General features: G+C 37.5%; 5 protein-coding genes across 9 annotated transcripts; 1 reads left to right on the forward strand and 4 right to left on the reverse strand.

Moving 5' to 3' along the window:
* Positions 1-2794: 2794 nt before the first annotated feature.
* LOC113057944 (ubiquitin-like protein 3) lies at positions 2795-10977 on the reverse strand. Of its 2 annotated transcripts, XM_026225567.1 has the most exons (7): positions 10695-10977; positions 10493-10592; positions 9985-10121; positions 7021-7129; positions 6414-6500; positions 6088-6165; positions 2795-4365 (listed from the first exon to the last, which is right to left on the reverse strand). In XM_026225567.1, exons 3-7 carry the CDS (start codon positions 10009-10011, stop codon positions 4313-4315), a joined length of 354 nt encoding a protein of 117 aa, XP_026081352.1. In that variant the 5' UTR covers positions 10012-10121; positions 10493-10592; positions 10695-10977; the 3' UTR covers positions 2795-4312. The 2 variants fall into 2 exon arrangements, with proteins under 2 accessions (XP_026081352.1, XP_026081353.1); XM_026225568.1 differs by having other exon boundaries at positions 10493-10977.
* A 422-nt stretch (positions 10978-11399) lies between these two features.
* On the reverse strand, positions 11400-20776 carry LOC113057945 (cationic amino acid transporter 3-like). 2 transcript variants are annotated; one of them, XM_026225569.1, is made up of 12 exons: positions 20582-20776; positions 17927-18336; positions 17444-17605; positions 16931-17102; positions 16297-16415; positions 15996-16218; positions 15605-15744; positions 15401-15503; positions 14666-14892; positions 14390-14556; positions 14176-14284; positions 13210-13349 (listed from the first exon to the last, which is right to left on the reverse strand). In XM_026225569.1, the coding sequence occupies exons 2-12, from the start codon at positions 18294-18296 to the stop codon at positions 13210-13212; spliced, it is 1932 nt and encodes a 643-aa protein (XP_026081354.1). In that variant the 5' UTR covers positions 18297-18336; positions 20582-20776. The 2 variants fall into 2 exon arrangements, with proteins under 2 accessions (XP_026081355.1, XP_026081354.1); XM_026225570.1 differs by lacking the exon at positions 20582-20776 and having other exon boundaries at positions 11400-13349; positions 17927-18296.
* Positions 20777-20989: 213 nt separating this feature from the next.
* Positions 20990-26552, reverse strand: LOC113057946 (uncharacterized). Of its 3 annotated transcripts, XM_026225571.1 has the most exons (8): positions 26460-26552; positions 24106-26042; positions 23955-23997; positions 23243-23398; positions 22981-23070; positions 21751-21813; positions 21580-21651; positions 20990-21464 (listed from the first exon to the last, which is right to left on the reverse strand). In XM_026225571.1, exons 2-8 carry the CDS (start codon positions 26020-26022, stop codon positions 21397-21399), a joined length of 2409 nt encoding a protein of 802 aa, XP_026081356.1. In that variant the 5' UTR covers positions 26023-26042; positions 26460-26552; the 3' UTR covers positions 20990-21396. The 3 variants fall into 3 exon arrangements, with proteins under 3 accessions (XP_026081356.1, XP_026081357.1, XP_026081358.1); XM_026225572.1 differs by lacking the exon at positions 22981-23070; XM_026225573.1 differs by lacking the exons at positions 20990-21464; positions 21580-21651; positions 21751-21813; positions 22981-23070 and having other exon boundaries at positions 23317-23415.
* Positions 26553-28165: 1613 nt separating this feature from the next.
* On the forward strand, positions 28166-35834 carry LOC113057947 (forkhead box protein O4-like). The gene is made up of 3 exons (XM_026225575.1): positions 28166-30164; positions 30785-32242; positions 32634-35834. Exons 1-2 carry the CDS (start codon positions 29733-29735, stop codon positions 32216-32218), a joined length of 1866 nt encoding a protein of 621 aa, XP_026081360.1. The 5' UTR covers positions 28166-29732; the 3' UTR covers positions 32219-32242; positions 32634-35834.
* Positions 35835-36613: 779 nt separating this feature from the next.
* On the reverse strand, positions 36614-52132 carry sesn4 (sestrin 4). Its single transcript, XM_026225576.1, has 8 exons — positions 51926-52132; positions 44315-44512; positions 43799-44227; positions 43231-43345; positions 42898-43022; positions 42079-42245; positions 41737-41881; positions 36614-38834 (listed from the first exon to the last, which is right to left on the reverse strand). Exons 1-8 carry the CDS (start codon positions 51989-51991, stop codon positions 38745-38747), a joined length of 1335 nt encoding a protein of 444 aa, XP_026081361.1. The 5' UTR covers positions 51992-52132; the 3' UTR covers positions 36614-38744.
* Between the last annotated feature and the right edge of the window lie 2325 nt (positions 52133-54457).

Raw genomic sequence — 54457 nt, forward strand, 5'->3', positions numbered from 1 at the left:
AAAGAAGCCTGTCCGTTCCCTCCCACTTCAGTCAGGCAGCTCCAGCTCACACGTCTTATTTTACAGATTTCCCCATGTGGAAACCACAGACGTATGCGTCTGTGCCATTCTTATAATTAAGAAAATGGTTTCTGGAGGAGCTGGGATGAGCGGTGAGGGGCTTGACCTTTAGTGTTTCACACATTCAAGACGTGTATCCACCGGCTACAGATTCTCTCAGGCCTCGAGGAGTGACTTGGCAGAGGATGCAAGCATGCATGCAGAATGACCGCTCTGGCACACATGCTCCTGTCCTCTTTGTGGCAGTGAAATTGGATTGACACAGTTTGATTTCATTTGGATAGTTCACTCAGTACCACGACTGAGATAAGACCCCTGAGCAAGGCACCGAACCCCCAACAGCTTCCTGGGGCCACAACAAAAACGGCTTCCCACTGCATCGGGTGTGTGTTCACAGTGTGTGTGTCTGTGCACATGGATGGGTTAAATGCAGATCACAAATTCTGAGTATGGGAGACCATTCTTGGCTACACATCGTATCACACTATTTAATGTGAGGCCTGTGCCCCAGTATTTATGCAAGGAATGAAACCCTTCTGGTCCAGGCTAATGGTAGCCAGTTCTCTTTGTTCACAGCTGGTTTTAATATCAGCTTTAATGACAGTCTGGAAGCAGGACAGGCAGAATTAGGACTCTGGAACCTAAAGGCAAACCAAAACCAGTCCCCTACTGGAGCGGAACATGACACGTTGATCATTCTGCGTGTTTATTGTGTATTTTCCACTCAAATAAAGTGGAGGTCACATGAAAGATGCATTTTAGAGTGAAAGATATATAGAGGTTCTTGGAGAAAGGTCTCTGGGGGCTAAATAGATCACACCACTTCCACAGACCATACATATTTGTGTTTGACCTCAGGGAATCCCTGAAACCAAACAGAAGGATAAAGAGAGAGATTTTAAGTTGTGAGGCAGCTGTTCCATCACTCTTGCCGTTTCTTTCCAATCCCCCACAAGACTTCCTGCTAAACCATTAATGGTGCTTACTGTTTAGGTTAACCCTGGACCTGATCCATCCCTTCACACATAACAAGCAACAGAGACCTGAACTCACAGGTTAAGTATATTATTATAGCTAAGGTTTAGAAGACTGACAGGATTCAGGCTGACAAAAGGGGAGCTTATCACAATTAGGCCTACACAAATATATAACCAATATATTGAAAGTCAAATGGATTTGTGTGCCATTGAGAAGGTGATTATCCTCATTATCCTTTTTTTCTGACATGTTGATGTTATATCTTTCACTTGGATGTTATAAATACAGCTGGATAAAATGTGGCCATCTTCTTTTCAGGCTGCAAAGTAATTTTTTTATTATTATTTTAAGAGGGGTGATTCTTTTCTTCTCCATTGTACACTACAGTCCAAATTTTTGGTTCAGAAAGCTGTTTTTTTTTTTAAGCACAACAAGGCTATTCAACAATTATAATAGAAAATGTTTTTTTGAGCAGCAAATCAGCATATCAAAATGATTTCCAAAGGATCATGTAACACTTAAGATTGGAGTAATGATGCTGAAAATTCAACTTTGCATCACAGGAATAAATAACATTTAATAAATTCCATGTTCAAACTGAAACTTGTAAAAATGTCACAATATTACAGTTTTAAATGTAGTTTTGATCAAATACTTGCAGCCTTGTTGAGCAGAAGAGACTTCTTTAAAAAATATATCTTTCTATCTTTCATAATATATATATATATATATATACACACATACATTTCGTTTTAGTTGTTTTGATATTACACACTCGTTACATACTGGTTCATTCTCTGTGTTTCGTAACATATTTATTATGATTGTGTGGCCCAGTGCAAAAAGAAACCGTCTCACACCATGAACAGTTCACTATGAAGTGATTAGGACTCTGTGTGCTTGAGTGCATGATCTGAACAATTCTTCTTCCTTTCTGTTCTCTTCCAATGCAACTGGAAACGTCTGAACAATAAGTCATAAAAAAGGAATTTTCAAAAACAGAAGGAAAATTTGATCAAACTAGAAAAAGTCTACAACAAATTAAGGCTCAGTGCGATCATTAAAAGAAGCAAGAAAATGTTATGGGTCCCGCTACTGAGCCTGATGACAGGCGGTCAGTGGAAATTCATGAATCATGGTCATCGTAACAAAACGACTATTGATTTTCCAGAGCATGAGTGCAAAGGTAAGTAATTATTTTGTTTATGCTGGCTTCTTTATTTATTCGGTGTAAGAAAGAGCTCATTGCATCAACACAAGAACTAGCTTATATTCAATTGTGCCGAAACTGGCCGAGTGACGAGAAAAATATTGGAAGCGCGCACGCGGTAAAAGATGACGTCACAGAACCCCTAAGAGAACCGGAACCACATTGCCATCTAGAGGCAGAACCACAGCACCACAAAAACACACACAGCGCTGCGGATTCATTTATAAAGTAAGAGACCATTTCTTTCAGCTAAAAAGGTTGTAAAAACTTTTAACGCAACGCATGACCCAAAGCGTCTATAATAATAATAATAACAACGTACCATGCTAGAAGATAGTCAATGAAATCAATGTAAACTAACAATAGTTAACCATTAGTACTGCAGTTGTACTGTATATATACACATATTATACACACTTTATTTTATATCTTACTACATTTCTATTTGGTGTATTTTTTCATGACTGTAAGGCTGCTGCTGCAAATGGTGGAACGGTTTTACATGATAAAAAATAAAATATCTTAAAACACACAGGAACACCAGAGTATTATTTGAAATGTTTTATTAATTTATAATACAAGATTTAAGGATTTATTTTTTTACATTTAATAATTTGTAGCTCATTTTCATAGCGGTGACAATAATAAACACTCTTGCAGTAATTGGCCAATCAAAACAAGATTGGAGACGGTTTCTGTGGACACTTTCCACAACTGTATTAGCTTTCAAAAAAGAAAAAAAGAAAAGAAAAAGCCTCATCCACTCACACACAATTAACATGAGTCAGCCATCATGTGTGTACTAATAAAAACTCAACCGTACTCAGACAAGATAAAAATGACTCCATTATTAATAATATTAATTTCCCACAATCATAAGGCAAACAAAACAGACAGCATACAAACATTAGGAAATAACACACTTAATTTTTTTCTTTCTTTCAGCCCAGTTGGAGGCCATTAGCAGTGGCCATTCCTGGCACACATCTTTACCTCTAAAGCTGCAGTGCAGCGGGGGGTCCATGAATCCATATAGCGCTTATAATGGGGGCTTTTACCAGCCCAGCCCTTCGCTCCAGACAGAGGCTTTCTAATGATCTCCTTATTCTTTGCACCTGGGCCTTGTCCCTCAGGATGCATGTTAGACAAGAATGGAGTAGGATACAGATGATCCATCCTGACTGGGCAAGAAGAAGAGTTCGTGTAACTTCACATCAAGCACAAAACCGCCAACCTTCCCTCATGCTTCTTCAGCAGAGACGAGGAAAATAAAAAACACTATTCAAGTAGACACGGGGGGAATGGGTTTTAAAGGCGGCTGGTAAAAGCGAGGAAACACTAGACTAGGGTCATGCACAGATATTGACAACTGGTCAGTAAGAAGAGTCTGGCGACTTTGAGATCTACTCTCCATTGGTCCTAAGACAAAAAAGGCAAGAATCGTAGGTGGCCATGGCACATCCAATCCACCAGCACTACAGCAGACTCCCTCGGTCCACAGCTTGTGTCATCACACCTCTCTCTCTCTGTCTGTAAGCTCCTTCTGTTCGAGGCAGGTGGGAGGTTTAAGACTACAACACACACATAGTGACTTCAGATAAGGATCCGTGTTAAGTGCAATCAAAAGTCTGAGATTATGGCGCATATTAAGCTTCGTCTGAGTCAGACGTGCGTGTGATCCAAGTGAAAACTCTTGACACTTGGGTGTTGGGAGAGCAGAAGGTCTCTCGAGTACAGAACATCCCCCTAAAAACCTGTTCACACAACTGTTTACATAACGTCCTTTCAATGATTCAGGTATTTCATATTTGCCTGGAAACAAACGGCCACTAAGCAAGTAATTTTGGCAACCAAAACGAAACGAGAAAAACCGAACGAAGGATTTGATAAACTTGGCACGACAGCCTCCAGATACTATACAGAGCGCAAACACTGAACGAAAACCTAGTGGCAGTCTCCCCGGAGCTCTTCTGTAATCATCCAGAAAGCACCACGGGTTGGCGAGCAGAGACGGGGTCGGGGAGCAGGAGGACGAGGAGGACGTGGGGAAGGTTTGTCTGGGTTTTACAGCAGTAGACAGCAGCTGCTCTCTGTAGTCTTCTCCCTGTTCCTCTGGCCTACGAGAAGAGAGCAAATATTGAGTCACACCTAATAAATCAAAGACAGATATACAAATCACAGGTCCTTCTTTGAAACATTCTTCAGTTAGAACAATGTGAGGGAAAAGCAGTACACGATGATGACTTACAGAGAAAAGAAAATAGCCAGTTTTCTTCCTTAAATGCCATGCTATGTGTAAATAGCCTGTAATTAATGAGTGGCATTAGAGTCAACATGAAACCTCATATTTGAGGCATATCAGTAAATATTGGACATATTGGATGTTTATCCATCAGGAATGGATTGGTTCCTGAAAAGAGGTCTTTTTATACTAATCAAGCTCAAGTTTACCCTTTAAAAACATTTCCATTCCAGTGATGACGCTTCTTTGTTATTATTGTTGTAATATTTATGTCAACTAAATCACTGCATTACCTAATACATTTTCCAGAGAGCTGCATTTCTTACTACTAGGAGCCTGAAGCAATGCTTCAATAGCGATTTGTTTATTGGTTAACATGGGTTAACACTAACCAATAGTGCACAGCCGAGGTGACATCAGCTGTAAGGAATTAGTTCAAGTCAATTCCGAAGTGGAGTAAGTTGAAAGATCACAATGACAAGCACATTTTTTTTTTTTTTTTTTGGAATAACACACACTGATGATTCATCATTCATAGTAAGACCAAGGACATACATACACTACAGTTCAAAAGTTTGGGTTGGGAAGATTTTGTGGGGGGGTTTGAAAGACATTAATACTTCTGCAAACACGCATTAATTGATCAAATGTGACAGTTTAGACATTAATAATGTTAAAAAATATTTCAAATAAATGCTGCCTTTTCAACTTTACATTTAAATCAAAGAATCCTGAAAAATCACGATCTCAGCAAAAATATGAATATAAGTTTGAGCAGAAAATAAGAATATTTGAACTATTTCTGAAGTATCATGTGGCACTCTAGACTGGAGTAATGATGCTGAAAATTCAGCTTTGCCATTACAGGAATAAATTACATACACGCGCATATATATATATATATATATATATAGTACTGCTTTTAAAAAAAACACATATATAAAAAACAAACTAATGAGCCTATTTCTCAATATTACTAATATAACTGTGCTAATAAATGCAGACTTGGTGAGCACAAGAGGAACAAAAACAAAATCTCACTAACCCCAAACTTATGAACTGTAGTAGTATATGCTAGATTAATATAGGAAATCTGCTCATTCCTGTTTTCGTGGAAACTCAAAACCACACTGACTGTGGGATAAAAGGGCCATTTTAACTTCATCTACGGTAAAATGGCAGCGCGAATGCCGAGTCATTTGCCAGGAAACGTTTCTAGAATTTATTCTGAAGACATCAAAGCACACAACCTGCTTCCTCATTTCAAATCTAACAATAGTCATCGTGAATTCACAAGCTTGCTTCAAAAGTCAGCACAACTCGTCAAACAGGAAATGACACAGATAAGTTACAGGCATCTTGTATTACAGTGCGTGACTGAATAAAGCTCATTGTTCAGTCTCTAATATGACTGCATGCCTCTTAATTATTAGAATGTGTTTGGATGATTGGAGCCAGTTGCCACCTGGAAGCAGTCCTCCAATAACTGCTGCGCCCTTGTCTTTAAAACAAGAAGTGGATATGGATGGGCAAGCCAAGGACATTCAGCCATGTTTAGAGCAGTAGGAGCTTGCCAGAGGAATATATCAGCGCTTACCATGGGAGTTCGGCTCTGGCAGTGTCTCTCTGGCAACCAAGTGCATGACAGTCGTTCGGCCAGGGGGCAACTTCAGAGCTATTCAACAGAGAAGTTACATTCTGAATATCAGCACACAACTTAGTCACTTTGTGCAGTAAAAACATTTCTTCTGACCTACAGCATATTTTAACAGCTTTCCACTTCCACTGTCCATTTGTGTTCACAAAAACGTGTTTTAGTGTCTAGTGCAAAGGAAAAGTATCAGAGACATGCGGAGAGAGAAACAATAGGATTGTGAAGGCGTGCTGACCGTGACAGACGTGAAAACAAGGTCTAGTGCTCACCTCCTAGTGTGACATTGCCATGCAGGAAGCGGCCCTGGAAGATCAGCCTCAGGATGCTGGGACTGCTCACGCTCTCCTCTTCCCAGCCTGCAACACAAGACAGCATTTTCTATTTAATACTAGTGTAATTTATTCCTGCAATCGCAAAAGCTGAATTATCAGCAGCTATTACTCTAGTCACATGATTTTTCAGAAAATATTCTAATATGCTGATTTGCTGTTAAAAATACATTTCTTATTGTTATCAATGTTGAACACAGATGTGATGCTCGAGGAAACAATTGATTCATGAACAGAATGTTTAATAGAACAACATTTATTTGAAAGACAAACATCTTTTTATCAATGTAATGCATCATTATTGAATAAACTGTTTTACTGACCATGAACTGTTTAACAGTAGTGTAGATATTTTATATTAATGACTGTTCCCTCAAAAATTCTGTCAATATAATTTCTTGCAACTAGGACAGTTGTGTTTGCATAGGACTTCCACAAGTGTAAATGTTTTGTGCATAAAAAAAAAAAAAAGAAAAAAAAGTGTTAAATGCTAATACAATACTTAAACTACAAATACAACTTCGACCAAAGTATAATCATAACATACCTGCTGGCCAGTTCTCAAAAACATGCCGGGCAATGTCTGTGGCGGAGTCATTTGGAGAGAAAGTGAAATCCTGCGTCTTCCCACTCACAAGGATCAGCCGTAGACTCACCTGTAGTCGGTTGAAAGGAGAGAGGAAACAAATTACATCATTAATCTGAAGTACACTACAATCCAAAGACAGAGTGACATTTCCACCAAATAGTCCTTAATGACCCTTCAATCTGTGCTCACCCCACATAACATGAGACGACCGGGAGAGTCCTTCACAGAAACAGCCATTCCTTCCTGATTAGATTTATGTTGGGCATTAAGGGTGAAACTAGCTGCTACACGCTCTAAAGGTTCCTGTGAAATGGTCTGGTGGGTTTAGGACAGAGGAAGTGCTACTGCCTTTCCATGTAGTGATACTCTCCCCCACTTCATCCTAATATGATAAACTCAGGTGTCCCAGACTGAGTTATTAAATTTACATGGCCCATGCATAACCCTTCGCAGGAGGAGGGGAGCAGCACAGTGGATTAGCACAATCAATTTGCTCCATGCATGAGTCCTAATAAAAAAAAAACAACAGACACGATGCCTCTACAGTCGGTATTAATAACACCACAGTGTTTTCAGCCACAGGCCAACACACGCTTCATGACAGTTTTCATTCATTTAAGAGATATATCATACATTTACTGCCTCAACAATAAGGATTATTTTATTTTTACTGCCGACATACATCCTTTACATCTACTGCCCATCTATCTTTCTGTCAATCATGCCTTACCTTTCTGAACTCATTCTAATGGATTGTTCCAAGTCTATAATTATTCACACAATTTTGACTAAACTGAACAGTTTGCAACAATATTAATTATATTATCAATAAACAAAGGTTTAAGATATGCAATAATGCCACATACTCGTTTTAAGCAAATTAGGCAAGTGGCTGAATAAATTTGGCAGCATCCTCTTTGAAACTAATCAGCATCATAAGACCCAGTGTCTGAACAGAAAATACAGAGTGCTACTATGTCAGCCCAAAAATAAAATCAGACCAGGGAGTAAGGTAGAGATTCCAAAGAGTCTCTTGTTCATTTTTTTTTTTAAATCCAGGGTTTAAATGTTCCTTTTCTCCTTCCACGGTTTTCAATGACTGCAATTTATACATTACATCACCCACAGTCAGCGTGTGGAGCTTGGCCGGGCCTCAATGCTTTCGTTCAGAATCAGATGGAGAAAGAGGAGGGGGGCGTTAGAAGGTGAGCCAGTTGGTCCTGGCATCGCTGGGTTTAAAGCCACATACAACACCGAGCACAAAAACAAAGGAAAACAAGCTTCATGGAGACAATGCAACCAATCAGAGGACCAGAGAAACTTTCAGCATGTTTCTGAGAAAGTGGAAGTGAAAAGAGACACACAGTTCCTCTAAAAGTGTGTAAGTACAACTTAACAAAACAGACTGTATTAGTACAGAGTTATTTAAATCGTGTCAAACATGCTAAATGGTAATATAAACATTATGTGGATCCAGCTCATCAGCAGCCCAGGTCATGACCCAAATAGCGGCAGCAATCAAATAACATGACAGGAAAAGGACGACCTCTTTCCAACACAAATCTGTGCTCATCCTCTCACACCACGTGCCACCTAAATCCTCACCAAGGGCCCCCCAATGCCCTGCCCTAACCTATTGTGAAATCAGGCTCCTTTGCTGAGGGCACTTGCAATGTAGGGCACCCCACCCCCATTCAGACACCCTTGGAAATATTTGGCTTTCACCTATGGGGATCTGCAGTGTGAACAAAAGAGGTCATGCTATAATCCACAACGTCATTCCAGCACACTGTTTACAAACACCAAGCCCCCGATAAAGGCATGGAAAGCCCTCTCCCAGCCTCCTCGGGTGGCTTTAAGGGTGTTATCAGAAAATCTGTGACGGGTAACACAGACAAGAGATCATAACAAACAAATAAGCACTCCCTGCTGCCCCAGTTCTTAAAGCCTTGAAAAATACAAAACACCAAAGCTGCTTTAATGCCTCAGAACCAGTGCGTAAACATCTCAATAATCTCACGGTTTATATATTTTCTGCAATCTCTTCAATCCTGTTGCTTTCATCCCCAAATCAAGAGCCTAAAGTCATGCCCCCATTCTAATACAACGCCACTGAAACCAATACTGAGCCAAACAGGTTCAGCAAACCACAACAAATCTCAAAGCAACAGCAGGCTTGTTTTATAACCTCAGCCATAGTATTTTAATTTACAGTATTCATTTATATTTTGAATTAGCTTTTACAATTATAGCTTTAAGTTTCATTCAAGTTTTCAATTTTCAGTTTTTAGAATCCTTTTTTTTTTTCACCATAGTTTTAGTTTCAGTTTTGGTTCAAACGTACAGGAAACGTTTAATCATATTAGAAACTATACTAATGAAATCTGGTTAACAATGATGTCTCCCCACTAATGCAGATTAAAGTGGAAGTGCACCTTAAATTGAAAACATTCATTATCGGTTCACCCTCGGTTTGCATAAAACATGCAATGTGTAAACAATAACTAGGGCAGGAAGTTGTTAGTGAATAATGATGTACATGTCAGTCTATTCATTAAATAAAGCTACCAAAGGCTTCAGAGGGTTTGGAAAATAGTGCATAAATAATATAGACCACTTTTTGTCCCTTTCAGAGCTTAACAGTCATGGTCACCTTCATAGTAGGGAAAGGAGCAGCATGCATATTGCACCAAGTACTTCCTTTTGCATTCCACAGTCAAAATAATTAAATGAAACCTGTTTTGTGTAGCAACAGTGCAAAGGTAGACGACAATGCACATTCATCGGCGAACTGTACCTTTAAGATTTGAATGCACTCTAAAGGTGATGATACTTGATGATGATATAAACTTTGTATGTCTGAAAAGGCCAACTTGTGCAATGATGCATCACCTAAAGGGAGATGTAGACTGATATACTCACTGTTTCAGGGTCTGTCGGAGAGGTCATGGCTGGGATCAGGAATCGACGGGTGACCAGCAGTAAGACGGGAGCACAACTCCTGGCACAAAGACTCAGTATATGTCTTCTCCCTCTGGCCTTTCTCTGCCTCGCACAGCCTAACACCAAGTCAATCATTCACAACATGCCAACACAGATTTGTTTACCACACACAGTCCAATGGTCAACAATGCATTAAAACTAGAAAATTAATTACTGAGAGACTTTACTAAGAGAAATGGTATAGTATTACAAACATACAGTAGATGGGATGACAAGACATTACTATAAACAGATTCACAAAATCCTGGTGAATTTTTAAAGTTGGTTAACTGCTAGGTTTTAAACTGTAGTATAAGTGATTAATGAGCCACCTCAAGGATATGCAGAATTAATGAACAATTTACTCTATATGGCTTATAAACAAACGGACTGAGTGTACATAGGACATATTTAGGGAAATGCAAGGGGGGAAGAAAACCTCACATACCTTTGCTCTACTTGACTTTAAGCCAAACTGGTGTTTGCATTACTGGAACAGCTTTATATATCAGCTTGAGACCGAATCTGCCTTAGAAATGCAGCTCTGCCTGCAAATCAGACACCAAACCAGGATGAACTCGACTGTGTAGAGCAGGAAAAAATAAAAGCGATGCAAAATCAAAGAAGCATCAAAACGATGATTCGCATACCATTAAACAAGAGATGTGAACGGCTGTAGGAACAGAGAAACAGTGCGCGCGACCGCTGGCCTTGAGCTGGAATAATTTCTGACTGCGGCAAAATAAAAGAGGAACTAAAACGACCTTTTTGATCAAGTCACAGGCGGCTATCGGATCCAAAACGGTCGTTTGACGGTCCTGGGCTTTTCTCAAACACTAACTGATGGGTATATCCATCGTTCAATCTGATCAGATGTAGCTAAACTCATTCGCAACGATCGAGTAGATAAATGGCTGAGAATTTTAAAGGCACCGGAAGTCAGCTGGCAATATATGCAGGAAACGGCGCGCAAGGCTTTCTGGGACTTGTAGTTTTGTGTCAAATCTCCATTTTGATCGCACCTTGCAGAACGGCAGTCATTTCACGTGCTGTGTTCAGGAATGTGGGTCTTCTTTTCTATACATTTATAAATAAGTCTGGTTTTCTTTTGCTTGTTTTTTTTTTCTTAAATTTGACAATAAATTTATATATTAAAACATAAATGATTTAACTTCCTCGTATCAATAGGTTAAACATCTAATGCAATCAAGTTAAAAATTTAGTATGATAAATTTAAATATCTCTTCCATGTGAAAATCTTTATGGAATTTAATTCTGTTTTCACAGACCCTCAATTAAAAAAAAAATCTTCCTTTTTTCTTGCATTTTAAAAGAAAGCTATACACAACTGAATGACAATACTTGCCACGTTTATTTGACAACAGCATTGCACGTAATAAAGGCACATTAAGTAAGCTATTTACATAGGAAAGCTGAAGTGTGTAATTTGTTTTAAAGTATTGTTTTAAATACTTTCTTCTATCTCATCTTAATATGCAGATACAAGTAAAAGGAAGCCATTTATATCCTTATAAATACATGTTTAAGAATCCAATCCAGCCTAATGGCTGAACCAACCCAACCCCCGAGTTTGGGGTGGGACTATCTGGGAGCATTTTGAGAAAACAATAACTATTTTTGGAATTTTTTTGATGACATCAGTGGCATAGAAATTTCACACTTCAGCTTCAAAGAGCAAATATCAACTTTGTAACAGATATGATTTTCAATAAACTGGAACAAACAGTTCCAGCTCAACAACACAGCAGCATTATGTAAACATTAATTGTAAAATAGGCTTAAAAGTCACAATATTTGCAGCAAAAGGTAATGGTTTTTGGAAAATAAACTGTATAATAACTCTGTTTAGTGTTAAGGGGCATAAATTACTCTGTTCATGTCAATAACATATACAATATCCCAGCATCATATGGAAAAAGCCACCCAAGTAACAAAGCTCCATAATCTCCACCTTCAGACCTAATTTTCCCTTAAAGACAAAAGCATTTACATTGCAATGTTTTTACAAAAAACATTATGAAAACAGCATAAATATGCATAAGCATAAAAAAGGCATGAAAAATAACAGCATTTAGATGCTGTACTCAGAATGAAAAATTTCAAATTTTTACAGAAAAAGACAATAAGTGAAAGTCTGTTTTTGCTATTGTTTTTGCTATTAAGCACATTTAAGACAATGAGGCTTTCCTATTTAACATCCCAAAATGTACAGTTCAATAGAGAAAACTGTGCCAAAAAATTTTCAAAGTATTGTTGGTACTAAAGAAGCTAAAAATATGTAAAACATTTTACAGTAACATCAACAATAAATACACATTCTAATAAATTTACAAAAATATACAACAACAACATACAACAAATAGAAAACTACTACAAAATAAAAGGTCGCTTTTGAAAATATTTTTCATGTATCACTTTTCCTGTCATGTAAAGTTTATAAAAATAAGTACTACAAGGACATTTTGATTCCAAAACAATAATGCACATGTTATTTTACACTCTCTCAATTCTCTCTGATCCTGTAAAAAGATATCGGGTTTGTTCACACAGCACACAAATCTAATTTGGTCTTTAAATGTGAATTCTTTTCTGACTGAGCATCATTGTGCAATCAGTCACATTTAATACATAGTGAATGTGACAGTGTGCTATACGAGTAAATGTGGACATGATGAAGGACGTTACACAAATGTTACATCAGAAAAAATTTAGTTGGCAACACCCAATGAGATTTTTGCTGCCTGTTTAAAGCCTATGTATAGCATATTCCCATTCATTGAGAGAGAAAGAAGTCCCTAAATGACCACACACTGTTCACAAACATTTTTTCAAGCGTAACAGTTCTGCCCCATCTCTAATCTGGTAACAGAAATCTAAATGTGCATACAAAGTATACTTAGGACTGAATTATTTTCATAATGAAGCCTAGACATGTAACACTGTTACAGTACCATCACATACTGACACAGTCAAACGATTAGCAATAAATACACAGTTTACCTACTGAATAAAGATGGTTGAGTGAAACCACTTTTGTCAGTTTTCAATGCAGACTTTAAAGGAAGCATAAGGTGCAAAAGTGAAACTGCAGCATTTTACAAAACCATTTGTAATATGGCTGCCATACCAATCCAGCTGCTCTTCTTAAGGTGTAGTCCCCTCACTCTCATCTTCAGTCAGGTAGATTGGTTTCTTTCCTTGAAGAATTGGCTCAAATTTTTCTGGGGAATTGTTTTTACCCTCAGAGCTGTGCCTTATTCCATATGCAAAATAAATAATAAAACCTAAAAGAGAAAAAGGTATGAAGTCAAACTTTCAAGCACTGTACTATGAACAGCAACAACAACAAAAAAACACCCACACTGTAAAAAATTACAGTGAATTTAACGGTAAAAGGCTGTAAAAATGTATATAGAATATAGTAAATTCCCTTACTAAAAGACTATATAATTTACAGTAAATAACCGTAAATTGACATTACCAGAATTGCGTTACATTTCAAATTTGATGTGTTTTTCTTATTTTTTTCTTATCAGTTTTGTATGTTAAGGTTGTATGTTACACCTAATGTTGTTAAATGTTGTTAAATGAATGTTTTTTTTACAGTGCATGATAGCATATAAACACTACTGTACAAACATTTGGGGTTGGTTCGATTTTTTATGCTTTTGAAGTCTCTTATGCTCACCAAAGCTTATAAAAATAAAAATAAAAACTTAAAAATAAATGTTTATTGTCAATACATCTTAAAATCCTATTTATTCCTGTGATGCAATGCTAAATTTTTCAGCATCATTACTCCAGTGTTCAGTGTCACACGATCCTACAGAAATCATTCTAATATGCTGCTCATTAATTATTATCAATGTTGAAAACTGTTGTGGAAACCATGATACATTTTTCCAGGATTCTTTAAAGAACAAAGTTTAAAAAAACTAAAATACAATTGATTTGAAATAGAGGTCTTTTGGAAAATTACATATGTATTTACTGTCAGATTTTAACAATTTAATGAATCCTTCTAAAAGTATAAATTTCTTTCTTACGAACCCCAGACTTTTGAATGGTAGCAAACATTTACACGACAACATTTTACATGCTATAACTCACCAATGACCATCCATACTGCGAAACGAACCCATGTAGGTCCATCCAATTGCATCATGAGGTAAATATTTACAAAGATACTGACCAACGGCAGAATGGGAAGCAAAGGCACCTACAAAATGTAGAAAGAAGATTATTATAACCACCTAAAGATCTGAATTTCTCAATTTAACAAATCACAAGGATAATAGCGTAGCTTTGTAAATTAAGCCTTTACCTTGAAAGTAAGAACCTCTTTACTCTGGGGCTGTCGCCAGATTATGAAGATGCAGACAGAAGACAGAACAGACAGGAGAACAACCAAAGTGATATAAAGAGGGCTGCCCATCCCCACCTGCTCCCCAAACACTGCCAGCATCACACACAGCAGAGTGAACAGCACAGCTGAAAAGAAAAGAGAGAAATTTAGTTTGCATTTCTCTGAGCTCTACATTACAGCTACATGTTTCAGCAAAAACGGTAGATTATAAACTGGGTTAATGAAAATGCTTACATATGGTGCCAGTTGCAGAATAAACAATGATGCCTGAAATCTTGGTGGGTACATCACTGATGGGTTGCACCAGCATCCTGATGGAAAACCTCTCCTTAAGAGGTGTTGTCTCCAGCTCCTGGCTGTACTCATCCCCGCTATCCACATCTGCCATACATCCTTTAGCCTCCAGCCTCTGTAGTTCCATTGGCTTCACACCACTGGAGCCAATACTGCCTGGCTGGTACCTGTAGATGAAAAACATTAATAAAACTGATTTTTTTTATTTTTTATTATCGAATTTCCTATTTATTTCATGCTTTTGAAAGAAGTCTTATGCTCACCAAGGCTGCATTTATTTGATCAAATATACAGTAAAAACTATTTACAATTACAATTTAAGCTACCATTTTCTTTTTTCGTTTTGTATACTTTAAATTACAAAGCTGATTTTTCGGCTTCAGGCTTCAGTGTCACATGATCATTCAGAAATCAATCTAATATGCTGATTTGCTGCTCATAAAACATTTCCTTTCACCATCAATGTTAAAAACAGGTGAGCTGCTTAAAACGTTTTGATAAATAGAAAGTTCAAAAGAACTGCATTTATTTGAAACAGAAGTATTCTGTAACATTTTAAATGTCTTTACTGTCATTTTTATATCAATTTATTGTGTACTTGATGCAAAAAGTATTGATTTCTTTTCTTTTTTTATCCCCCGACTTTTGAACCTTTCTGTATGTGTATATACTCACCGGAGAATGAGTACGCAGACGGCAACAAGAGTGTACGCCAGCAGAGTCCCAATCGACATCAAGTCCACTAATGCAGCGAGATCAAACAGGAAGGCCATCAGAGCTACAGGAAGGAATTTAACGAGATTCTAGAGTTAGTCACAATTATTAAAACAGTTAAATCATCTATTGACAGTCATTGCATGAATAAAAATACAGTCTTACCTGCCACGATGCCAGACACAATGGTGGCCAGCACAGGTGTCTTGGTTTTCTTGTGCATGCGGGAGAGGGAGCGAAAGAGCAGACCATCCTCAGCCATGGCATAAATCACACGAGGCATTGGGAACATGGAGCCCAACAAGCTGAAGAACATAAAAAAATAGTCATCACTTGTTGACTTTAAGCAGCGTATTATAGTTAACTAAAACATTTTCGTTAATTTAAATAAAATAAACGTTAACTGAAAAAAATCTAGAATAATAAATAAAACTTTCAACTAGTTTCCAAGGCACTAGCACTTCTTATTTTCAAAAAAGAAAACAAATATTAAAACAGACATGAATGCAGATAAAATGTAAAAATAAAATAACTAAGTCAATGTCAATAAACGTACCTGGTGGAAAGGGCACACAGAGACCCCACCGCCACAATATAGCGAGCAGGGTCCCAGTGCACATATTTGAAGGCCTCCGGAAGTGGACTATGAACATCCAGCTTGTAATAGGGCATCATGAGTGTGAGCGCTGCTGATACTCCGAAGTAGGCAAAAAAGCAGATGAGCAGAGAGGCCACTATGCTGATCGGGATGGAACGCTTGGGGTTTTTGGCCTCCTCACCTATGACATCACCAGAGCTGAGGTGAGTTTGGTTCTAAAAGTTGGACATTCTGGTTTTCTTAGTTTTTCGGAACTTACTTGTGGTTGCGATGCAGTCAAAACCCACAAATGCATAGAAGCATGTAGCAGCACCTGTAAGGATTCCACTGAAGCCGAATGGTGCAAAGCCACCCGAGCCGAATTCTTTTTCAATGCTCCTAAGATGTGAAGAGTTTTCAAACTTCAAATTTACAATGCATATACATTTATATATCAAATGTGTGTGTGCAATGAAAAAAAAAACATATATGTATTGTTAATTTTTCATTTTCATTATTTTTTAAATGGTCATTTTTTCATCTTTTTATTAATCTTATCTTTCTTGTGATTTAGTATATCTTTAAAATGTATGTAAATAAGACCGTGTTTTAATGTTTTACTTTCTTTTTTATGCTTACTAATATTATATTAATTTCATATTATATACATTTGATTTAAGTATCATATGTATTCAATTCAAAAAATTATTTTTGTTTACTACCCTTAATTTTTTACTTTCACTAATTAATTGTAATTTTTATCTTATCAAATCTATCTTATATTTCAGTTGTAAACCTGTAACTGGCAATTATGCTACTGACCCAACTGATTGCGTTTCATTTACACTCTAGATTGTATTTTCTTAATTTCTATTGCTATGCCTGCATCTAAATGTTGAGGAAGTGTGACTTACTCTGCATTATAGTTGTTTGTGCTGTTAATGTAGTCCTCCACAGTGAGGCTCCAGTTGGCAGTGTTGCCTTTCACAAAGCCCGATATAATGACAAACGTCAGAACCACCAGGTTGATTCCTGTGAAGATCTTGCTGACAAGAGCAGACTCACTCACTCCAAATGCCAATAATCCTGTAGCGTGGGAGGTGAGAGGTAGCAAATTCACACCATTATGGTCTTTTGCATGGCAATGGTGACTATGACTAATGGATACATTGATAAAGTGCATCATTTAAAATGACTTAATTGCTTTAGTCTAGATGGTATAGTAGAAACAAATAACCTTTTCTCTTTTGGCACCACTGCCAGAAACACACTACCAAAAGCCAGTAGTCAGATAAGAAGTGAGTCAAGAATCATTATTCTGGAACAAAGGTCCACCGTTTTATTGGAATAATCCAAGATCTTGACTTTGGAAACACTTTGTGCAAACTGGGCAAAATCACATTTCTTAGAGAGAAAAAGGTTCTCACCAGTGAGCAACATGACCAGGATGAGGGCAAACACATCTGGATATTTGGCTAACACTTTCCCGGTGTATGGAAATGACATGGAATCAGTGAAAAAGTCAGAGATGGTTTTGTTCACTAGATTGTCAAACGTTGAGCTCCAAGCCCGTGCCACACTAGCTGTGCCTGTGAAAATAGAGAAAAGGACATATGACACGAGAAGATGAAAAAGACTTCAGAACGTCCAGTTATTATGTAAAACTTAAGCAGCTGCTCAAAGGGCCCTTCGGTCTAGTGAAGTAAACACTTTATACAGTTTCAAACCACTTCATCTCTTTCATAATCACATATAATTGGTCAAACTCTTGGGCGCATTCTGAACTAACTTGAAGGCAAATATGAATTAGTATATTTTGATTCAAAAGAGAAAAAGTATTTTCAGTCCAAATTAAAGAAATCACATATTATTATTAATCTAGTTTCTAAAGATAATTTCTACACACTCACCAATCACATATGACAGAATGAGGTTCCATCCCGTGATGAAGGCCCATATTTCACCCACTGTCACGTAGCTGTACAGGTAAGCAGATCCCGTCTTGGGTACACGTGCACCAAATTCAGCGTAGCACAAACCAGCGAGAACAGAGGAAAAGGCAGCAATTAAGAAAGACAGCACGATGGCAGGTCCAGCCTTCTCTCGGGCCACTTCCCCAGCCAGAACGTAGACACCGGCCCCCAGTGTCGCCCCTACCCCGAGGGCTATGAGGTCAAGAGTGGTGAGACAGCGAGCGAAGCGGGTTTCATCCAGAGACGTGTCCAGCATGCGTCGCCTCAGCAGCATCTTCCCAAAAGAGGCCAGTTTATTCTCAGTCATGATGGATAACGTTGAGGAGACTGGGATAAATCTGAAGGCACTAAAGGAGAAGATAAATATATATATGTATACATTATTTAAAAGTGAGAAGATGCTGCCTTTTTGTTAATTAGTTTATAAAATGAGTGGCCTGACCTAGATGTTCATTTTGAGGAAATTTAACCTAAAGCTCAAAAGGACAAGATATTTTTAAATGTTTGTCTTGAGTTGAAATAAGTGAACTCCTAAGGCTCATTTTGGGAATGGATCTTTATACAAGTCATTTCACGTAAAGAGCATATAAAAGGGCAGCTGTTATCCACCACACCTGCAGACACTGACAGAGCAATCACTCAGCACATTACGAACAACTCTTCTGACCCCAGGGCAGTTCAGTCCATCGGGAAAATTAGTCCGATTAATATCTAAGAGGTTTGGCCTTTCATTACGGAGTCATAATTCATAAAGTACAACAGCTCCAAAACCTAGATAAAGAGCACCGACATTAGTGTGGATGGAAATGATTTTTAGGTAAGACCAAACGGATTCCTCACAATTTACTGGTTAGATTAAAAAAACAGGGTGAAACAGGAAAAGCACCATGTATGAGGTAAAACAACAACAGACATTTAACAAAAATGAAAGTATATGGAGGTAGCCCATCTCACCCTCTGAATACAGATTGGTGAATATTTAAAAAAGGTCAGACATTTGAATACACCATTTACACAATTCTAATATTAATTGCTGTTAATAGTTGCAGTTTGAACTGCTGTATTTTTACTGAGAAATAGAACAATGCAGGAACGGGTTTCTTGTGTAGTTTCTGTCCAGCAGCTTGACTGGTCATACATGTTTGATCAGATCCTGTCTATGGCACTAACTAGATCACACCAGAAGTAAAACTGCACCTGAGAACAGTATTTTCTAGTTCAAAACATATCCTCCTTCATAAAAATGAAACAAGGATGACTTTCCAAAAATAAAATATTGTGGTATACAGGACCTCTCTTTCTGCATAGCTCCATAATGCCACTTCACGGAAGACATTTACTTCCTTCTAGTGGCATGAAAAAAAAAAAAAAAGAAATTCACTAACTTTAGAACAAAGCAAACTCTAGACCATGAAAATGGTGGTTCCATGTGTTATGTTGTGGACTGTTATTGTAAAATACTCTCTGATTATCAATAACACCAGTTAAAGTGTTGCCTCAGACACTAATATGACTGAATAAACGTTTAGAGGATATATTTTTCATTATGTTCCAGTATATCAGACTTGCATGTTATGTTATATAACACTTCCTGTTAAAGGAAAGAGCAGCAGTCGTGCACTAGCTCTGGTAAAAGAAATCATTTCAAGCAATAAGCTTGGTAAGTTTAAAAGGTTTGGACAGTGTGAATTCACAAGTCAAGTGTCTATCATCCTTGCTGGCACCTGCTTTACTATACAGAGTCTGACTGATTGAGAATCAGATTCATATATTTGAAGATGATCCCTCAAAGCACTTGCAGCCCAGATTCTTGAACCAAAGTGACCAAGAGTCTTCATAAATGAAAGCTCTGCTTAAGTATTCCTGTTATATAATACTGTATATATATAACACTTTAGACTAGTTTGCTATTCAACTAGAATGGACCAGCAGCACCTATTATGGCAGGCACACCTACATTTACAGCAATGGAATTTTAATTTGACTTAATTAAACTAATTTAGAGCTCCGCATTGTTTCAGTAGCCTGTTGCTAACATCACTGTTTTGAGAGATATGATACAGACCCCTAGACTGTGTACAGAGCCACAGGCTTTAAGCTCCAATCCCCTGTAATGATGTGTGCAGTTTGGTTTGATTTATAAAAAATCATTATAAACTGTGTTTTTATTTAAACCATGTTCAGATGAATCTACAGCGGAAAACCCGCCAACATTATAGAAGCATTATGATTTTATCAAAATAAAAAAATAGAACTATAAACATATGGATATTTCAGTATTATTATGGTAGAATTACAATGCATATTGCCAGTGTGATCATTACAATTAAAACTATCCGAGTTTATCTAAATTACTGATATGCATATGCTAACTAAATAAATAAAAAATAATAAAGTAACGCACATTTAACATCTAAAGATGCATAGGCACGCGCGCCATTTCTAACACGAGGATGAACGTCATAATGATAAACATGGAATTACCGCTTACAAGAGAAAAACCTAATTTAGATGGTTTATTTAACGAATAATACTCTCGTTTTTTAGATTAAGAATGGAGTATCATAAGAATAATCTTTAAAAGGTAGTTACCCTCTGTTGAGACGATGTACTGAAAATCCAGCAGGTTCAGACACGGACAGACTGACAGACAGACAGAAGATGCGCTGCGTGAGGCGAGCAGTCTAGAAAAACGAGTAGCAGAACAGGACCTGCGTATAACACTCATCTGGAAATCCTTTCTAGCACACGCTGTATTTTCTCCGGGGTCGGGTTACTTCTGACGTCAATAGCAAACCACAATAGTAGTAGACTCTGATCTACAATATAGATCAGTGGTAGTAGAACGTGTTTCCATTGAAGACAGGAATCGTTTTGAAAGAGCGATATTTTAAAATCTTGACCTAGCTGCATTTTGTAGTAAAAGCACAAGATGACACAATGATCGGTGTTTTAGATTGTAAAATGTAAAACAGGAATCTTCTCAAACCATAAAGCATACTGTAAATTATATTATAATTTATTAGGGGAACCGTGAGACACTTAAGCAGATAATGTAAAAACATTAGTATCAAAATAAATTAGATTGAGTTAAATTTTATTAACAAACTGTCACTTAAAAAAAAAAAAACATAAAACGGCATTGAACTGCATATACATTTTACAACTGTTCTAACAATCAGAACTTTACATGTCACTTCTCTTTGTTTCTCTCATTGCAGGAGAGAGAGAAGAGAGAATCAGGGAGAGTTCATACTGCATAATGCAATTATATTCATATTTAACTGTGCAATCAACTCAAACTTATGAAGATTTAACATGACATATGAACACTCAAAATTAAATAAATAATAATAATATAAAAAAAAAACATTTCAGGATAAAATGTGTAGACATTCAATACCAAATTAAATTCTCTTCAATTCCTTTATGCACGCCTCAAGTTTTTCGTGCAATGGTCCCCAGTTTTTACACTCTGTAAAAGATAAAAGTGCGCAAAATATAACAAAACCAAAATAATATTTAATAATGCAATGAAAAAAAAGGGGGAAATTATTAGAGAAAAATACAAAACATGAAAACTTGGATACCTGAACGCAAACCCATCAGTTCTTGAATGACCCTCTCAAGTTTTTCTTGGTGTTGCAAGCAATTAACACAATCTGGGTGGGGGTTAAAAAGATTGACAGTTTTAAAATATTAGACATGGAATTGTAATGTACTGCATGGTCTCCAAGATGGTGAAAGTCATCTAAATTCACCTGGTTCATGTGATCTTTCAGCTGGATGCACAGCATCACTCTCTGCTGTAGACAGAGCGGGTGCTATAGATACAAACACAATACATCAAAATAAAAAAGCCCTAATATTTCAAATGCATTTGCTACAAAAGGTTTAGTCTAGTCTAGATTCAAGATTTTTGTTGAACAATATGGAAAAAATGTATTTTGTACGGTTTTATCTTTACCAGTCATGACAAAAAACATCTACTCCAATCTACTAAAAACAGTTCCAAATAAATCCTGTAGTACAAAAGAAAACTTTCATCTTATATTTCAATTATATTAGCACAGTTGAACAGTTTCATCATAAGATCCATGAAAAGTGTCCAATGTTATCCTAATGATAAGAACAACAGAAATTACTTGAAAACCAATAGTAATTTGCAATTTTGCTACATTTTATAATTTCTTATCTGTAATCATGTTTGATCAGTTTAATACAACTATTTTAATGCAACCCAACTGGTAGTGTATATTTAATAAGAGGATTGTTTATGCTTTATACTTTTGTTGTTGTTGTATTTTTCCATCTATAATAAATATGGTGCATTCTTATGGTGGCATGGATGACAATGTACCAGCCTATAATTGAGTTTGAACAGACTTGAATGAAAAGACTCGATGGGGAGACATGCACACACATCTCCCGTAGAAGCATTAATTAAAAAGGCTTTGGCAACAAGCTCCCAAATGCACCAGTCCTTTTTAGCAAGGCTATTACTGGACACTTGACAAAGACATCAATTAGTCTGGATTACAGCTAGTCAATCAGGAAGCTATCGGGCAAATAAGAAATGTTAAAGTAACCATTAGCCTTCATCAAAACACAATAACTCCTATTAATAGTTAATGCTGTATTATCTTGCAACCCACCACCACATAAGGGAATACACCAGAGGAAAGTTTTTTAGTTTTACTTCTGTTTGGATTTTAGTTTGGTTTTAAGGTGTTGCAGACCATTTGAAAGTATTAGAGGTATTTCTGTTATCAAGTAATACCAAAGACTATGGAATACCCAAGACGTGTCACTCATATAGTTTTGAATGGGAAAAAATGCAACGCTCAATATGGCCGCACAATCACAGGAAACCTTAAAGATGGCCACCAAGTGACATGACTTGTCTTAGAAGGACTTTGGTAATACTCACTAATACACTTAACAACACTGTAATTGATAACAGTAAACAAAAAAAGGACAAATGATCGCACCAATTCTTTTTCTCTTTGCCGAAGGCAAACCATCATTGTTCAAATGCTTTTGGTCCACACTGGGAAGCAGTGAATTCCTCGTCCTCATACCTTTCATAGATAAAATTAAAGGAAATATTGACAAAACATTATGTAAGATCAGAGCCCTTCATTTACATAATCATTTTATATTTATTTACTAGGTATAAATGTTGCATTAAATATGAAATCAGCAAATGTGATATTAAACAAATCTGAAGATGCACATCCCTTTGAAAAGTACCTGGTAATCCTGACGGTTTACTACTAGGCTGAGTGTGAATGGTTTCTACAGAGGATCGTGTAGTCTGAGGTGTCTTGAGAGCCTGTCTTTTACGGGTTGGAGGCTGTAGTCCTGATGGCTTCATTTGCTGTATAGCACAGCTTGAAGGTTTCACACCTGCAACCATATTAATGCTTACAGAATACATTATTTTAAATATGTATGTGAGTGTATGTACATCATTATTAATAAAAAAACAACAACAACAACAAAAAGTTATGTACATTACGGTTCAAAACTTTGGGTTTGTTACGTCTTTTATGCTCAAGGCAGCTTTTATAAAAATAAAAAAAAAAACTAAAACAAACAAACTAAAAAACAGTAAAAAACCTTAATATTAGTCTTTTCATATTTAATATTCTTTAACATTTAATCTTTTTGTGTGATGGGAAAGCAATTTTAAGCAGCCATTACTTCAGTGTCACATCATCCTTCAGAAATCATTATAATATGCTGATTTGGTGCTCAAGAATTGATGTTTAAAACAGTTTTTTTGGGTGGAATCGTAATATCAGAAATTATTTTATTAGACTAAAACTTTTGATGCATTATGGCATCTTTAATTAATAAAAGTGTTTTCAATTTGTGCAAAAAAAATTGACCTCAATCTTTTAAACTATTTTCGAATTATGTATATAAATGTGTTTAAAAAAAAAGTATATAAGCCACTCACCAGCAGTGATGTTATATCCAGTGGCAGAAGAAACCATAGAGGTCTGTTTTCAATCAATAATAATACAAATGTTCAATTTTAACCATACACAAAACCAATGTTTGTAACCAGCTGACTGATTTATAGCAACATAAAGCATTGAGTGTCCTACCTTAACAGTGCTAGCTGATGCTGCATTCTTGACAGGAGCGATGTTCTTCCCCTTGTTCATCTGTATGGTCTTCCTGTTGCCAAGCAGGGTGTTAGATGGTGTGTCAGGCTGATGCGGGGCCGGCGGCCCTTGGATTGTCTTCGGTTTGATTGCTACCAAGGAGTTCACTGACAACTGCTGCCTTGGAAAAAGACTGGATTTGGGATAACTCAGCTTAGAGGAGAGCTGGGCAAGCCGTCTTTTGATAGGAGGCTTTGTTGGAGGTTCCTTCTCATTTGCTTGTTCGGATGAAGTGCAGGTCGCCGAGACTTTCTGACTTTGACTCGAGCTCTCAGTCACCTGCACAGCATCAGCTCCATCATGATTACTTGCACAAACAAGCTCGTCATTCGACTGGGCCTCGATGCTGTTGATCACAGACAGCCTCTTTCTCATAGGTGTGGGCTTCACGTCTCTCAGAATCTCAAATCTGGATTCTTTGCCAAAAACAATTGGTGTGGATGTGACCAGGAAGCTCGTCTTCATATCCAGTGTATCATCCAAACAAAAAATACTGTTTCTGCTGATGTTTCCCATATCAGAAGAGGGAATGGACTCAGCATCTGACAACCCAGGTCTTGGTGTTTTTTTGTGAGGCTCCTCTACTTTAAGCTCATGAGCATCATCAGGAGCATCTACAGAGCAAACAAAAGCTGAGGTGCTTATCCCAACTTCTGTTTCTCTGCTCTTAGAGGCTTGTTCAGTGATACCTACAGATTTATTTAATGCATCATTAACATGGTCAGCTAATTCTGTGCTTGAGGGTTTCATTTCAACCGTATTGTCTTTCAAAACTGGAACTTCTGGGGGAGTAAGATCACCGGTTAAATTATGCTTAGTCATCTCCGCTGGTTTTATAATAGCTGAGCTTGATAGTTCAACCTCACCAGAGGGCTGAAGAGGAGCACTGGCTGTTTGCTCCACAATATCAACAGTTACATTGACTTTTAAATCAGTTTCCACTGTGTCTTTTATTTTATCAACCTCAGTAGAGTTAAAACTACCATCTAGTTTTTCTCCCGACTGAATATCTATAGTTACTTCAAGCTTAGTAGTGTTTAATGGTTCATTGTTATCAACAGATGAATTGGTTCTAGAGTGTGCGCTGTCTAGGTTAGGAATGTCCACAGTTGCATTAACCCCAGTTTCAGGTCCCTCCTTAGGGTCATGTGACTGTACCAGGTCAACAGTGGTGTTTCCTGACTCAGTCTTTATATGAGGAACATCAATATCCACTGTTGAATTAAGACTAGGGTTGGACCCCTCCTTTGGCTCTTGAGACTCAAAAGTGCTGTTCTTCTCTCTTATATTGTGCAGATCAACAGTCGCATTAATACCAGCGTCAGAACGTTCTTTGGAGTCTTGGGTCACATCGAAAGTGCTGTTCTTCAACTCAACACTCATGAATTCAGATTTCTCTAAAGATGAAGTGGATACTGTGGCATCATTGCAGTCCCCATTTGATTTGCCCGCTGTTGCACTGGTAATGTCTTTCTCATTCAGTGATGATCTAGTAGATGTGCTTACATTTGCCAACTGACAGTGCACTCCAAGAGAGCAGTTAAGACCTGAGTCATTGCTAGCCTCTGTTCTCGGTGCCAAAACGCCTTCATCCTTATTTTTTGTTTGATTTTCTAATGGCGTGCAAGCAGGGGAATTCAACAAGTTTCCTGGTTCATTTGAAAGAAACGACGGGCCGACGGTGTCATCCAGAAATCCAGACACTTGGGGAAAAGGTTCATCTGCAATTGAATAGAAACTAGAACACAGATCTGGCAATTTGATAGAATGGTAAGAGGACACAGGTTGTTGAAGTGATGATCCACCCAATACGCTGGCACCGGCCTGGGCAAGCTTCCGCCTTAGAAAGCTCTCCATTTCAATAGCAGGGAGGATCTCTGAAAGGAATAAAATGTCCTTGAATTATAATTATTAGGTGGCTTCCTGAAACCTAATTACTGACAATTACACATCTCACAAAGGATGACACGCGTTACAAAAGGAAGCATCCGCTTGAATTCCTTGAATGCTGTTCTAAATTTAAAAACTGCACCACAACATTTAGCATAGAAGAATCCAGAAGTGTTATATAATCATGTCTAACGAAAGTTCTGGTCATATGACATTACATAACACAAAATACTAAAATAACCTCACTTTGTAACTGACAACTGCAACTAATGTTTTGCTATGGTAACAAAAACCTACGGTAAATAAGCACTAAGCGATTTCAGAAAAGGAATTAACAAATTTTCATAGAAATTCAAATTCTACATAAATAAAAATATCATAATCTCTAGGAAGCATATTCTTACCAGATATCTAAACAGTATTGTTTGATTTTATTGCGAGTAGATTCGAAAACAGGGACATTCTAGTCATTGGACGTGACGCTCAGTCCCTCGACCAATCAGAGCAACGATCTGTGTGGCGCCAGAAAAATGACAGCGCCCCCAGGCGTTGGCAGTCAATATTAACCTATTGTTCATTTTTTTTCTTTTAACCGGTACAAAGTCCTTTTTTTATAAACTGTCTCTGACCAGTATCACTGTATATTCTCCAAATTTTGCTTTTGTTTTGAAACAAGAGTCTTACGTTGCTGAAAATAAAGTAAGAGTCTAGGAGGACACTTAAACTGGATATAGAATATGAAGCAAAATATGTACTGATAATCGCTGTCAAAAATAACTGTGTGAAATCGCGATAGAGGCAACTTAAATTTATTATGAATGGTTGGTTCCAGGCTGTTTCAACATAACATAAAATATTTCATCTTTTCTTGTTACAATATCTTTATTAAATTAATATATTTTTAAATATATATTTTTTTGACTTAATGAGATTTTTTTCCATTAATGTCAAGAAAACATGACATATCCGCATACACTCAACATAAACAGTAAATAATAATAATAGAATGCCGGACATCACAAATTATAGGGATTGTATTTTATTTATTTTGGAAACATTCATACATTGAAAATAAGAAATTACTATTTGGAAATAAATAAAACTGTGTAGTAATTTTCTCCACTTTGACTGTTAAATGTTTATGTGACATCATAGGGCAAGTTAGGGAAGAAATGTCAACGTCGACTTGACGCCCGCTATTTACTTCCACCACAAATTTATGATTCGCTATTTTTTTTAACTATTTCACGTTTCTGTCATTCTTCTGTTATTGTTTTGTGTACTGATTGTTATGCATGAATTAAAGCACACACACAATATATATATAATATTTTCAATTTATCACGGTTAAAATAACGCCATTAAATAGTATTATAATGCGCATCTGGTCAAAATAAACAAACGTAGTCAATTAAAATGATACCTAAATAAATACAACTACTTAATCGGACAACAATTACATAATCAGTTTAAGTAGTAGTAGTAGTAGTGCCGGGCTGAAGAGTTGCATCATGCTCTGGAAAAGGGGTAAAGCCTGGGAAGGTCCTGTGGGAATTGTAGTTCTGGTGGCTGATCCATTTCGAGACACTGACTATGCATTTACAACATGAGCAATAGCTGAACTAGAAAGAACAATGCATTTACGATTGAGATTTTATTTTTTTAAATAATAAATTTAGATAAGGTTACACAATAACTGTACATTATTTAATTCAATTTGAAAACTACCTACGAAATCAAACCACACGGTCATTTCAGATGATGGTAAGACTTCAATCTAACACAACATAAAAATAGCTTTCATCCACTCGATCTTCGGGGGGAAAAAAAGAAAAAAGAAGAAAAAAAAAAAATTTATCGAGAAAGCATGTGGACAGCATGAGTTCAGGAATCTCGCACACAGCATTCCACTGGAGATCCTTCAGGAAATAAGAAACTAGAGATCTTGAAATGCCAAAACTAGGACTCACTCACTCACACACACACACCTTTAGAAACTATTACATAACATTTGATGTGCTCAGTCTTTTTTTCGGGACCCCCCGGTTCCCTCCGGTCGTGTTTACGGTGCACGACCCATCACATGACTAACTGCAATTCCCATCAATCCTCTCGGCGCATGCGCACGCCGCGTTGTCTAGCAGTGGTAAACAGACGTCAGAAGGGAGTCTTCGCCTCGAGTCAAAACAAAAACAAGAAAGATCTACGAAGAATAGCTGTTTGTCTATCTCCATTAACAACTGAAGGGAAGCGATTTCGCGTTTATTTCAAGAGACGACCAAGTTATTGAAGAGAAGCGGGTTTCTTCGACTTTTACCGGAGGGATATTAACTCGTAAAAACTGGAGTTGGCTAACTAGGTGGATCTCTCAGTTGTAAAACTACGCTTGCGAGTTGTGTCCCAGAGGCAGAGTGGCCGGCGATTTAAAGTCGAGTTGTCTTTTCGAGGAACACATCGACCGTAGTGGGATTCGGGAAGGCGTCAACGGGACCGACACGTGCCCGCGGGAGCACCGTGAGTAGCCGCGTCTCGAGAAACATGGCAGACGGTGACACGCGCCAGCACATCGCGCGGAGGACCGGGCAAACTTGAGCGGCAATAACACGGATTTTTGTTGTATGGTAAAACCCCGTGAAACTACCCGTTATGATCGAGCACTCCTGTAAGACATTATCTTGGTCTTTTTTTAAAATGTAATATTTTGATCGTTTTTGATTAAGTTTCACGTACGGCTTTTTTTTTTGGCGATTTAACAATCTAGATGTTTTTAATTTGCCGATTAATAAAACAATTGATGACTTTGACAGGCAGCTGTAACGAGTAATTCCCATTCACTTGAATTCGTTTACAAGGACAGTATTCTTACAAAGTATTTCAGTTTTCAGGAAAGATTAGCGTACGATTTGACGCTCTCATATTAAAGTGGTTTATCAATTTTTGTAGAGTTTGTAAATTGGTCTACTTATATTTTTCTTGGTCTAAAATCTAATTGCGAAAGCCAATCAACCATTCGCTGCTATAATAGGAACCAGCGGGAGGGGGTTATTTTAGCAATTACAGCCCATCTTATGATTGGTTTTTCAATTTCACCTACTTAACTGCCTCAACGACAACGACAATGTTATTATTATTATTTTTCTGTTAAAGGGTGTTTAATTATATACGAAAAGTTCACAATCATCCCTTCACCACAGCGCGTCCTCTTTTCCAGTGGTTTAACTCAGTAACTCTTGACAATCCAGCTGTTTTGATGTAAATTTCCTTTGTTCCTTCTCCATTAAACAATCAGACCCCTTCTATCCTCGTTTGGTCTATTTAAATCAGAAGGTTTATGTTAGTTACTATTAAGGAGATTATTTAACCCCATTTAATCTCCAATCTGAGGATTAACTGACGCTATATTGGTGTGTTCAGATTATTACGAATCTGCTCCATTACGCTTTAGACAGTCGCGGTTACATTTTGTCCGGATAATTTATACTTTAGTGTTTTTAATATTATGCAATAAAATCTAAAACAAATCGTTCCTAAACACGATTTTTACACTATAATTTTTTTTATATAAACAGTCGAACTCTTAATCACCCTCTCTGTTGTTTTTTTAATCGTATTTTCGCATCAAAACAATTTCACTGAAATCCAGCCTTCCCCTGAAATTATCTGGATTGTATCGCACAATGGAGGAAGAAAACCTACCCCCGATTGACCCAGATTTTGAGCCGCAGAGCAGACCGAGGTCATGTACATGGCCGCTGCCTAGACCAGATATCTCAGCTGTCAAAGCTGGGGGGGGCGACGGCTCAGAGTCTGCTGCAGGAACTCCACCCACCGAGGAAGATAAACACGAGCTTCAGCCAATCATATCCGAGCCTGAGAAAGTCGCGGTCTCGGAGGGCGGGGCTGTCGCCGGAGTGGGCGGGGCCACGCCTCGAAAAGGCTCTTCCAGGCGTAATGCCTGGGGTAATCAGTCCTACGCGGATCTGATCAGCCAGGCGATTGAAAACTCGCCAGAAAAACGACTTACTTTGGCGCAGATCTACGATTGGATGGTCAAAACGGTGCCGTATTTTAAGGACAAAGGAGACAGTAATAGTTCTGCTGGGTGGAAGGTATGTATATAAAAAAGTAAAGATTAAGAATTATAATTAATAATAATAATCAGGGTTTGAAATGACTGACAATTCAGAACTACCCAAACAAAAAAATATGTAGAATTGGCCTACTAAAGTTAAGTTACTGGCCATTCAGAACTTCTAATAGCCAAAACAAAATGATCAGAAATAAAACGCATTAATAAAATCAGAACTTGGGCTTATATTGTTAAACGTATTGAAATATTTTTTACACAGTGAGGCCTCTCCTCTGACATTCTTGGAGGCGAAAAAGTGAGCCCAATAATAATAATAATAATTCATGCCCCAAAATATAATTTCAAGACACCATGAATAATGACACATAAAGATCTTGGATATGCAGCATTCACTGAATTAAAAAGGCTAGAGAGTTAAATTGTTAATATCGACACACAAAGTTCGATAGAAAAAAAGAAAAGAAAAACTGTCTAGTGACTTCACAGTATTGCTTGTCATTTTTGATTGGCAGGTGTTAATTTCAAACCCTGACAGTAATATTTTAAATCCTTTAAACCTTCTTATGCAGTAACATTTATCTATATTTTAGATTTGTAACATTTATCTCTCTTTTGATTATTTTTTTTTTTTTCATTTAGAACTCCATTCGTCACAATTTATCACTCCACAACAAGTTCCTGCGAGTACACAATGAGTCGACTGGAAAGAGCTCTTGGTGGATGCTCAACCCTGAGGGGGGCAAGACTGGCAAAGCCCCTCGCCGCCGTGCCGCCTCCATGGACAACAGCAGCAAATTGCTTAAAAGTCGTTTGCGAGCAAAGCAAACTAAAAAGCAGGCAGGAGCGGCAGGGATCGGAGGTTCTGGAGGTGCCCTGCAGGGTGAGGGTGCTTCTGGTCCTGGCAGTGCAGACAGTCCCGGGCCTCCAGGTCAGTTCGGAAAGTGGGGAGTGAACAGCAACAGCCCTTCCTCTCGCGGCAGCCTGGACGACCCGGATATGTGGACGAGTTTTAGGCCACGTACAAGCTCCAATGCCAGCACGCTGAGCGGGAGGCTTTCTCCCATTGCCACGGGGCAGGAGGAAGAGGATGACCTACCTGAGGACGGCCTTCTTGGTGGCTATTCCACAGGAAATCTTCCCCCAACACTAATGGAAGAACTGGATTTGATTGATGGGCTAACTTTAATGACTGGTTCGCAAGGTGGTGCGAGCCCAAGCACAGCTCCTCCTGCCCCACCTCAGCCTCTGCCCTCGGCGTCCACCCTGCTGCCTCGAGGGTCCAGCTTTCCTTCATTTCGGCAGCTGCAGCAATCGCAGGCTACGCAGGGATCCACTCCACCGGGCCCGCAGAGCTCGGTTCAACCCAGTGCCAGATCCAGCACAAGCCCATCGAGCTTTGGAAACTCACTTTTCAGCCCCCTGCCCGGTCCTGGTCACAGTGGTTTCAGCACTCACGTGCCCTCCAGCCTCGAAGTGCTCCTGACCTCCGATTCGCCCCCACCTAGCGATGTTATGATGACTCAGATGGATCCTCTCATGCCAAGCCAAGAAGGTGGTGGGCTTTTGGGGCTCGGGGGATCTATGTCCAGCAACCAAGCTAAGGCAGGTCAGATGTTGCTGAGAAAAGGCATTGACACAAGTACTGTGGGGCAGATGAGCCTCCGGCCTCAACCCCAACTCCAGCACTCACAGATGGGCTTTGGAATGATGCACCCAGCCATGAGCCAGGAACCGCCTCAGCTCTCAACTGTAAAGACCCAGCATCAGGTGCCAGGCGCTGGGCTTCTGCAGCACGGAACTGTCCTATCACCTGGAGGGAATGGAGGCCTGCAAGGTCTAGGCCAGTTTGCAACACCACCCTTCTTCATGCCCTCCCAGGACCGTCTGCCTACAGACTTGGATATCGACATGTTCACTGAAAACCTGGACTGTGATGTGGAATACATTATCAACAATGATTTTATGGATGGAGATCTGGATGACTTCAACTTTGACCCCATCATACAGGGTGGACAGGGCTATACTGGGCCAGCAACCACACAGAGCTCCTCCCACAACTGGGTGCCCAGTTAACTCCATTATTAAACATGAGAACAGGTATATGAATTTGGGTTTGTTTTAAAAAGGCATAGTTCACCCAAAATAGAAACAATTATTTACTCACCCTCATACTGTTTCAAACCCATCTTATGTTCTTCATGAGAACACAAAAGAAGACATCAGTGGGATCCAATGTTGACTTTCATTTTAAGGGCAAAAATGGTTGAGACATTCTTTAAATCTGCTTTTGTTCTGCAGAAGAAAATATGTCATACAGGTTTGAAACATGAGGATGAGTAAATTATGATTTTTATTTTATTTTATGAACTTTCTTTTGTTTCAACTATGGGTTTGCATTATTCTTAATTAAATTAAAGCTGTTCCTTTGTGTCCCGATGTGTTACTCTTTTCTCTTTATTTAATTTTATTAATTTTTTTTTTTTTACAGGAATGTCCACCATTCGTAAAACAACTTTTTAGTTGTTTATGAAAACAACTTTTCATATTCTCAAATCTTCGCCTCTGCATTTGCCATTGTACCTCAAATACATTAACTGCTTTGGCTAAAGACGACACGTGCTTGGCCAAGAAGTCTCATGTCACAATTTTCAATTTAATGACAAAATCAAACCTCACACATGTCAAGTGCCAATGTCAACTGAAGAGTGTGCTGTTGGACACAGAGAACATGGTCTTGAAACATATATTTTTTTCTCTTCTTTTGTCTTATATGTGCAACATTTTAGTTTTTTTTGATAGTTGCCATTTTTTGGCCAATCTTGGACTAAAGCACACCTAATAAACAGCTAATCTTGTTTATTACATTAATGCCTATGATGCGTACTGTAAGATGGAGATGGTACTCCTGCTTGAGCTTCTTCCCCCTTGTAATGGAACTCATTCGGCCAGGAGGATCAAATTCTGCAGCTTTTCTTGATGTGAAGTTTTGTTTGCTGAACAGCAGTGGAGAAGTCTGAGCATGAAAACAACATGGCAACACAGGAATGTTAAGTTGAGAACAACACTGACGGCGACGGTTTCACTGACCACAGCTGAACTGTTGAAGGTGTGCCCTCTCTCTCATCGGAACGAAGCATCAAAGTTTCAAGGTGGTTTGGTGACGCTGTGGTGTCAATGTGCAATTAGTTTGGCTTTTATGACCTCTTCCCTCACGAAGGCGTTTTCTTATGATGTGCTGAAGAGGCTGATAACTGAATGATGATTTAACTGTGTTATGTTAGTGATAACAGTATGAAGAAATGTGATTTTTCCACAGGGCATTTTAATGCATTTTTAATCCTGCCAACAAGTTAAATGGTATAGTGTTATTGTTGGAAACTTGGAGCCCTTTTGCGGAATGCAATATCTGAAGATTTTTTAGGTGTGTGTGTGTGTGTACAATTGTGTGCATTGAAATATGTTTAATGCTCCCGAAAAAACTTGATTCCAACACACTGACAACAGAATTCAAGGTTACGCTGAATCATTTCATTTATGCACAGAAGAAAGTTTGTTTTCTGAGATTTACTGAGATTTAGTTTGAAGCGAATCTTGAAGATACGTGGCTACAATAATGAGATGTTATGGTTTCTCTGGCTTGTTTGACTGTGTCCACACTTGCACAAATGAAAAGAACTATTTTCTCATTGTTCAGTTTTTCATAAAAAGCACTACTCATATTTTATAAAAAAAAAATTATTAAAGTACAAAAACAGTTGGATATATCGACTATAATTCTAATTTAGATTGGGGAGTTATTAACAGACTAATAAAAAAACATGCTTTTAATGAGCTTTTTTAAAAATCTGAGCAGAAGCTATTTCAGATCATTTTTAACGGTCATTTTCTATGTAATCTTTTATTTTTGTAAAAGATGAAATGCATATAGATTTTATACAGTAACCAAAGGAACACTAAGAACTGCATGTTGGAGGTATACATTGCAGTGTGGATAAGCTTTACAAAACCTTTTTGAAAAATCAGTGTAAACTAAATCCTAATTTGATTGGTTGCATGAGTACCTGTAAGAAAATACAGTACTTCTAAAGTTTAAATTTGCAATAATTGTTTGTACGAAATAGAAAAAATTATAAACGCTTTTCTAAGTGTCTCTACAATTATTTCATCTCAAAGCGCAAGACTGGTCCAACTGAAAATGATTAATGCAATGTTTCACTCTCAGGGTAATGATAATAATAATAATAATAATAATTAAAACAACTTCTAGAAGGAAGTAATGAGATAATCATGTTATGACTTCAATGCTCATGGCCTTTTCTAAATTATGAAAATCATTTATGCAAGCCAACATCACAGATATTTTAACATTGCAGAAATATATCTAATGTTGTTGCAGTTTATTATGAGAGATGTATCTAATGTATGCATTTGTAGCGTTCCTACAAAACTTCGTAAACTGCCAATGAACACTATAGCATGACGCTCCAGAGAAAACAATAGTTTTAAAATCCTCTTCTTTTCAACTTGTACCTTTTCTGTAATCGAAGGATTGACTTTTATTCAATGATTCGTTCAGAAGTTTTTTACGCAGTTTAAAAGCAGTATTCTGAAGTTTTTATGGGTGTATAAATTGGCTTTAATTTGAAATCTTGACATTAGTAACTCTTATCACGTTGATTTAATGGTCTGAGTGCATAAGATTAATTGATAAATCATTCTTTCCTTACAGAGGAATAATTTTATCTATTCATCGGTGCTAGATATTAAATATTAAATGGGCCATATTTGATCGGTGCACATATAGATATCAGGGCCTTTGATAATTTTATGCAACGTATATTGAGTACAATTTCTTAATGTAGAACATAGTATGAGAAAATAACCCATGTTTTAATTCCCAAACTCAGTTTTTGTATATTATAAAAGAAGCTGTGAATGGGGAGGGAAAAGCTGGGCGGTCTCACCATAAAATGTAACACTGCTCCTTGTAATGGTGTAATGTTTGATACAGCGATTGATGATTTTCAATCATCCGTTTACATCAATGTTCTTGTCCTTTGGGGCATCTTTTCTCATGTTTTTATCTTTGTACATGTAACGCAGCTCCTTGATGTCTAAGAGTGATTGGTATACCTGCGTGGTACAACTTTCAGAAAGTGTCAGGGCTGACAGTCACCTTTGATATTTTCTTATGTGTTTTGAGTGTTGATTTGAAAGTGATTTTTTTTGTGGTTAACACCCTGGCTTTGTTTAATTTCTCATAGTACAGATATTGAATATTGTATTCGTCCCATCAGACTGACGTAACAGGGCTGCTGCAGGAAATGCAGGAATTCTACACCTTTCCAAATCACTCTCACTTTCCTTGCTTGATATTAGCCTTCTTTTCCTATAGTAGTCATTCTTTTAGTTCTTTTAAGTTTCCAAGAGCGTTTGCTAAGTATCCCAGTTGATAACACAGGACATTAGTTTATGGTCTGGGTTGGATTTTTTTGTTTTGGGTTATGATGGGATGTAAAACTGACAAGTTGTGCATAGCCAATATACTGTATATGTACTTGATTGCTTTTTTTTTTTTTTTGGATCCATTTATTTTGTCCCCCATATTTTGTTAGTCAGGGTTCATTAAAAGCAGTTCAGCATAATAGAAATAAACCTAATCTGTTTAACACAGACTGTTTTAAGTTCATTTTGTTTCGTTGGTCCATTCATTTGACATAAGCAACTGTGCTGGGCTTTCATTAAATTGAAAGCAACTTATTAAGTAAATAAAGTAGTAGTAAACAACATTCACATAATTATGTATTAACCGTTTAGTGTATAAATGTTAATATAGCCTACTTCGAGTAGCCATACATACGAAATGTGAAATTAAATGTTCCAGATTCAGGATAAATTATCAACAACACCTGTGATATTAATTTTCCGGGTTGGCACCAATATTGAAAACTGTACTTTTAACTGTACGTCATTTTCTAATAGGCCTAATCCTGAAGGCTTGTTCAGATGAGGTTATATCAAAAACAACAGACCTCCAGGGGGCAGTAAACTCTAAATGTTTAACAGCTTGTCAGATCAGACAACACAGACTTTTACCAAAAGAGTTCACATGGCCTAATTGCTTTTATAAAATTACAAGCTTCACATACTCCAAAACGCTAGTATTAATGCTGGAATATTTTCTGATAATGTCTGAATTTCTGGTGTGATTTTCCACAAAGAAATATGAATGGAGATGTGGCACTAGATGGCAGGATTGCACTAGTAGTTTCAGACGCCATTATTAAAAATGGATTCCCAAATGATTGCCATGCCAACTTAGTGCTCAGTCTGGCACTCTGACAATATAAACCATTCGAGTTAAGAAATTAGTGAATTATTTGCAACCATAAAGTTAATTTTCCAAATCCAAACTATAAAAACATTTTTTTGTTAGACTTAGTGACTAAATAAAGAAAACAAGACACATTGATGGTATTGCATGTCTTTATAGAAAAAATACGCTTTCACATTTCAAAACTTTTTTTTTGCTCATTTTTCAAGTTTTTTCGTTTTTTTCTTTTGTTTAGTTTAAATTTTTATAGTTCCTACATTTACGTGGTAAATAAACATTTCGGCAATAGCCATGCTCGTTCAGTCTCCAGCGCTGAGGCACAGTCTGAGATGGAAGTGTCCACGTTTCAGGGATGTGGCAGACCACCGTTCAAGAACAAGCATTTAAGACAGTCCCGCTTAAGGAAGAATAGCCGTGCTACAGTTCTATTCTGCTCCTGACGAATGCCTCCCGATGTGCATAACCGGATGATGAACATCTTCCATTCTCAGCTTGAATTAATGCAGTAGCACGAGGCTTAGCTCGGAGACTTTAGTCCAGTTTAGCCATACTGATGAGCAATGACTCATCAGTAGTCAAAAGGCACCACTGCGGCTCCTGTACACATTTCTGCTGATTTACATACCTTGGTTTCTTAATCTAAACAGTTCAGACATGAGCAAAACTGACACCAACAACATCCCCCTCCCTCAAATTGACAAGATGCTAAAACAGGAACAGAAGTAATGCAATAATGTTCAAAAATAAACACACAAAACCAACTATAGGTGTTGCCCAAGTCATTCTGCCAACTGTAATTAGGTAACCAGACCGATAAGAGTTTAACACAGTACAGGTATTTGGCCTTGTCAACAAAACTGGACACTGAATATATTCATGGCATCAGAGGGGCCATCATTTCTCCAAGCGTTTTTGTAACAATAACAGCTGCCAGCTGCAACCACACTTGTAGGGTTTTGTGCAAAAGGTTCAGTGCAAAAAAAAAAAAAGGCTGACCGCGAACCTTTATGCGTCTTATAACTCCTTCATTTGATCTACACCAGCGTGTCAACATTAAACTCACATTTTAAGCTTATTCTGAGTTACTTTTTCACATTACAAGGTGACTTTTTATTTTTACATGGTAAAATATTTTAAAACAAGTCCTAATTGTTGCTGATCCAGATGTTTTCACTGGAGACTCCAGCACAACACTAACCTAAACGCTAAATGCTGGTCCTTTCAGAATCACTTCAGTGGGCAAATTACCTGCCGCCTATCAAAATTAAAGACCTACTTTTAAATAGTATTTGAACAGTTTTCCAAATTAGCATATGATGTAATAGAGTTAAATACATACCGTGTTAATTTGGCCATTTTTATAGAGCGGGTAAAACACGATTGTCCACCCTAAGTAAACTGAGAAACACGACCACAAAGAAAAGTCGTTTAGAAAAAGCAATTCCGTTTCACTGCTTTGAACCCGTCAAATTTAGATCTTCACATTGTAAAGCGGTTTAGATGCCTGCTGAGATGAATCGGATGATAATTATGGACCCTATAAATGTAGCCATTTTAATCACTTACAACACCCATGCAGAGAGAAGAGCGAGTGGGAGATTTTGGAAGACAACATCAATGCTAATCAATCTAAATGAGTGAAAACAGTACTTAGATGACCTTCTTGGTGCTGATAGAAGCCACAGCTGAAAGCTTATTGAGATATTCTATAAATAGACACCACATTAAAAGTGCTCATTTAAAAAGAAAGTTGCAGCCGTTGAACCTTCTCGTACTCTTTGTTGAATTTTGCTCTGGTTTCACAATTCTACATTCAAACGAAATATCTGGAAGCCATGTTCAGCAAAGCGCCTTTGTCCACTCACTCATTTTCTGTAAACAGTTACTCATATTGGCCATGACCAGTTGGACAATTTCTCTCTCACTTTGTCAGTCAATTGAATAGTAACAGCAAAAAGCAAATGGGACAACATTAATAACAACAACAACAACAGAATAAAAATAATTGCACATTAACCATCAAAGGTAGAAAAAGAAGAGTACGCACACAAAAGAAACGAAACGAAGTAGGAGAAACATGCAAAGGACAGTGAGAGAGACTGCTTTGCACCTTTTTCTTCTAAAGTTTCACCTTTGGCAAAGAAATGTTTCACAGCAGTACCTTACGTCACACCGGTAAACTCAAAGGCAATAAATACAGAGACGGAGAGATAGAGCTCTGCTTGTATTTCGTTGTACCGTGTCCCTCTGTGGCGCTGAAGGCTCTTATGCGATCATGTATTGAGTGATGGCTCTGAGCGCATACAGCAGCTCGGCCTGCAGACGTGCCTCCATCACTAACAAATTTACATGAACCTAAAAGACAAAAACGACAGAAAGATTTGTTTTAAAACACTTTAAGCCATTTTAAGTAAATGGTACATTTTATTATTTTTTTAACACCATGTTAGTAGCACTTTCATGGCAAGCTCAAAATAACAAAAATGAAATGGAAAGGTTTAATAAAACAAAAAAAAAAGGTTAAAAGCATGTGTTGTTGAGTATCATATTTTATACATCAGGCTTTCTATAGCTCATTAGTAAGATAGGATAATATGGAGCTCCCACTCTACAAGGAAAAAACACCTCAGATCTCCCAATAATATATCATAGCTAAAATGATGATCAAAGCTCTGTAGTTTTTATTGTGGGGGCAAAACACATCATGCAGTGCAATACATTGATGACAGAGACGAACAAATGAATAGTTAATAAATAAATAAAAATTAATCTGTAAAAACTGTTGAAATTTTACTAACAATAAGATTTTACAGCAAAAAGACAACCTGAAGATGTTTTTAGAACTATACCAAAAGACAGTCAGACGGATGCATGAAGTAAATTGTGTTGAACTTTTTCAGTAAAGTTGATCATGATTAGTGGTCAATGGAAAAGGCCGATATTTTGGCATTTTTCAAATATTGGGCTTTGGCCAATAAGTTTTTCTGCTTGGCCAATGTGTCCGAGGAGAGACTTTTATTTTGACGGCGCTGAGAAATGCTGCCCCTGAGCGCACACAGTGCTCACACTCTCTTCTCTTGTTTACTGTCGTCGAATCCATCTGTGAGATCTTGTGAAGTGTGCATTTTTATCCAGCATGATCGCATGTTCTCTGTGTGATGGTCGGTCCGTGTGAATTAAATGGTTTAAACTTTAAACATGATTTCAAATGATCCTGCGCTTTATGCATTCACCTGACCCGTTGATTACAGTGGTTACATCCTTTTTAATTATATTTTTTTATTAAATATTTAATTATTTGTGAAAAATACTTTGTCATCTAAAGTATAATTTTTTTTGAAACATTTATTTTTCAATCCATTGTCAAATGATTTTAAATTTCTTAAATAAATTTCTTACATATAAATACATGCATACATACACACACTGTATATACAGTATTGTTCAAAATAATAGCATTACAATGTGACTAACCAGAATAATCAAGGTTTTTAGTATATTTTTTATTGCTACGTGGCAAACAAGTTACCAGTAGGTTCAGTAGATTGTCAGAAAACAAACAAGACCCAGCATTCATGATATGCACGCTCTTAAGGCTGTGCAATTGGGCAATTAGTTGAAAGGGGTGTGTTCAAAAAAATAGCAGTGTCTACCTTTGACTGTACAAACTCAAAACTATTTTGTACAAACATTTTTTTTTTTCTGGGATTTAGCAATCCTGTGAATCACTAAACTAATATTTAGTTGTTTGACCACAGTTTTTTAAAACTGCTTGACATCTGTGTGGCATGGAGTCAACCAACTTGTGGCACCTCTCAGCTGTTATTCCACTCCATGATTCTTTAACAACAATCCACAATTCATTCACATTTCTTGGTTTTGCTTCAGAAACAGCATTTTTGATATCACCCCACAAGTTCTCAATTGGATTAAGGTCTGGAGATTGGGCTGGCCACTCCATAACATTAATTTTGTTGGTTTGGAACCAAGACTTTGCCCGTTTACTAGTGTGTTTTGGGTCATTGTCTTGTTGAAACAACCATTTCAAGGGCATGTCCTCTTCAGCATAGGGCAACATGACCTCTTCAAGTATTTTAACATATGCAAACTGATCCATGATCCCTGGTATGCGATAAATAGGCCCAACACCATAGTAGGAGAAACATGCCCATATCATGATGCTTGCACCTCCATGCTTCACTGTCTTCACTGTGTACTGTGGCTTGAATTCAGAGTTTGGGGGTCGTCTCACAAACTGCCTGTGGCCCTTGGACCCAAAAAGAACAATTTTACTCTCATCAGTCCACAAAATGTTCCTCCATTTCTCTTTAGGCCAGTTGATGTGTTCTTTGGCAAATTGTAACCTCTTCTGCACATGCTTTTTTTTAACAGAGGGACTTTGCGGGGGATTCTTGAAAATAGATTAGCTTCACACAGACGTCTTCTAACTGTCACAGTACTTACAGGTAACTCCAGACTGTCTTTGATCATCCTGGAGGTGATCATTGGCTGAGCCTTTGCCATTCTGGTTATTCTTCTATCCATTTTGATGGTTGTCTTCCGTTTTCTTCCACGTCTCTCTGGTTTTGCTCTCCATTTTAAGGCATTGGAGATCATTTTAGCTGAACAGCCTATCATTTTTTGCACCTCTTTATAGGTTTTCCCCTCTCTAATCAACTTTTTAATCAAAGTACGCTGTTCTTCTGAACAATGTCTTGAACGACCCATTTTCCTCAGCTTTCAAATGCATGTTCAACAAGTGTTGGCTTCATCCTTAAATAGGGGCCACCTGATTCACACCTGTTTCTTCACAAAATTGATGACCTCAGTGATTGAATGCCACACTGCTATTTTTTTGAACACACCCCTTTCAACTAATTCAACTAATTGCCCAATTGCACAGCCTTAAGAGCGTGCATATCATGAATGCTGGGTCTCATTTGTTTTCTGAGAATCTACTGAACCTACTGGTAACTTGTTTGCCACGTAGCAATAAATAAATATACGAAAAACCTTGATTATTCTGGTTAGTCACATTGTACTGCTATTATTTTGAACAATACTGTATATATACACACACCCACAGCTTTATATCGGCTATTGGCCCCCCGCGTTCCAAGATAAAAAAAAAAAAACAATACCGAAAACCAATACTGGTTAAAGATAATTGAAAGAATTTGTGCATCAAATATGACACATTAGGCTTTAAGTAGATGTTACTGAAGTGTACACAGCACAAGTTTTGATAGAAAATCACCTTGTCTGAAGCTTTGACAGGAGCCCAGGACAGTGGGCATAGAGGGGTCTTTCTGGCGTCGGGAAAGCAGGCCACAGCTTTAATATAAAGTTTCAGTCCACGCTCAAGTAGTCGGTTGACTTCCCCATAATCGTAGTCATCATATCTGAGGGCAAACGTGTCAATGTAAGTGCTTTTGTTTTTGTGCCTTTTTTAAGCATTCTCAAAAGTAGTTGATGAGTCACAAGGAGTGATTATGGAGTTGAAAGCTTGTCATTATATTTAATTTCGTGTTTCTTTTGTATTCAGAATGCAAACTGGCACCAAAATCCAAAATTGCGAAAAACCAGGGAACCAAGGTACCTGATACCGTAGATACAATGAATGTAGTTCCAGATGGCTCGTTTGAGATCGGGGCTGTGAGGGAAAGGGAGGGAGGCCACACTGCGGAATCGCTCGTCTAACAAGTGCCCTATATCAGAGTAGAGCCTGTTCACCAATGAGAAGCCGTGATCCTCCCATGAATAGTCCTGCACAGAAAGACAAATAAATCAAGCATTCATAACATCAATGTACTGCAGTATACTTAAAGTCTGTTAGAGGTAAAGTGCATCATTTCTGCATCATTAGTGTAAATTACCTTTTTAAACAGGTTTCTCCAAATGTTTTTTTGGGGAGAAAATAACAAAACAAAAAGAACTTGCAGTTCTTTCCATATATAAACTTACATTCAAAAATATGGGGTCATTGGGGTCAACATTTATTATTATGAATATTATCATCAAGTCTTTAAGTTTTTTATTAATTGAAAAGAACAGCATATATTTAAAATATTTTAGTTACACTATAAATGTGCTCTTAGTTTTGATCAATATAATGCATTCTTCTTGAATAAAGGTATTTATTTATTTATGACCCCAAAATTCAAAATATAACTTGTTATAAAACAAACTATTTTAAAATATATATTTTTAAACACACACACACACATATACATTTCACTATAGGAGTGGCATACAACTCCCATTCCAATCAAATGTAGAATATGTAGCCAGGTTTTAAGAGTAATGTTAAGTGCTGACAGTCTGGAGAAAGGAAGGCCATGAGCTGTAATTCTGACCCATATTACCCTTTTATGCTACTTTTGCTAGGTGACACCCAATGCAAAGTCTCTGTCCCCACCTGCACCCGGAATACTTGGAAATGGTCCTCCTCCCGTCTGGCAAATTCCTGGTAGCCGAATTCTGGGTCTGAGACGAAGCGGGAGGGGTCCGCGGAGAACACTGCCTCGTCCTCCTTCTCCACATCTGATATGGAGTTGCATTTGAGAAAGAGAGAGGCAAGTTACGAAAGAGGGTCCATGAGGGAGTGATATATACACAAGAAAAAGCCCTTGTGTAAAAATAAACTCTCTAAACACTCAACCCAATCCAAAATTACACATCCTGTTTACAGCAGCATTGGGAAACATGGTTACATGACACACTGACTTTAAACTGATGAACAACATCTTACCTGCATGTAGGAGTGTCTGTGAATGGAGTCGGTCTCCTTTTCTTTCCTTGATCTCCTCCTGTGATTTTTTTATTTGTTCTAGAAGGCAAGCAACTTCACAGCTGGAGTCTAAGGACTAAAAAAAGAGCAAAATATTAAGAACAAACCATGCAGGTCATGCCTGTATTATAAAACTGACTTAACACAAATTGTTAATTAAGTACCAAGCTGATATGGTACACACATATACATATATATATATATATATATATATACATATAAAAAACAGATTTTTTCTTTTACTTAAAATTTTAGGCAATGTTTTTGTAATTGAGAAATTCTTAAAAACTACTATTTTATATTAAATGCTATTTTATTAAAAAAGTTAAGACAGTAATATCACATTTAAAAGTAATGCTAAATAACAAATTGATTTGAAATCTTCCTGGTATGAGTAATGACTACTGACATTTTCATACTGTGACAACTCTTTGCTGTACAATGTATGAGATTAGTTCTCTACACAACCTTTATTTAGAATCAAAACCTCTTTTAAGCAACTGAAACTGTTGTGAATGATCATCTGTACCCTTCGTCGTGGTGCCTTCTCTGTGGGTCCAGCAGGGGGTGGCGAAAAAGCGGTGTTGCCATTGGCAGCGTCACAGAGACAGTAGCCAGGAGGAGTGCCGTGATGCACTCTGGGAGTGGGAGTGGAGTCCGAGTCAGAACCAGAACCGAAAACGAAACTGCAGAGGGAGTGACAGTGGGCCAGCAGAACCACGGCCTGAACCAGCTCTGCCAGAGACCAGCACTGCTCTCCTGTCTTGAGCAGGGCCTGTATGTGAGAGCGAGCCGTGAGCCAAGGCTGATGGGCCAGGACCTTGTTGATGTGATCAAGGTGCTGTAGACGCGGGGGTGCGGCCTCCAACCCCTGAAGCCATAACGGGTCTCCACCAACACGCAGAAACTGAGCCGAGTGCAGAGACACCAGGTACCTACAGTGATGCCGCGCTGCAGCCTGAAACACAAATTCATTTTCATCAGTTACACAGAGATATTATTTGAGCCTGAGATTGACTGTAGAGCATGTTCGTTCTGTTCTTACCATGATGGCAATGTAGTGGCGGTAGGGCTGGGGCAATGGGCCATCCATATAGAGGATGTAGTGCTGTGTGCGAAGGAAACTTTCCAGATACTGTGGGTGAGAGGCCATCTGCTGAGACACCGTGTCCAGACGCCCCCTGTTGGCCAGAGCCTTCATACACAAGAGAGAAGCACGCTCTTTCTCGGAGTTCACCATCACCTGCCAAAAAGAACAAAACAGCTATGAGAATCTGACAAACAAAATGGAGATAAAAAGTGCATTTAGTGAATGAAAAACACCCGTGCAGTGCGTTTCAACTTGCGGAAAACACATACAGAATCTAGTCATAAAAATGGAATTGCACAGAATTAGCAAAATTGTGGATGAATTAATCTAAAGTAGGTAGGCTCACTTAAATCAGATTGTGATATGAGCTATTGTCGGTGAATACTGAGCTGCAAAAAGCCTTTTAAACAAGAATCCTGCATGTTCAGTGTGTCTGTGTGAATGAATGGTTTCATTTACAACACACACTGAAGTGAGCGTGATGCTCCGTCATCTCACTAAATGAGGATATGAACACATGGACAGCACTTCATGAGCTTTTGACCGTTTCATGTTAGAAAATCAAAAAAAGTAATCATATCATTAACACACACACACACACACAGAACTCTTGATGACAATCTGTCAAAATAAAAGCCTGGTCAAACTTGAAGAAATTGTGTCAGAAATATATTACTTTTTTACAGTTTAATGTACATCTTATAATAATACTACTACTAATGAAAAATGATAACGATTTTAAGCAATAAATCACAATTTTTCTTCCATGTTTTAACAGTTCACCTGTTGTGCAGCACAAAAAAGGTTTAATTTTTACTGGCTTACAAGAAAATGTGTTTTAATGTTTTATGCCTTCATTTGTTTATCATGAAAAGGAAAATAAGACAAAATAGAGCCCTAAAAAAAAAAAGTTATATTTTTTATTTTTTTATTAATAAACTAATTTTGCCATTAAAACGGAGTCCAGAAAAATAAAAACAGATTTCATAGTCAATGTAACCAGTTATTTTAACCACCTTAAAATAACATTTACTAGTATTGCAGCGTTCATCATAGTAGCAAACAAACACAGCGGGTCCTGTGGGTATGGACAGTAATAGACATTGTACACTAACAGCGACCCACTGCCATTTCAGCCTTCTTTAGTATACAGACAACTAGACAGACATCTGTACACCTCAATCTCCCAATTTTCCACCCCAAGATGCTTAAAATACATCCAGCTTATAAAAACGTCTACTGACACCATACCCATGTATAAATCACAGGCACGACTTTTGCACGTGAATTGTGATTTAATTGTCCGTATTTAGCAAAGGGAGTCTGTTTTAGACAATTTGTGGAAGGGAAGTCAAAGTGAAAAATCGCAAATACAGTGTCCTTGATATCCCTGTTTGACTGGTGTTAAGGAGATCTGCTGATACATGTCTTCATGTTTTTAAATACTGACTGTGAAGGCCTTGTGTTTGCGCCTTTGGCCTGCTTTGTGTCTGACTGTGGGATTATGGAAATCCTGCGCACTCCCCTCGAGCAGAGGAAAAAACAGGAGACTGGAGACTGAAGCAGACTGGTGAAAATGGGTTTCACTGGACTAGAGTAAGAGAACATTTTTAATCATTTTTTGCCATTTTTTTTTTTATTATTGTGCACCAAACTGTTACAGTCTCGACTCTGAAACTACTTCATTTTTCTGATGATGTAACAAAGGCTAAGTGGCTTAGGATAACATGGGAATTAAACACAGAAATATGTCACATTATCGAAGTTCAACGGAACTTGAAGGCAATTTTAAAGGTGGTTCTATGGTTCGCTCGCAAAACTTCTGCATCCCCTTGTAAACTTGTTGAGGTCGGACAAACACTTCCTGTTTATTATAAACCAGGCTATACACCCAAAGTGCTTGCAATGAAAGCGCCTCTCTCCGTCTCTTCACGTGATCTATGAAATCGGACTGTGCTGTGACTCTGCAGCGCACGCTGTATGGAGCAGAGCAGACGCTTTGGAGCAGCCTAGACCATGCACTCGCACATATGTGACCATGTCAAATTTTAACACGCACATTCTCAAAACAATTGTTGCGGTCTAGAGCCCTGATTTGATATTGACATTTATCACATACCATTAACACTGGAAATTCCAAAAAGGAAAATGTGCACTTCAAATACCTTGATGAGGTACTTAACCAAAAAGAATGAAGTGTGGAATGTTGAACATTTCATACACTGCTGCATCTTTTCATTATGAAGCACATGGGGACGGGCTATTATAGTGTTGGATGAAAAAATAACCTTATAAATGTTAATATACTAGTCAGCAGAGTACATAGTGTGTAGTGTAGTGTGTCATTCGGCACACAACAAACCTATGGAAGTTATGTAAAAATAGACCGTGATAGGCACTTGATCTGGACTATCTAAATGCCAGACTTTCTAGGTTACTGTAACGTTAGTCTGTGATGCTTTGTATGGCATGTTTTGCTTGCACATATTTCGCAAGCCTCAAGTCTGTTGAATGACAAGACACCTGTATCTCGGGCAGAAACATATCGCAGCTTTCAGCTCCACATTGACCCAGATCTTTTTCCTTGATAGAAGACCGTCTTTGTTCCTTTTTCATTAAGTTGCCTCTTTTAAAATTAGTCATTAACCAGATGCAGTGTCATAAAAAAAATAAAAAAATAAAACATTGTAAATATCAAATGTTAAGTTTCAGGTATTCAAATACCTCAGTAAATATAGGTTAGGCTGACACATTTTCCAGAACAGTTACAAACCACTGTCTGCACCGCAATGCAGAACTACATTTCATTGGAAATGCATGTTAGACTGGGTTAAGAAGTAAATATTGACCGAGGGCTTAGTCTAGTTTTTAAGATCATTTCTTTTCATGAATATTTACTTGAGGAACCTGTCTGGAGAGATGTTTATGAAGTGCTAGATAAGAAATCAAAAACAAAACACTGTGATCTGTTATTTTCTGGTGTCCCTTTTCTTTCTTATCTATGCACGTGCTATCTCAGCTGTCCTCCAGAACTATTTATAACCCTTTCCTTTCTGTCAGGCAATCCATAGGCCTGGGTGTAATTTGTTACCCACATATTTTCCCCAACAATAACGAATGAAGAAAGTCAACAGACTTTCAGCTGGCTAAATAATATCTATTCTTTAATGTGATTTTAAGTGGTATCTGGAGACACAAAATGTATAGTGATTTTTGGTGCAGTATGTGCCGTGCTGTCAGTGTGAATCTTCAGTGCTGTCAGGAAGAGTTATGATGGCCCAGAGTTGTTTTGGCCACAGCACTCAGTTGTCCCTCGTAACTATGTAACAAGGAATTCAGTCAATACGTGACCACTTTCATGTTTGCTTCAATCAGAGCTCATCCTCTTCTCTCCCCCCACCCCAGAAAGTGTAACCGACCCCCTCATCGTCATGACTAACTCCAGCCAGCCCCCCGGAGCAGCCGTTTACTGGAAGGAGGTACGGAAGACACCCTCTCACAGACAAACACTATAACTGATCTAATATCACATACTAGGATTGTTTCCCACTATACTGGGAAACAATCCACAATATTGATAATAAACGTGAGCAAATTAATATTTAGCCAATATCTAGACGATCAGGTCAGTGTCACTAAAAGCTCTGCATGTTCTGTGTGTCGCTTCACCAACATTTCGCCTTCCTTCCCCGTTAACATACTACTTTGAATTTTTTATTTTCAGATAAAACAATAATTATTATACATTTTACAAGAAAATGTTTCAGTATTTCTACTTTAAAATGTCATGTTAAACTTCAAAAGTGCATTACTTGTCATTTCTGTAATCGTCAAATTTAGCTACTAGCAATTTCGGAGTGAAAATTGTTTTAAAGTATTTTTGTTTAGCGCACTCGCTTTATTTACTTTAAAATGGCATATAATAGTGCACGAGCACGTGAACTGGGAAACACCTATTGTTTAGATACCCTAAGCATTTTGCGCTGAATACAGAAGTGAAAATACGGTCAGCCAAGAACCAAAATGGCAATAAAGCACAAGCCACATCGGGACAAGTCATTTCAACAAGACTAAGATGTTGAGGTCAGCCTCAAGCAACAGTTCAAACACTAGTCTCCAATGGGACACTGGTGCACTTTCCCTGGTAAACAGATCACATGTCTCAGAGCCCAAAACTCCTCAGTGGTGACCCAGAAAAACAGGCGACTCCAAATACAGATATATTCATCATGCTATTGTGGTTCAATACAGAGTGTTAATTTCAAAGCCTGTATGAGCAGCTGCGGAAAATCGCAAGAGGGAATCTGTATCCCTGGAATGAGACAGAACAACTTGCAATTAACTACTAATGAAACTTCAGAGGGAAATTAAAGACTAATGCAAGTCATATGAGACGCTCACACACCCACACAGATGTGCCTCAATGAAACCCTGCAGCAGATGCTGTTAACCAAGGTTTTTGTATATATAAGCTACCAAGATGCAATTAATAGATGATGTTGGTTCGACTTGTCAATTAGGGTTTATAAAGTTAATAAATAACAACAGCTCACAGCTCATGGTCAACAGTGTTAGGTTGATTTGAAACGAGGAGATTTTTTTTTTTTTTGTCAATACAGGAGGCCTCATCAGCACCAGTAACATGCAACGACGTGTCTTTACCAAAAGTCAAAACGAAACAGGAAGTCAGTCTCATTTCCTCTTGGCGAGTCCCTCAAATTCAGCTGAAATTTTGTTTATTGGGTAAAGGTGCCACTTTCGGCAATCATAATTCCTGTTTCCATGAACAATGAAAGCATACATGGCCTTTACATAATAAATCAGTTATTTGTTTGATTTAAAACAAGTTTAAGTGCTACAGAAAGCCACATCTGTGTGAGATATTAAAGATACAATAAAGCGCAAGATCTCTCCGTGAACAAACAAAACAGTGTTTAGATTTGAATATATTTACATGTACTCTTGCGTTGAGATTTGAATGAGTTCATGTGTTTATTCAAGCTGGTCAAACACAAACACACACACAAATATAAAACCTTAAAGTGTGATAGAGGCGTTGAAGGGATAGCTCACCCAAAAATTTCATTTTATCATCATTACTGCACCCTGTTTTATTTTTGTGTCTATACAATGAAATTTACTGACCACCAAAACTTTTTTTGTTTTGTTTACGTGCAACATTCTTTAAAATATTGTCTTCTGGGTTTTGCAGTAGAAACTAGGTCATACAGACTTGAAACTGATGCCAGAATTTTTTTTTTGTGTGGATGAACCATCCCTTTAATTGTGGGACATATCACCACTTAAATAAAACAGATAAACATAAGCCTAGCGCTCGTCTTTTGTCATTTGAGGACACTCTAAACATGAGGCTCTAAATGACAGGGGGCTTCAGTTCAGGGCCTGAGTCCAGAATAAGAGCAAGATGCGATATTCAATCTGCATTCTCAGAAGGCCTGAAGGCCTCAGTCCTTGACTTGCGCAAATGTCCCAAATTCCCAACTGCTGTTGCACAAACCCCATCGCTCTCCCTCTCTACAAAGGAAACTCTATTTAGGCCTGCCAACCTGGAAGCTAGGAAGAACAAAACAGCCAGCTGCACCTCACTGGGGGTTGGACTGAAACAAGGCCGGCAGCAAACACACACACACACACACACACACAGAAACGGATGAACACGGCAATCCACATATGGATGCAGTCAGACGACCAGGAAGACTGACATTTACATAAACAGACAGTATGACATACATTCAGCAGCTTGCATATGACGAACAGTGAAGGCAGATTATTGATGAATCACATTTGCATTTGGAAAGCCCAAGACTTGGTTTGCTAGTGAAATCAGTTATGTCAGATATTTTGTTATCTTTGTGGTCTTCAATTCCAGAAGTCAATCATAGTCAGTTATGCCTCAAACATATGTGTGTGTGCGTGCACGCGATAAGCTACATAATAGGTTGCCAATGCATTACATATTTTAAACTAATTTTACCTTACTGTTATGACGAGGTTACAAAAGCAGCATAGTCGGGAGTCAGGGCATTAAAAAAATGCTCTCTAAGTGAAACACATCAGGGAGCTTTGGAACACATACAATGCTATTATAATACTTCTCACTTACAAATGGACCAGTGGTTAGTTGAGGGAAAAAACAAAACGAGTTTATAATGTTAACATTCCAAGAAAAAGCCTAGGGGATTTTTTATGGGCTGGCAAATGAAAGCATATTTCTGAGAAATGTTTAAATGACACATTCCTCTATTGTTCTCCTGGATGCAGAGCAGCGCCGTCACAACAGCGGCCCCCGCAGGCTGCGGGGGGTACTGCAGGCGAAAGGGGAGAAAAACAACTTTGATTGGCAGTACATCAGCATCACATCATACAAAACGGGAGAAAGAGAAAACACACACAAGGGTAAAGCATGAAGAAATTTTAATAAATGCATCTTCCCTGCAGATTGTCGTGTAACGGCTTACGGTTGTAACGACAAAGGGTTTTGTGTTCTGCGAAAAATTACACTACGACAGCACTACAGACAAATTACAGATTTTCATTTTCATAGAAGCTTATACGCAAGCAGATTATACTTAAAGAGGAGTAATAAATACACAATGAAGGAAAAAAAGAACGAGTTGAATATTCAAGAAATGAATGTTCCTTCGTCGATACGACCCGAAAACACTAGATCAGTTGTCTTCGTGTGTAAAAAAAAAGGATTCATCTTAAAAACAACTCAACAAAAGGCTCAGACGTGACGAAGTGTCTCAAACCTACAAAACTTCAACATGCCAGAAGCAGCATCGGTAGAAAAAGCTTGAGGTCATGTATGTTGAGATCTCTGGTAAAACCAAAACCAAGGCTTACTCTACACCAAAAGCTTTCGAGATTGTCCCAGACTGCAGTCTTAAATCCTCGTGAAGCTTTGCTTTTAATACATGACATATTCAACAACAGTGTTTTCAAATCCACAGCTTTATGACTAGTCAACATAACAGTTAAGCTTATATTACTCTTTGTCATAAATGCAATAGATTTTGCGAAGCTTTTCATTCCATAAAATACAAAACAAAATAAAATGATATGTCATAGGATCACTATTGCAGCTAAAACGTTGTTAAGTATAAGTAAAATTAACACTAACTAGCAGCTTTATAAGGTGAAAACACTTTTATCTTGTCAAAAATGAAGTTGATTTCAGGAACATTAAATAATTAACTCAATGAATCGGCGTTGTGAATCAAGACATTCGTGTTTGAAAATAACGGTTATTATTTACTGCGAGTCTTTTCTTTCATTGAGGGACTGTATATGTATATGTTGAATATGTATTATAAAAAATGATACAAGTAAGTTGTACGTTTGAGTGCGTTTTAAACATGAATGAATGAACGATTTTAAAGAGTCGCTGCTTTAGCTAAGTAAGTTAACGTTAGATGAACTGTCAACTTTAAAACTTCCCAGCAAGAGTCTAGATACATCTATGGTTTAACGTTAAGTTACATTTATTATCTTCACTTCAGTCATATAACTATATATATATATATAACGTTATATGTATGTTACCTGATTTTGAATGAACTGGCACTGGGTTCCAAAGCGATAATCCATTTTTTTCGTGCAGATGATCATTTTCCTCTCTGTATGTGCATGAATGCGGCTGCTCTGGCTTCCTTGGTTCTTCTCACCGACTCGCTAACAAAGGCCAAGCCGCTATGAGCTCTACATGTCCGGACAAACAGCCGCAGTGTCACTAAGCGAGAAAACTATTGACTGACGCTTCCACAGTGATGCCGTCCAATCAGAGCGTTAGGGAGGTGGGTCTCAGAGTTGAGCGAAGGCCAATCAATTATTGTGACGGCTGTGATAGTCCGACAGCCGAGCCAATGAGCGTGGGCATGTGGTGGAAGAGAACTTCTGTTAAAGCCCTTTAAGCCCGCCCACTTTTATGACGCAATGCTACCTGACAACTGTTTGCGATAGCGCACTTATTTTTTATTTTTGGTTTACACTCTTTAAATATTGGATTAATAATAAAACTAAAGAAGTTAATAAAAAAAATTGCACACAATTTGTCCTGTTAAATTATAGATGATGTTCTGATGTTGATGGATTATGTTCCTTTTGTATAAGTGTGAGAGAGCTGTTGACTCATTTGTTCTTTGAATGTAAAACTGTCCCAAACTTCTGGATGGAACTGGCAAATTCGTTTTTTTTTTTTATTTAGTAAAGGTTATAAGTTAAAGGATGTTATTGTGTATTTTAAAAACAAAACTATTTACAGTCTTGAACTCACTATTAATTTATTTACAATGCTGGCAAAAAAGCAAGAAATTTTAAATTCATCCCTATTGTTAATGTTGTTTATTGTTGAAGTTGGTTGTTTTATGCCTTTTTTTGTCATTAATATGTATAAAATATTATGATAGTATTTTTGGATCCCCTGTTACCTCTTCATTCAGTGCTTATTTTTTCCTTCAATAATAATAATAATAACAATAACAAAAAAATGCAGACTGTCTGTGAAGATAACCTAGTTTTATGTTTAGTGACTGGGAGAAATCCACTATCCCTGTGTCCCAATATGCATACTAGTATTCAAGATTATTCATCTTGAATAGGTTACTATTTAGGGTTGATATTATGCAAATTGGGATGCAGAGTATTATTTATATATATATATATATATATATATATATATATATATATATATATATATATATATATATATATATATATATATATATATAATTTTTGGTCTCCCATTTTGCTCCAGTTGAGACTCTCACAGCTATCAAGTAAAATATGCTTGAGTATTTTGAAAATTGCAAAATAATGCACAAACAGACAATTCTGGGAGCTACAGAATTGGCCCATACAGTAGGCCCATTGCCTAAAATCATGAAGCCCTGGACAAACTTTTACTAGGTGTAACCCTCTCCCCAACTGAGTAGGCTCTCATACAGGACTTTAGTGTGCTCCTTGACACAGAATCCATGACAATGTTCCTAGTTGTTCCCTCCCTGAAAACAGCCATACCTTCCATAAATACTTAAAAACACTGCTTTTAACTCAGATTTTGTCATTCAAAGAGGATAAATCTCCACAACATGGACTTTCAAACATAGACAACATGTATTTTATATTCCTCCTCAGACTATTAATTTACCGCAGGGATGGACAGTTCAGTCTTCAGTCTTGGAGGGCCACTGTCCTGCAGAGTTGAACTCACCCTAACCTTAAATACTGAATATTTGAACTATTGAATAAAACCAGATTTGGACTTAGGCTATCTATCAGATTTTATGTAATCTATACACGAATGCTGTTCTAAAAGTTCACAAGGTGCTCTGAAATGATGGTCTATAGGTCAGGGAACATAAAGATACTTAAACTGTCCTTACAGAAAAAAAAGTTATTTCCATTGCAAAAATTAACAAGAAAAATAGTTAATGAGTTCTGTAGCATATTATGAATTGTGAGTATCAATAATAATAAAAAAAAGCATATAGCATAATAATGGAGGCTGTTTAAGAGAAGCTGAGTCAGTAATGTCTTCCAGTTCTGTTCCCCTCAAGTCAGAATGATCTTAAAAGCCTGGACTCATCCTGTCATCTCAAACTACAAATTGTTTTGGGAAAGGTCTTATTATTTTGAATACAGTCAATTCTGTGCTGTTAAATTGAGTGGATTTGCTTTGGATAGATGCATGTGATACCTGCAAATCCTACAGTTAAAGTGCATCAGATCTGACCCCAGACACTGAAAATATCCTTTCATTCTTCTTTTTATTAATGTTTGTAAAATAAGCACCAGAAAATCTTGCAATATAATATTTTAGGAGGGTTTGAACAACAACAAATATTGTATTTGATTTTCAACACAGTTTGATAATCTAAGCAATGTGTAACAAAACATTACAGTATGTGATACAAGGTTTCTGCTTTTGTAATTGAGAGTGTTTGCATTAATGTCCTTTTAAAGCTGAAAAATAATTTATTACATTTCTTTTTTTTTTTTAAATGTAGCACCACATCTGAAAAGCATTAAACGATTTATGTAATATCAAACGTTTTACTTCTTAGCTCTGTGTGTGTT

Source organism: Carassius auratus, chromosome 39, assembly GCF_003368295.1.
Source record: "Carassius auratus strain Wakin chromosome 39, ASM336829v1, whole genome shotgun sequence".
Classification (NCBI taxonomy): Eukaryota; Metazoa; Chordata; class Actinopteri; order Cypriniformes; family Cyprinidae; genus Carassius; species Carassius auratus.

Excerpts from the sequence above, each read along its gene's own strand:
- LOC113057944 (XM_026225567.1), bottom strand. The coding sequence starts at position 10,011 with ATGACCTCTCCGACAGACCCTGAAACA. Across the intron at positions 6,166-6,413 it reads TGGCAATGTCACACTAGGAG|CTCTGAAGTTGCCCCCTGGC; the intron begins GTGAGCACTAGA and ends TCTGTTGAATAG. Across the intron at positions 4,366-6,087 it reads GCCAGAGCCGAACTCCCATG|GCCAGAGGAACAGGGAGAAG; the intron begins GTAAGCGCTGAT and ends CTCTTCTCGTAG.
- LOC113057945 (XM_026225570.1), bottom strand. The coding sequence starts at position 18,296 with ATGACTGAGAATAAACTGGCCTCTTTTGGGAAGATGCTGCTGAGGCGA. Across the intron at positions 14,557-14,665 it reads TTCTGCAACTGGCACCATAT|CTGTGCTGTTCACTCTGCTG; the intron begins GTAAGCATTTTC and ends TTTTCTTTTCAG. Across the intron at positions 13,350-14,175 it reads CGCAGTATGGATGGTCATTG|GTTTTATTATTTATTTTGCA; the intron begins GTGAGTTATAGC and ends TTTCTCTTTTAG.
- sesn4 (XM_026225576.1), bottom strand. The coding sequence starts at position 51,991 with ATGATCATCTGCACGAAAAAAATGGATTATCGCTTTGGAACCCAGTGC. Across the intron at positions 43,346-43,798 it reads AGAAGGCACCACGACGAAGG|TCCTTAGACTCCAGCTGTGA; the intron begins GTACAGATGATC and ends CTCTTTTTTTAG. Across the intron at positions 42,246-42,897 it reads TCCAAGTATTCCGGGTGCAG|GACTATTCATGGGAGGATCA; the intron begins GTGGGGACAGAG and ends CTTTCTGTGCAG.
- LOC113057947 (XM_026225575.1), top strand. The coding sequence starts at position 29,733 with ATGGAGGAAGAAAACCTACCCCCGATTGACCCAGATTTTGAGCCGCAG. Across the intron at positions 30,165-30,784 it reads ATAGTTCTGCTGGGTGGAAG|AACTCCATTCGTCACAATTT; the intron begins GTATGTATATAA and ends TTTTTCATTTAG.
- LOC113057946 (XM_026225571.1), bottom strand. The coding sequence starts at position 26,022 with ATGGAGAGCTTTCTAAGGCGGAAGCTTGCCCAGGCCGGTGCCAGCGTA. Across the intron at positions 21,652-21,750 it reads TGAAAGATCACATGAACCAG|ATTGTGTTAATTGCTTGCAA; the intron begins GTGAATTTAGAT and ends ACCCCCACCCAG. Across the intron at positions 21,465-21,579 it reads ACTGATGGGTTTGCGTTCAG|AGTGTAAAAACTGGGGACCA; the intron begins GTATCCAAGTTT and ends TATCTTTTACAG.